At 49.6% G+C, this 72089-nt stretch overlaps 2 protein-coding genes across 2 annotated transcripts; one reads left to right on the top strand and one right to left on the bottom strand.

Annotated features, from left to right (window-relative positions):
- Nucleotides 1-38353: 38353 nt before the first annotated feature.
- LOC124020439 (ciliary-associated calcium-binding coiled-coil protein 1-like) lies at nt 38354-42716 on the bottom strand (the record flags this gene model as incomplete). Its single annotated transcript, XM_046335678.1, has 6 exons — nt 42347-42716; nt 42090-42184; nt 41841-42010; nt 39968-40106; nt 39724-39796; nt 38354-38443 (listed from the first exon to the last, which is right to left on the bottom strand). Coding segments are annotated over exons 1-6 (642 nt in total), but the record flags the coding sequence as incomplete, so codon positions are not given.
- Nucleotides 42717-45892: 3176 nt separating this feature from the next.
- Nucleotides 45893-66943, top strand: LOC124020437 (transmembrane protein 26-like). Its single transcript, XM_046335676.1, has 6 exons — nt 45893-46119; nt 46225-46321; nt 46866-46955; nt 48150-48358; nt 51097-51176; nt 66339-66943. The coding sequence occupies exons 1-6, from the start codon at nt 45932-45934 to the stop codon at nt 66599-66601; spliced, it is 927 nt and encodes a 308-aa protein (XP_046191632.1). The 5' UTR covers nt 45893-45931; the 3' UTR covers nt 66602-66943.
- Nucleotides 66944-72089: the final 5146 nt, after the last annotated feature.

The raw sequence follows: 72089 nt of genomic DNA, 5'->3' as shown, positions 1-72089 counted from the left end.
TGGTGTATTGTGTTCATAGTGGATATATTATAGTCTGTGTGGTGTATTGTGTTCATAGTGGATATATTATAGACTGTGTGGTGTATTGTGTTCATAGTGGATATATTATAGACTGTGTGGTGTATTGTGTTCATAGTGGATATATTATAGACTGTGTGGTGTATTGTGTTCATAGTGGATACATTATAGACTGTGTGGTGTATTGTGGATATATTATAGACTGTGTGGTGTATTGTGTTCATAGTGGATATATTATAGACTGTGTGGTGTATTGTGGATATATTATAGACTGTGTGGTGTATTGTGGATATATTATAGACTGTGTGGTGTATTGTGTTCATAGTGGATATAGACTGTGTGGTGTATTGTGGATATATTATAGACTGTGTGGTGTATTGTGTTCATAGTGGATATGTTATACTACGAGGTGTATTGTAGCTATTTGCAGGCAGAATGTTTCAGTGGTTCTAGTCTGGTACTGAAACTCTCCTCCTGGACTCTCAGCTTCTCTGTGAATTCAGCCTGTAACAACACAAGAGGAAAGCCACTGATAATAGTTTGGATAATGACTCATTATTTACCACATGAAGAGTGTTTCAACGTTGTCATCCAAAAGACCATATTGTATATCCCTGGCTCAGTGTATTCCCCCTGGCTCCGTGTATTCCCCCTGGCTCAGTGTATTCCCCCCTGGCTCAGTGTATTCCCCCCTGGCTCAGTGTATTCCCCCTGGCTCAGTGTATTCCCCCCTGGCTCAGTGTATTCCCCCTGGCTCAGTGTATTCCCCCTGGCTCCGTGTATTCCCCCCTGGCTCCGTGTATTCCCCCTGGCTCCGTGTATTCCCCCTGGCTCCGTGTATTCCCCCTGGCTCCGTGTATTCCCCCTGGCTCCGTGTATTCCCCCTGGCTCCGTGTATTCCCCTGGCTCCGTGTATTCCCCCTGGCTCCCCTGGCTCCGTCCCCCTCCCCCTGGCTCCGTGTATTCCCCCTGGCTCCGTGTATTCCCCCTGGCTCCGTGTATCCCCCTGGCTCCGTGTATCCCCCCTGGCTCCGTGTATCCCCTGGCTCCGTGTATTCCCCCTGGCTCCGTGTATCCCCCTGGCTCCGTGTATCCCCCTGGCTCCGTGTATTCCCCCTGGCTCCGTGTATTCCCCTGGCTCCGTGTATTCCCCCTGGCTCCGTGTATTCCCCCTGGCTCCGTGTATTCCCCTGGCTCCGTGTATTCCCCCTGGCTCCGTGTATTCCCCTGGCTCCGTGTATTCCCCTGGCTCCGTGTATCCCCCTGGCTCCGTGTATTCCCCTGGCTCCGTGTATTCCCCCTGGCTCCGTGTATTCCCCCTGGCTCCGTGTATTATCATGAAATCCTACCTGTAGGGTTCCCAGCATCTCTTTGGTCAGGTCTCCCAGCACGTCTTTGACATCCTGAACGTTGTATCCTTCCAACCATGTAGCCTTGTTCTCCTTCTCCTGCTCCAGAGCTGTTTCACCTGGTACCTCTCCATCCTCCTCCTGGCTGGTCCTCTGTCCCTGGGTCAACAGAACACCACCTATCAGACAGGCCGGTCCTCTGGGTCAACAGAACACCACCTATCAGACAGGCCGGTCCTCTGGGTCAACAGAACACCACCTATCAGACAGGCTGGTCCTCTGGGTCAACAGAACACCACCTATCAGACAGGCTAGTCCTCTGGGTCAACAGAACACCACCTATCAGACAGGCCGGTCCTCTGTCCCTGGGTCAACAAAACACCACCTATCAGACAGGCTGGTCCTCTGTCCCTGGGTCAACAGAACACCACCTATCAGACAGGCTGGTCCTCTGTCCCTGGGTCAACAGAACACCACCTATCAGACAGGCTGGTCCTCTGTCCCTGGGTCAACAGAACACCACCTATCAGACAGGCTGGTCCTCTGGGTCAACAGAACACCACCTATCAGACAGGCTGGTCCTCTGGGTCAACAGAACACCACCTATCAGACAGGCTGGTCCTCTGTCCCTGGGTCAACAGAACACCACCTATCAGACAGGCCGGTCCTCTGGGTCAACAGAACACCTATCAGACAGGCTAGTCCTCTGGGTCAACAGAACACCTATTAGAACAGGCTGGTCCCCTGGGTCAACAGAACACCTATCAGACAGGCTGGTCTTCTGTGTCAACAGAACACCACCTATCTTACAGGCTGGTCCTCTGGGTCAACAGAACACCACCTATCAGACAGGCCGGTCCTCTGTCCCTGGGTCAACAGAACACCACCTAACTTACAGGCTGGTCCTCTGTCCCTGGGTCAACAGAACACCACCTATCAGACAGGCTGGTCCTCTGGGTCAACAGAACACCTATCAGACAGGCTAGTCCTCTGGGTCAACAGAACACCTATCAGAACAGGCTGGTCCCCTGGGTCAACAGAACACCTATTAGACAGGCTGGTCTTCTGGGTCAACAGAACACCACCTATCTTGGTCCTCTGGTCACAGGCTGGTCCTCTGGGTCAACAGAACACCTATCAGACAGGCTGGTCTTCTGGGTCAACAGAACACCACCTATCTTACAGGCTGGTCCTCTGGGTCAACAGAACACCACCCACCAGACAGGCTGGTCCTCTGGGTCAACAGAACACCACCTATCAGCCAGGCTGGTCCTCTGGGTCAACAGAACACCACCTATCAGACAGGCTAGTCCTATGGGTCAACAGAACACCACCTATCAGACAGGCTGGTCCTCTGGGTCAACAGAACACCACCTATCAGACAGGCTAGTCCTCTGGGTCAACAGAACACACCTATCAGACAGGCTGGTCCTCTGTCCCTGGGTCAACAGAACACCACCTATCAGACAGGCTGGTCCTCTGGGTCAACAGAACACCACCTATCAGACAGGCTGGTCCTCTGTCCCTGGGTCAACAGAACACCACCTATCAGACAGGCTGGTCCTCTGTCCCTGGGTCAACAGAACACCACCTATCAGACAGGCCGGTCCTCTGGGTCAACAGAACACCACCTTTTCAGACAGGCTGGTCCTCTGGGTCAACAGAACACCACCTATCAGACAGGCCGGTCCTCTGTCCCTGGGTCAACAGAACACCACCTATCAGACAGGCCGGTCCTCTGGGTCAACAGAACACCTATCAGACAGGCTAGTCCTCTGGGTCAACAGAACACCTATCAGAACAGGCTGGTCCCCTGGGTCAACAGAACACCTATCAGACAGGCTGGTCTTCTGGGTCAACAGAACACCACCTATCTTACAGGCTGGTCCTCTGTCCCTGGGTCAACAGAACACCACCTATCAGACAGGCTGGTCCTCTGGGTCAACAGAACACCTATCAGACAGGCTAGTCCTCTGGGTCAACAGAACACCTATCAGAACAGGCTGGTCCCTGGGTCAACAGAACACCGATCAGACAGGCTGGTCTTCTGGGTCAACAGAACACCACCTATCTTACAGGCTGGTCCTCTGGGTCAACAGAACAGCTATCAGACAGGCTAGTCCTCTGGGTCAACAGAACACCTATCAGAACAGGCTGGTCCCCTGGGTCAACAGAACACCTATCAGACAGGCTGGTCTTCTGGGTCAACAGAACACCACCTATCTTACAGGCTGGTCCTCTGGGTCAACAGAACACCACCCACCAGACAGGCTGGTCCTCTGGGTCAACAGAACACCACCTATCAGCCAGGCTGGTCCTCTGGGTCAACAGAACACCACCTATCAGACAGGCTAGTCCTATGGGTCAACAGAACACCACCTATCAGACAGGCTGGTCCTCTCTGGGTCAACAGAACACCACCTATCAGACAGGCTAGTCCTCTGGGTCAACAGAACACCACCTATCAGACAGGCTGGTCCTCTGTCCCTGGGTCAACAGAACACCACCTATCAGACAGGCTGGTCCTCTGGGTCAACAGAACACCACCTATCAGACAGGCTGGTCCTCTGTCCCTGGGTCAACAGAACACCACCTATCAGACAGGCTGGTCCTCTGTCCCTGGGTCAACAGAACACCACCTATCAGACAGGCCGGTCCTCTGGGTCAACAGAACACCACCTTTTCAGACAGGCTGGTCCTCTGGGTCAACAGAACACCACCTATCAGACAGGCCGGTCCTCTGTCCCTGGGTCAACAGAACACCACCTATCAGACAGGCCGGTCCTCTGGGTCAACAGAACACCTATCAGACAGGCTAGTCCTCTGGGTCAACAGAACACCTATCAGAACAGGCTGGTCCCTGGGTCAACAGAACACCACCTATCTTACAGGCTGGTCTTCTGGGTCAACAGAACACCACCTATCTTACAGGCTGGTCCTCTGTCCCTGGGTCAACAGAACACCACCTATCAGACAGGCTGGTCCTCTGGGTCAACAGAACACCTATCAGACAGGCTAGTCCTCTGGGTCAACGGAACACCAATCAGAACAGGCTGGTCCCCTGGGTCAACAGAACACCGATCAGACAGGCTGGTCTTCTGGGTCAACAGAACACCACCTATCTTACAGGCCGGTCCTCTGGGTCAACAGAACAGCTATCAGACAGGCTAGTCCTCTGGGTCAACAGAACACCCACCTATCAGAACAGGCTGGTCTTCTGGGTCAACAGAACACCACCTATCTTACAGGCTGGTCCTCTGGGTCAACAGAACACCACCCACCAGACAGGCTGGTCCTCTGGGTCAACAGAACACCACCTATCAGCCAGGCTGGTCCTCTGGGTCAACAGAACACCACCTATCAGACAGGCTAGTCCTATGGGTCAACAGAACACCACCTATCAGACAGGCTGGTCCTCTGGGTCAACAGAACACCACCTATCAGACAGGCTAGTCCTCTGGGTCAACAGAACACCACCTATCAGACAGGCTGGTCCTCTGTCCCTGGGTCAACAGAACACCACCTATCAGACAGGCTGGTCCTCTGTCAACAGAACACCACCTATCAGACAGGCTGGTCCTCTGGGTCAACAGAACACCACCTATCAGACAGGCTGGTCCTCTGGGTCAACAGAACACCACCTATCAGACAGGCTGATCCTCTGGGTCAACAGAACTCCACCTATCAGACAGGCTGGTCCTCTGTCCCTGGGTCAACAGAACACCACCTATCAGACAGGCTGGTCCTCTGTCCCTGGGTCAACAGAACACCACCTATCAGACAGGCTGGTCCTCTGTCCCTGGGTCAACAGAACACCACCTATCAGACAGGCTGGTCCTCTGGGTCAACAGACACCACCTATCAGACAGGCTGGTCCTCTGGGTCAACAGAACACCACCTATCAGACAGGCCGGTCCTCTGGGTCAACAGAACACCACCTATCAAACAGGCTGGTCCTCTGGGTCAACAGACCACACACCACCTATCAGACGGGCTGGCCCTCTGGGTCAACAGAACACCACCTATCAGACAGGCTGGTCCTCTGGGTCAACAGAACACCTATCAGACAGGCTAGTCCTTCTGGGTCAACAGAACACCTATCAGAACAGGCTGGTCCCTGGGTCAACAGAACATCTATCAGACAGGCTGGTCTTCTGGGTCAACAGAACACAACCTATCTTACAGGCTGGTCCTCTGGGTCAACAGAACACCACCTATCAGACAGGCTAGTCCTCTGGGTCAACAGAACACCACCTATCAGACAGGCTGGTCCTCTGTCCCTGGGTCAACAGAACACCACCTATCAGACAGGCTGGTCCTCTGGGTCAACAGAACACCACCTATCAGACAGGCTAGTCCTCTGTCCCTGGGTCAACAGAACACCACCTATCAGACAGGCTGGTCCTCTGTCCCTGGGTCAACAGAACACCACCTATCAGACAGGCTGGTCCTCTGTCCTGGGTCAACAGAACACCACCTATCAGACAGGCTGGTCCTCTGTCCCTGGGTCAACAGAACACCTATCAGACAGGCTGGTCCTCTGTCCCTGGGTCAACAGAACACCACCTATCAGACAGGCTGGTCTTCTGGGTCAAAAGAACACCACCTATCAGACAGGCTGGTCCTCTGGGTCAACAGAACACCACCTATCAGACAGGCTGGTCCTCTGTCCCTGGGTCAACAGAACACCACCTATCAGACAGGCTGGTCCTCTGGGTCAACAGAACACCACCTATCAGACAGGCTGGTCCTCTGTCCCTGGGTCAACAGAACACCGCCTATCAGACAGGCTGGTCCTCTGTCCCTGGGTCAACAGAACACCACCTATCAGACAGGCTGGTCCTCTGTCCCTGGGCCAACAGAACACCACCTATCAGACAGGCTGGTCCTCTGGGTCAACAGACACCACCTATCAGACAGGCTGGTCCTCTGGGTCAACAGAACACCACCTATCAGACAGGATGGTCCTCTGGGTCAACAGAACACCTATCAGACAGGCTAGTCCTCTGGGTCAACAGAACACCTATCAGAACAGGCTGGTCCCTGGGTCAACAGAACACCTATCAGACAGGCTGGTCTTCTGGGTCAACAGAACACCACCTATCTTACAGGCTGGTCCTCTGGGTCAACAGAACACCACCCACCAGACAGGCTGGTCCTCTGGGTCAACAGAACACCACCTATCAGCCAGGCTGGTCCTCTGGGTCAACAGAACACCACCTATCAGACAGGCTAGTCCTCTGGGTCAACAGAACACCACCTATCAGACAGGCTGTCCTATGGGTCAACAGAACACCACCTATCAGACAGGCTGGTCCTCTGGGTCAACAGAACACCACCTATCAGACAGGCTAGTCCTCTGGGTCAACAGAACACCACCTATCAGACAGGCTGGTCCTCTGTCCCTGGGTCAACAGAACACCACCTATCAGACAGGCTGGTCCTCTGGGTCAACAGAACACCACCTATCAGACAGGCTGGTCCTCTGTCCCTGGGTCAACAGAACACCACCTATCAGACAGGCTGGTCCTCTGTCCCTGGGTCAACAGAACACCACCTATCAGACAGGCCGGTCCTCTGGGTCAACAGAACACTACCTTTTCAGACAGGCTGGTCCTCTGGGTCAACAGAACACCACCTATCAGACAGGCCGGTCCTCTGTCCCTGGGTCAACAGAACACCACCTATCAGACAGGCCGGTCCTCTGGGTCAACAGAACACCTATCAGACAGGCTGGTCCTCTGGGTCAACAGAACACCTATCAGAACAGGCTGGTCCCCTGGGTCAACAGAACACCTATCAGACAGGCTGGTCTTCTGGGTCAACAGAACACCACCTATCTTACAGGCTGGTCCTCTGTCCCTGGGTCAACAGAACACCACCTATCAGACAGGCTGGTCCTCTGGGTCAACAGAACACCTATCAGACAGGCTAGTCCTCTGGGTCAACAGAACACCTATCAGAACAGGCTGGTCCCCTGGGTCAACAGAACACCGATCAGACAGGCTGGTCTTCTGGGTCAACAGAACACCACCTATCTTACAGGCCGGTCCTCTGGGTCAACAGAACAGCTATCAGACAGGCTAGTCCTCTGGGTCAACAGAACACCTATCAGAACAGGCTGGTCCCTGGGTCAACAGAACACCTATCAGACAGGCTGGTCTTCTGGGTCAACAGAACACCACCTATCTTACAGGCTGGTCCTCTGGGTCAACAGAACACCACCCACCAGACAGGCTGGTCCTCTGGGTCAACAGAACACCACCTATCAGCCAGGCTGGTCCTCTGGGTCAACAGAACACCACCTATCAGACAGGCTAGTCCTATGGGTCAACAGAACACCACCTATCAGACAGGCTGGTCCTCTGGGTCAACAGAACACCACCTATCAGACAGGCTAGTCCTCTGGGTCAACAGAACACCACCTATCAGACAGGCTGGTCCTCTGTCCCTGGGTCAACAGAACACCACCTATCAGACAGGCTGGTCCTCTGGGTCAACAGAACACCACCTATCAGACAGGCTGGTCCTCTGTCCCTGGGTCAACAGAACACCACCTATCAGACAGGCTGGTCCTCTGTCCCTGGGTCAACAGAACACCACCTATCAGACAGGCCGGTCCTCTGGGTCAACAGAACACCACCTTTTCAGACAGGCTGGTCCTCTGGGTCAACAGAACACCACCTATCAGACAGGCCGGTCCTCTGTCCCTGGGTCAACAGAACACCACCTATCAGACAGGCCGTCCTCTGGGTCAACAGAACACCTATCAGACAGGCTAGTCCTCTGGGTCAACAGAACACCTATCAGAACAGGCTGGTCCCTGGGTCAACAGAACACCACCTATCTTACAGGCTGGTCTTCTGGGTCAACAGAACACCACCTATCTTACAGGCTGGTCCTCTGTCCCTGGGTCAACAGAACACCACCTATCAGACAGGCTGGTCCTCTGGGTCAACAGAACACCTATCAGACAGGCTAGTCCTCTGGGTCAACGGAACACCAATCAGAACAGGCTGGTCCCCTGGGTCAACAGAACACCGATCAGACAGGCTGGTCTTCTGGGTCAACAGAACACCACCTATCTTACAGGCCGGTCCTCTGGGTCAACAGAACAGCTATCAGACAGGCTAGTCTCTGGTCAACAGAACACCTATCAGAACAGGCTGGTCTTCTGGGTCAACAGAACACCACCTATCTTACAGGCTGGTCCTCTGGGTCAACAGAACACCACCCACCAGACAGGCTGGTCCTCTGGGTCAACAGAACACCACCTATCAGCCAGGCTGGTCCTCTGGGTCAACAGAACACCACCTATCAGACAGGCTAGTCCTATGGGTCAACAGAACACCACCTATCAGACAGGCTGGTCCTCTGGGTCAACAGAACACCACCTATCAGACAGGCTAGTCCTCTGGGTCAACAGAACACCACCTATCAGACAGGCTGGTCCTCTGTCCCTGGGTCAACAGAACACCACCTATCAGACAGGCTGGTCCTCTGGGTCAACAGAACACCACCTATCAGACAGGCTGGTCCTCTGGGTCAACAGAACACCACCTATCAGACAGGCTGGTCCTCTGGGTCAACAGAACACCACCTATCAGACAGGCTGATCCTCTGGGTCAACAGAACTCCACCTATCAGACAGGCTGGTCCTCTGTCCCTGGGTCAACAGAACACCACCTATCAGACAGGCTGGTCCTCTGTCCCTGGGTCAACAGAACACCACCTATCAGACAGGCTGGTCCTCTGTCCCTGGGTCAACAGAACACCACCTATCAGACAGGCTGGTCCTCTGGGTCAACAGACACCACCTATCAGACAGGCTGGTCCTCTGGGTCAACAGAACACCACCTATCAGACAGGCCGGTCCTCTGGGTCAACAGAACACCACCTATCAAACAGGCTGATCCTCTGGGTCAACAGACCACACACCACCTATCAGACGGGCTGGCCCTCTGGGTCAACAGAACACCACCTATCAGACAGGCTGGTCCTCTGGGTCAACAGAACACCTATCAGACAGGCTAGTCCTCTGGGTCAACAGAACACCTATCAGAACAGGCTGGTCCCTGGGTCAACAGAACATCTATCAGACAGGCTGGTCTTCTGGGTCAACAGAACACAACCTATCTTACAGGCTGGTCCTCTGGGTCAACAGAACACCACCTATCAGACAGGCTAGTCCTCTGGGTCAACAGAACACCACCTATCAGACAGGCTGGTCCTCTGTCCCTGGGTCAACAGAACACCACCTATCAGACAGGCTGGTCCTCTGGGTCAACAGAACACCACCTATCAGACAGGCTAGTCCTCTGGGTCAACAGAACACCACCTATCAGACAGGCTGGTCCTCTGGGTCAACAGAACACCACCTGGGTCAACAGAACACCACCTATCAGACAGGCTGGTCCTCTGTCCCTGGGTCAACAGAACACCACCTATCAGACAGGCTGGTCCTCTGTCCATGGGTCAACAGAACACCACCTATCAGACAGGCTGGTCTCTGTCCATGGGTCAACAGAACACCACCTATCAGACAGGCTGGTCCTCTGTCCCTGGGTCAACAGAACACCACCTATCAGACAGGCTGGTCCTCTGTCCCTGGGTCAACAGAACACCTATCAGACAGGCTGGTCCTCTGTCCCTGGGTCAACAGAACACCACCTATCAGACAGGCTGGTCTTCTGTCAAAAGAACACCACCTATCAGACAGGCTGGTCCTGGGTCAACAGAACACCACCTATCAGACAGGCTGGTCCTCTGTCCCTGGGTCAACAGAACACCACCTATCAGACAGGCTGGTCCTCTGGGTCAACAGAACACCACCTATCAGACAGGCTGGTCCTCTGTCCCTGGGTCAACAGAACACCGCCTATCAGACAGGCTGGTCCTCTGTCCCTGGGTCAACAGAACACCACCTATCAGACAGGCTGGTCCTCTGTCCCTGGGCCAACAGAACACCACCTATCAGACAGGCTGGTCCTCTGGGGTCAACAGACACCACCTATCAGACAGGCTGGTCCTCTGGGTCAACAGAACACCACCTATCAGACAGGATGGTCCTCTGGGTCAACAGAACACCTATCAGACAGGCTAGTCCTCTGGGTCAACAGAACACCTATCAGAACAGGCTGGTCCCCTGGGTCAACAGAACACCTATCAGACAGGCTGGTCTTCTGGGTCAACAGAACACCACCTATCTTACAGGCTGGTCCTCTGGGTCAACAGAACACCACCCACCAGACAGGCTGGTCCTCTGGGTCAACAGAACACCACCTATCAGCCAGGCTGGTCCTCTGGGTCAACAGAACACCACCTATCAGACAGGCTAGTCCTCTGGGTCAACAGAACACCACCTATCAGACAGGCTGGTCCTCTGGGTCAACAGAACACCACCTATCAGACAGGCTGGTCCTCTGGGGTCAACAGACACCACCTATCAGACAGGCTGGTCCTCTGTCCCTGGGTCAACAGAACACCACCTATCAGACAGGCTGGTCTCTGGGTCAACAGAACACCACCTATCAGACAGGCTGGTCCTCTGGGTCAACAGAACACCACCTATCAGACAGGCTGGTCTCTGGGTCAACAGAACACCACCTATCAGACAGGCTGGTCCTCTGGGTCAACAGAACACCACCTATCAGACAGGCTGGTCTCTGGGTCAACAGAACACCACCCTATCAGACAGGCTGGTCCTCTGTCCCTGGGTCAACAGAACACCACCTATCGAGACAGGTTGGTCCTCTGGGTCAACAGAACACCACCTATCAGACAGGCTGGTCCTCTGTCCCTGGGTCAACAGAACACCACCTATCAGAACAGGCTGGTCCCTGGGTCAACAGAACACCACCTATCTTACAGGCTGGTCTTCTGGGTCAACAGAACACCACCTATCTTACAGGCTGGTCCTCTGTCCCTGGGTCAACAGAACACCACCTATCAGACAGGCTGGTCCTCTGGTCAACAGAACACCTATCAGACAGGCTAGTCCTCTGGGTCAACGGAACACCAATCAGAACAGGCTGGTCCCCTGGGTCAACAGAACACCGATCAGACAGGCTGGTCTTCTGGGTCAACAGAACACCACCTATCTTACAGGCCGGTCCTCTGGGTCAACAGAACAGCTATCAGACAGGCTAGTCCTCTGGGTCAACAGAACACCTATCAGAACAGGCTGGTCTTCTGGGTCAACAGAACACCACCTATCTTACAGGCTGGTCCTCTGGGTCAACAGAACACCACCCACCAGACAGGCTGGTCCTCTGGGTCAACAGAACACCACCTATCAGCTAGGCTGGTCCTCTGGGTCAACAGAACACCACCTATCAGACAGGCTAGTCCTATGGGTCAACAGAACACCACCTATCAGACAGGCTGGTCCTCTGGGTCAACAGAACACCACCTATCAGACAGGCTAGTCCTCTGGGTCAACAGAACACCACCTATCAGACAGGCTGGTCCTCTGTCCCTGGGTCAACAGAACACCACCTATCAGACAGGCTGGTCCTCTGGGTCAACAGAACACCACCTATCAGACAGGCTGGTCCTCTGGGTCAACAGAACACCACCTATCAGACAGGCTGGTCCTCTGGGTCAACAGAACACCACCTATCAGACAGGCTGATCCTCTGGGTCAACAGAACTCCACCTATCAGACAGGCTGGTCCTCTGTCCCTGGGTCAACAGAACACCACCTATCAGACAGGCTGGTCCTCTGTCCCTGGGTCAACAGAACACCACCTATCAGACAGGCTGGTCCTCTGTCCCTGGGTCAACAGAACACCACCTATCAGACAGGCTGGTCCTCTGGGTCAACAGACACCACCTATCAGACAGGCTGGTCCTCTGGGTCAACAGAACACCACCTATCAGACAGGCCGGTCCTCTGGGTCAACAGAACACCACCTATCAAACAGGCTGATCCTCTGGGTCAACAGACCACACACCACCTATCAGACGGGCTGGCCCTCTGGGTCAACAGAACACCACCTATCAGACAGGCTGGTCCTCTGGGTCAACAGAACACCTATCAGAACAGGCTGGTCCCTGGGTCAACAGAACATCTATCAGACAGGCTGGTCTTCTGGGTCAACAGAACACAACCTATCTTACAGGCTGGTCCTCTGGGTCAACAGAACACCACCTATCAGACAGGCTAGTCCTCTGGGTCAACAGAACACCACCTATCAGACAGGCTGGTCCTCTGTCCCTGGGTCAACAGAACACCCACCTATCAGACAGGCTGGTCCTCTGGGTCAACAGAACACCACCTATCAGACAGGCTAGTCCTCTGGGTCAACAGAACACCACCTATCAGACAGGCTGGTCCTCTGTCCTGGGTCAACAGAACACCACCTATCAGACAGGCTGGTCCTCTGTCCCTGGGTCAACAGAACACCACCTATCAGACAGGCTGGTCCTCTGTCCATGGGTCAACAGAACACCACCTATCAGACAGGCTGGTCCTCTGTCTCTGGGTCAACAGAACACCACCTATCAGACAGGCTGGTCTCTGTCCCTGGGTCAACAGAACACCTATCAGACAGGCTGGTCCTCTGTCCCTGGGTCAACAGAACACCACCTATCAGACAGGCTGGTCTTCTGGGTCAAAAGAACACCACCTATCAGACAGGCTGGTCCTCTGGGTCAACAGAACACCACCTATCAAACAGGCTGATCCTCTGGGTCAACAGACCACACACCACCTATCAGACGGGCTGGCCCTCTGGGTCAACAGAACACCACCTATCAGACAGGCTGGTCCTCTGGGTCAACAGAACACCTATCAGACAGGCTAGTCCTCTGGGTCAACAGAACACCTATCAGAACAGGCTGGTCCCCTGGGTCAACAGAACATCTATCAGACAGGCTGGTCTTCTGGGTCAACAGAACACAACCTATCTTACAGGCTGGTCCTCTGGGTCAACAGAACACCACCTATCAGACAGGCTAGTCCTCTGGGTCAACAGAACACCACCTATCAGACAGGCTGGTCCTCTGTCCCTGGGTCAACAGAACACCACCTCCTATCAGACAGGCTGGTCCTCTGGGTCAAACAGAACACCACCTATCAGACAGGCTAGTCCTCTGGGTCAACAGAACACCACCTATCAGACAGGCTGGTCCTCTGTCCCTGGGTCAACAGAACACCACCTATCAGACAGGCTGGTCCTCTGTCCCTGGGTCAATGGAACACCACCTATCAGACAGGCTGGTCCTCTGTCCATGGGTCAACAGAACACCACCTATCAGACAGGCTGGTCCTCTGTCTCTGGGTCAACAGAACACCACCTATCAGACAGGCTGGTCCTCTGTCCCTGGGTCAACAGAACACCTATCAGACAGGCTGGTCCTCTGTCCCTGGGTCAACAGAACACCACCTATCAGACAGGCTGGTCTTCTCTGGGTCAAAAGAACACCACCTATCAGACAGGCTGGTCCTCTGTCCCTGGGTCAACAGAACACCACCTATCAGACAGGCTGGTCCTCTGTCCCTGGGTCAACAGAACACCACCTATCAGACAGGCTGGTCCTCTGGGTCAACAGACACCACCTATCAGACAGGCTGGTCCTTCTGGGTCAACAGAACACCACCTATCAGACAGGCCGGTCCTCTGGGTCAACAGAACACCACCTATCAAACAGGGCTGATCCTCTGGGTCAACAGACCACACACCACCTATCAGACGGGCTGGCCCTCTGGGTCAACAGAACAACACCTATCAGACAGGCTGGTCCTCTGGGTCAACAGAACACCTATCAGACAGGCTAGTCCTCTGGGTCAACAGAACACCTATCAGAACAGGCTGGTCCCCTGGGTCAACAGAACATCTATCAGACAGGCTGGTCTTCTGGGTCAACAGAACACAACCTATCTTACAGGCTGGTCCTCTGGGTCAACAGAACACCACCTATCAGACAGGCTAGTCCTCTGGGTCAACAGAACACCACCTATCAGACAGGCTGGTCCTCTGTCCCTGGGTCAACAGAACACCACCTATCAGACAGGCTGGTCCTCTGGGTCAACAGAACACCACCTATCAGACAGGCTAGTCCTCTGGGTCAACAGAACACCACCTATCAGACAGGCTGGTCCTCTGTCCCTGGGTCAACAGAACACCACCTATCAGACAGGCTGGTCCTCTGTCCCTGGGTCAACAGAACACCACCTATCAGACAGGCTGGTCCTCTGTCCATGGGTCAACAGAACACCACCTATCAGACAGGCTGGTCCTCTGTCTCTGGGTCAACAGAACACCACCTATCAGACAGGCTGGTCCTCTGTCCCTGGGTCAACAGAACACCTATCAGACAGGCTGGTCCTCTGTCCCTGGGTCAACAGAACACCACCTATCAGACAGGCTGGTCTTCTGGGTCAAAAGAACACCACCTATCAGACAGGCTGGTCCTCTGGGTCAACAGAACACCACCTATCAAACAGGCTGATCCTCTGGGTCAACAGACCACACCACCTATCAGACGGGCTGGCCCTCTGGGTCAACAGAACACCACCTATCAGACAGGCTGGTCCTCTGGGTCAACAGAACACCTATCAGACAGGCTAGTCCTCTGGGTCAACAGAACACCTATCAGAACAGGCTGGTCCCCTGGGTCAACAGAACATCTATCAGACAGGCTGGTCTTCTGGGTCAACAGAACACAACCTATCTTACAGGCTGGTCCTCTGGGTCAACAGAACACCACCTATCAGACAGGGCTAGTCCTCTGGGTCAACAGAACACCACCTATCAGACAGGCTGGTCCTCTGTCCCTGGGTCAACAGAACACCACCTATCAGACAGGCTGGTCCTCTGGGTCAACAGAACACCACCTATCAGACAGGCTAGTCTCTGGGTCAACAGAACACCACCTATCAGACAGGCTGGTCCTCTGTCCCTGGGTCAACAGAACACCACCTATCAGACAGGCTGGTCCTCTGTCCCTGGGTCAACAGAACACCACCTATCAGACAGGCTGGTCCTCTGTCCATGGGTCAACAGAACACCACCTATCAGACAGGCTGGTCCTCTGTCTCTGGGTCAACAGAACACCACCTATCAGACAGGCTGGTCCTCTGTCCCTGGGTCAACAGAACACCTATCAGACAGGCTGGTCCTCTGTCCCTGGGTCAACAGAACACCACCTATCAGACAGGCTGGTCTTCTGGGTCAAAAGAACACCACCTATCAGACAGGCTGGTCTCTCTGGGTCAACAGAACACCACCTATCAGACAGGCTGGTCCTCTGTCCCTGGGTCAACAGAACACCACCTATCAGACAGGCTGGTCCTCTGGGTCAACAGAACACCACCTATCAGACAGGCTGGTCCTCTGTCCCTGGGTCAACAGAACACCGCCTATCAGACAGGCTGGTCCTCTGTCCCTGGGTCAACAGAACACCACCTATCAGACAGGCTGGTCCTCTGTCCCTGGGCCAACAGAACACCACCTATCAGACAGGCTGGTCCTCTGGGTCAACAGACACCACCTATCAGACAGGCTGGTCCTCTGGGTCAACAGAACACCACCTATCAGACAGGATGGTCCTCTGGGTCAACAGAACACCTATCAGACAGGCTAGTCCTCTGGGTCAACAGAACACCTATCAGAACAGGCTGGTCCCCTGGGTCAACAGAACACCTATCAGACAGGCTGGTCTTCTGGGTCAACAGAACACCACCTATCTTACAGGCTGGTCCTCTGGGTCAACAGAACACCACCCACCAGACAGGCTGGTCCTCTGGGTCAACAGAACACCACCTATCAGCCAGGCTGGTCCTCTGGGTCAACAGAACACCACCTATCAGACAGGCTAGTCCTCTGGGTCAACAGAACACCACCTATCAGACAGGCTAGTCCTATGGGTCAACAGAACACCACCTATCAGACAGGCTGGTCCTCTGGGTCAACAGAACACCACCTATCAGACAGGCTAGTCCTCTGGGTCAACAGAACACCACCTATCAGACAGGCTGGTCCTCTGTCCCTGGGTCAACAGAACACCACCTATCAGACAGGCTGGTCCTCTGGGTCAACAGAACACCACCTATCAGACAGGCTGGTCCTCTGTCCCTGGGTCAACAGAACACCACCTATCAGACAGGCTGGTCCTCTGTCCCCGGGTCAACAGAACACCACCTATCAGACAGGCCGGTCCTCTGGGTCAACAGAACACTACCTTTTCAGACAGGCTGGTCCTCTGGGTCAACAGAACACCACCTATCAGACAGGCCGGGTCCTCTGTCCCTGGGTCAACAGAACACCACCTATCAGACAGGCCGGTCCTCTGGGTCAACAGAACACCTATCAGACAGGCTAGTCCTCTGGGTCAACAGAACACCCTATCAGAACAGGCTGGTCCCCTGGGTCAACAGAACACCTATCAGACAGGCTGGTCTTCTGGGTCAACAGAACACCACCTATCTTACAGGCTGGTCCTCTGTCCCTGGGTCAACAGAACACCACCTATCAGACAGGCTGGTCCTCTGGGTCAACAGAACACCTATCAGACAGGCTAGTCCTCTGGGTCAACAGAACACCTATCAGAACAGGCTGGTCCCCTGGGTCAACAGAACACCGATCAGACAGGCTGGTCTTCTGGGTCAACAGAACACCACCTATCTTACAGGCCGGTCCTCTGGGTCAACAGAACAGCTATCAGACAGGCTAGTCCTCTGGGTCAACAGAACACCTATCAGAACAGGCTGGTCCCCTGGGTCAACAGAACACCTATCAGACAGGCTGGTCTTCTGGTCAACAGAACACCACCTATCTTACAGGCTGGTCCTCTGGGTCAACAGAACACCACCCACCAGACAGGCTGGTCCTCTGGGTCAACAGAACACCACCTATCAGCCAGGCTGGTCCTCTGGGTCAACAGAACACCACCTATCAGACAGGCTAGTCCTATGGGTCAACAGAACACCACCTATCAGACAGGCTGGTCCTCTGGGTCAACAGAACACCACCTATCAGACAGGCTAGTCTCTGGGTCAACAGAACACCACCTATCAGACAGGCTGGTCCTCTGTCCCTGGGTCAACAGAACACCACCTATCAGACAGGCTGGTCCTCTGGGTCAACAGAACACCACCTATCAGACAGGCTGGTCCTCTGTCCCTGGGTCAACAGAACACCACCTATCAGACAGGCTGGTCCTCTGTCCCTGGGTCAACAGAACACCACCTATCAGACAGGCCGGTCCTCTGGGTCAACAGAACACCACCTTTTCAGACAGGCTGGTCCTCTGGGTCAACAGAACACCACCTATCAGACAGGCCGGTCCTCTGTCCCTGGGTCAACAGAACACCACCTATCAGACAGGCCGGTCCTCTGGGTCAACAGAACACCTATCAGACAGGCTAGTCCTCTGGGTCAACAGAACACCTATCAGAACAGGCTGGTCCCTGGGTCAACAGAACACCACCTATCTTACAGGCTGGTCTTCTGGGTCAACAGAACACCACCTATCTTACAGGCTGGTCCTCTGTCCCTGGGTCAACAGAACACCACCTATCAGACAGGCTGGTCCTCTGGGTCAACAGAACACCTATCAGACAGGCTAGTCCTCTGGGTCAACGGAACACCAATCAGAACAGGCTGGTCCCCTGGGTCAACAGAACACCGATCAGACAGGCTGGTCTTCTGGGTCAACAGAACACCACCTATCTTACAGGCCGGTCCTCTGGGTCAACAGAACAGCTATCAGACAGGCTAGTCCTCTGGGTCAACAGAACACCTATCAGAACAGGCTGGTCTTCTGGGTCAACAGAACACCACCTATCTTACAGGCTGGTCCTCTGGGTCAACAGAACACCACCCACCAGACAGGCTGGTCCTCTGGGTCAACAGAACACCACCTATCAGCCAGGCTGGTCCTCTGGGTCAACAGAACACCACCTATCAGACAGGCTAGTCCTATGGGTCAACAGAACACCACCTATCAGACAGGCTGGTCCTCTGGGTCAACAGGAACACCACCTATCAGACAGGCTAGTCCTCTGGGTCAACAGAACACCACCTATCAGACAGGCTGGTCCTCTGTCCCTGGGTCAACAGAACACCACCTATCAGACAGGCTGGTCCTCTGGGTCAACAGAACACCACCTATCAGACAGGCTGGTCCTCTGGGTCAACAGAACACCACCTATCAGACAGGCTGGTCCTCTGGGTCAACAGAACACCACCTATCAGACAGGCTGATCCTCTGGGTCAACAGAACTCCACCTATCAGACAGGCTGGTCCTCTGTCCCTGGGTCAACAGAACACCACCTATCAGACAGGCTGGTCCTCTGTCCCTGGGTCAACAGAACACCACCTATCAGACAGGCTGGTCCTCTGTCCCTGGGTCAACAGAACACCACCTATCAGACAGGCTGGTCCTCTGGGTCAACAGACACCACCTATCAGACAGGCTGGTCCTCTGGGTCAACAGAACACCACCTATCAGACAGGCCGGTCCTCTGGGTCAACAGAACACCACCTATCAAACAGGCTGATCCTCTGGGTCAACAGACCACACACCACCTATCAGACGGGCTGGCCCTCTGGGTCAACAGAACACCACCTATCAGACAGGCTGGTCCTCTGGGTCAACAGAACACCTATCAGACAGGCTAGTCCTCTGGGTCAACAGAACACCTATCAGAACAGGCTGGTCCCCTGGGTCAACAGAACATCTATCAGACAGGCTGGTCTTCTGGGTCAACAGAACACAACCTATCTTACAGGCTGGTCCTCTGGGTCAACAGAACACCACCTATCAGACAGGCTAGTCCTCTGGGTCAACAGAACACCACCTATCAGACAGGCTGGTCCTCTGTCCCTGGGTCAACAGAACACCACCTATCAGACAGGCTGGTCCTCTGGGTCAACAGAACACCACCTATCAGACAGGCTAGTCCTCTGGGTCAACAGAACACCACCTATCAGACAGGCTGGTCCTCTGTCCCTGGGTCAACAGAACACCACCTATCAGACAGGCTGGTCCTCTGTCCCTGGGTCAACAGAACACCACCTATCAGACAGGCTGGTCCTCTGTCCATGGGTCAACAGAACACCACCTATCAGACAGGCTGGTCCTCTGTCTCTGGGTCAACAGAACACCACCTATCAGACAGGCTGGTCCTCTGTCCCTGGGTCAACAGAACACCTATCAGACAGGCTGGTCCTCTGTCCTGGGTCAACAGAACACCACCTATCAGACAGGCTGGTCTTCTGGGTCAAAAGAACACCACCTATCAGACAGGCTGGTCCTCTGGGTCAACAGAACACCACCTATCAGACAGGCTGGTCCTCTGTCCCTGGGTCAACAGAACACCACCTATCAGACAGGCTGGTCCTCTGGGTCAACAGAACACCACCTATCAGACAGGCTGGTCCTCTGTCCCTGGGTCAACAGAACACCGCCTATCAGACAGGCTGGTCCTCTGTCCCTGGGTCAACAGAACACCACCTATCAGACAGGCTGGTCCTCTGTCCCTGGGCCAACAGAACACCACCTATCAGACAGGCTGGTCCTCTGGGTCAACAGACACCACCTATCAGACAGGCTGGTCCTCTGGGTCAACAGAACACCACCTATCAGACAGGATGGTCCTCTGGGTCAACAGAACACCTATCAGACAGGCTAGTCCTCTGGGTCAACAGAACACCTATCAGAACAGGCTGGTCCCCTGGGTCAACAGAACACCTATCAGACAGGCTGGTCTTCTGGGTCAACAGAACACCACCTATCTTACAGGCTGGTCCTCTGGGTCAACAGAACACCACCCACCAGACAGGCTGGTCCTCTGGGTCAACAGAACACCACCTATCAGCCAGGCTGGTCCTCTGGGTCAACAGAACACCACCTATCAGACAGGCTAGTCCTCTGGGTCAACAGAACACCACCTATCAGACAGGCTGGTCCTCTGGGTCAACAGAACACCACCTATCAGACAGGCTGGTCCTCTGGGTCAACAGACACCACCTATCAGACAGGCTGGTCCTCTGTCCCTGGGTCAACAGAACACCACCTATCAGACAGGCTGGTCCTCTGGGTCAACAGAACACCACCTATCAGACAGGCTGGTCCTCTGGGTCAACAGAACACCACCTATCAGACAGGCTGGTCCTCTGTCCCTGGGTCAACAGAACACCACCTATCAGACAGGCTGGTCCTCTGGGTCAACAGAACACCACCTATCAGACAGGCTGGTCCTCTGGGTCAACAGAACACCACCTATCAGACAGGCTGGTCCTCTGGGTCAACAGAACACCTATCAGACAGGCTAGTCCTCTGGGTCAACAGAACACCTATCAGAACAGGCTGGTCCCCTGGGTCAACAGAACATCTATCAGACAGGCTGGTCTTCTGGGTCAACAGAACACAACCTATCTTACAGGCTGGTCCTCTGGGTCAACAGAACACCACCTATCAGACAGGCTGGTCCTCTGTCCCTGGGTCAACAGAACACCACCTATCAGACAGGCTGGTCCTCTGTCCCTGGGTCAACAGAACACCACCTATCAGACAGGCTGGTCCTCTGGGTCAACAGACACCACCTATCAGACAGGCTGGTCCTCTGGGTCAACAGAACACCACCTATCAGACAGGCCGGTCCTCTGGGTCAACAGAACACCACCTATCAAACAGGCTGATCCTCTGGGTCAACAGACCACACACCACCTATCAGACGGGCTGGCCCTCTGGGTCAACAGAACACCACCTATCAGACAGGCTGGTCCTCTGGGTCAACAGAACACCTATCAGACAGGCTAGTCCTCTGGGTCAACAGAACACCTATCAGAACAGGCTGGTCCCCTGGGTCAACAGAACATCTATCAGACAGGCTGGTCTTCTGGGTCAACAGAACACAACCTATCTTACAGGCTGGTCCTCTGGGTCAACAGAACACCACCCACCAGACAGGCTGGTCCTCTGGGTCAACAGACACCACCTATCAGCCAGGCTGGTCCTGTGGGTCAACAGAACACCAACTATCAGACAGGCTAGTCCTCTGGGTCAGCCAGAACACCACGTATCAGACAGGCTGGTCCTCTGGGTCAACAGAACACCACCTATCAGACAGGCTAGTCCTCTGGGTCAACAGAACACCACCTATCAGACAGGCTGGTCCTCTGTCCCTGGGTCAACAGAACACCACCTATCAGACAGGCTGGTCCTCTGGGTCAACAGAACACCACCTATCAGACAGGCTAGTCCTCTGGGTCAGCAGAACACCACCTATCAGACAGGCTGGTCCTCTGTCCCTGGGTCAACAGAACACCACCTATCAGACAGGCTGGTCCTCTGGGTCAACAGAACACCACCTATCAGACAGGCTGGTCCTCTGTCCCTGGGTCAACAGAACACCACCTATCAGACAGGCTGGTCCTCTGTCCCTGGGTCAACAGAACACCACCTATCAGACAGGCCGGTCCTCTGGGTCAACAGAACACCACCTTTTCAGACAGGCTGGTCCTCTGGGTCAACAGAACACCACCTATCAGACAGGCCGGTCCTCTGTCCCTGGGTCAACAGAACACCACCTATCAGACAGCCGGTCCTCTGGGTCAACAGAACACCTATCAGACAGGCTAGTCCTCTGGGTCAACAGAACACCTATCAGAACAGGCTGGTCCCCTGGGTCAACAGAACACCTATCAGACAGGCTGGTCTTCTGGGTCAACAGAACACCACCTATCTTACAGGCTGGTCCTCTGTCCCTGGGTCAGCAGAACACCACCTATCAGACAGGCTGGTCCTCTGGGTCAACAGAACACCTATCAGACAGGCTAGTCCTCTGGGTCAACAGAACACCTATCAGAACAGGCTGGTCCCCTGGGTCAACAGAACACCGATCAGACAGGCTGGTCTTCTGGGTCAACAGAACACCACCTATCTTACAGGCCGGTCCTCTGGGTCAACAGAACAGCTATCAGAACAGGCTGGTCCCCTGGGTCAGCAGAACACCTATCAGACAGGCTGGTCTTCTGGGTCAACAGAACACCACCTATCTTACAGGCTGGTCCTCTGGGTCAACAGAACACCACCCACCAGACAGGCTGGTCCTCTGGGTCAACAGAACACCACCTATCAGCCAGGCTGGTCCTCTGGGTCAACAGAACACCACCTATCAGACAGGCTAGTCCTATGGGTCAACAGAACACCACCTATCAGACAGGCTGGTCCTCTGGGTCAACAGAACACCACCTATCAGACAGGCTGGTCCTCTGTCCCTGGGTCAACAGAACACCACCTATCAGACAGGCTGGTCCTCTGGGTCAACAGAACACCACCTATCAGACAGGCTGGTCCTCTGGGTCAACAGAACACCACCTATCAGACAGGCTGGTCCTCTGGGTCAACAGAACACCACCTATCAGACAGGCTGGTCCTCTGGGTCAACAGAACTCCACCTATCAGACAGGCTGGTCCTCTGTCCCTGGGTCAACAGAACACCACCTATCAGACAGGCTGGTCCTCTGTCCTGGGTCAACAGAACACCACCTATCAGACAGGCTGGTCTTCTGGGTCAACAGAACACCACCTATCTTACAGGCTGGTCCTCTGGGTCAACAGAACACAACCTATCTTACAGGCTGGTCCTCTGGGTCAACAGAACACCACCCACCAGACAGGCTGGTCCTCTGGGTCAACAGAACACCACCTATCAGCCAGGCTGGTCCTGTGGGTCAACAGAACACCAACTATCAGACAGGCTAGTCCTCTGGGTCAACAGAACACCACGATCAGACAGGCTGGTCCTCTGGGTCAACAGAACACCACCTATCAGACAGGCTAGTCCTCTGGGTCAACAGAACACCACCTATCAGACAGGCTGGTCCTCTGTCCCTGGGTCAACAGAACACCACCTATCAGACAGGTTGGTCCTCTGGGTCAACAGAACACCACCTATCAGACAGGCTAGTCCTCTGGGTCAACAGAACACCACCTATCAGACAGGCTGGTCCTCTGTCCCTGGGTCAAACAGAACACCACCTATCAGACAGGCTGGTCCTCTGGGTCAACAGAACACCACCTATCAGACAGGCTGGTCCTCTGTCCCTGGGTCAACAGAACACCACCTATCAGACAGGCTGGTCCTCTGTCCCTGGGTCAACAGAACACCACCTATCAGACAGGCCGGTCCTCTGGGTCAACAGAACACCACCTTTTCAGACAGGCTGGTCCTCTGGGTCAACAGAACACCACCTATCAGACAGGCCGGTCCTCTGTCCCTGGGTCAACAGAACACCACCTATCAGACAGGCCGGTCCTCTGGGTCAACAGAACACCTATCAGACAGGCTAGTCCTCTGGGTCAACAGAACACCTATCAGAACAGGCTGGTCCCCTGGGTCAACAGAACACCTATCAGACAGGCTGGTCTTCTGGTCAACAGAACACCACCTATCTTACAGGCTGGTCCTCTGTCCCTGGGTCAACAGAACACCACCTATCAGACAGGCTGGTCCTCTGGGTCAACAGAACACCTATCAGACAGGCTAGTCCTCTGGGTCAACAGAACACCTATCAGAACAGGCTGGTCCCCTGGGTCAACAGAACACCGATCAGACAGGCTGGTCTTCTGGGTCAACAGAACACCACCTATCTTACAGGCCGGTCCTCTGGGTCAACAGAACAGCTATCAGAACAGGCTGGTCCCCTGGGTCAACAGAACACCTATCAGACAGGCTGGTCTTCTGGGTCAACAGAACACCACCTATCTTACAGGCTGGTCCTCTGGGTCAACAGAACACCACCCACCAGACAGGCTGGTCCTCTGGGTCAACAGAACACCACCTATCAGCCAGGCTGGTCCTCTGGGTCAACAGAACACCACCTATCAGACAGGCTAGTCCTATGGGTCAACAGAACACCACCTATCAGACAGGCTGGTCCTCTGGGTCAACAGAACACCACCTATCAGACAGGCTAGTCCTCTGGGTCAACAGAACACCACCTATCAGACAGGCTGGTCCTCTGTCCCTGGGTCAACAGAACACCACCTATCAGACAGGCTGGTCCTCTGGGTCAACAGAACACCACCTATCAGACAGGCTGGTCCTCTGGGTCAACAGAACACCACCTATCAGACAGGCTGGTCCTCTGGGTCAACAGAACACCACCTATCAGACAGGCTGGTCCTCTGGGTCAACAGAACTCCACCTATCAGACAGGCTGGTCCTCTGTCCCTGGGTCAACAGAACACCACCTATCAGACAGGCTGGTCCTCTGTCCCTGGGTCAACAGAACACCACCTATCAGACAGGCTGGTCTTCTGGGTCAACAGAACACCACCTATCTTACAGGCTGGTCCTCTGGGTCAACAGAACACCACCCACCAGACAGGCTGGTCCTCTGGGTCAACAGAACACCACCTATCAGCCAGGCTGGTCCTCTGGGTCAACAGAACACCACCTATCAGACAGGCTAGTCCTATGGGTCAACAGAACACCACCTATCAGACAGGCTGGTCCTCTGGGTCAACAGAACACCACCTATCAGACAGGCTAGTCCTCTGGGTCAACAGAACACCACCTATCAGACAGGCTGGTCCTCTGTCCCTGGGTCAACAGAACACCACCTATCAGACAGGCTGGTCCTCTGGGTCAACAGAACACCACCTATCAGACAGGCTAGTCCTCTGGGTCAACAGAACACCACCTATCAGACAGGCTGGTCCTCTGTCCCTGGGTCAACAGAACACCACCTATCAGACAGGCTGGTCCTCTGGGTCAACAGAACACCACCTATCAGACAGGCTGGTCCTCTGTCCCTGGGTCAACAGAACACCACCTATCAGACAGGCTGGTCCTCTGTCCCTGGGTCAACAGAACACCACCTATCAGACAGGCCGGTCCTCTGGGTCAACAGAACACCACCTTTTCAGACAGGCTGGTCCTCTGGGTCAACAGAACACCACCTATCAGACAGGCCGGTCCTCTGTCCCTGGGTCAACAGAACACCACCTATCAGACAGGCCGGTCCTCTGGGTCAACAGAACACCTATCAGACAGGCTAGTCCTCTGGGTCAACAGAACACCTATCAGAACAGGCTGGTCCCCTGGGTCAACAGAACACCTATCAGACAGGCTGGTCTTCTGGGTCAACAGAACACCACCTATCTTACAGGCTGGTCCTCTGTCCCTGGGTCAACAGAACACCACCTATCAGACAGGCTGGTCCTCTGGGTCAACAGAACACCTATCAGACAGGCTAGTCCTCTGGGTCAACAGAACACCTATCAGAACAGGCTGGTCCCCTGGGTCAACAGAACACCGATCAGACAGGCTGGTCTTCTGGGTCAACAGAACACCACCTATCTTACAGGCCGGTCCTCTGGGTCAACAGAACAGCTATCAGAACAGGCTGGTCCCCTGGGTCAACAGAACACCTATCAGACAGGCTGGTCTTCTGGGTCAACAGAACACCACCTATCTTACAGGCTGGTCCTCTGGGTCAACAGAACACCACCCACCAGACAGGCTGGTCCTCTGGGTCAACAGAACACCACCTATCAGCCAGGCTGGTCCTCTGGGTCAACAGAACACCACCTATCAGACAGGCTAGTCCTATGGGTCAACAGAACACCACCTATCAGACAGGATGGTCCTCTGGGTCAACAGAACACCTATCAGACAGGCTAGTCCTCTGGGTCAACAGAACACCTATCAGAACAGGCTGGTCCCCTGGGTCAACAGAACACCTATCAGACAGGCTGGTCTTCTGGGTCAACAGAACACCACCTATCTTACAGGCTGGTCCTCTGTCCCTGGGTCAACAGAACACCACCTATCAGACAGGCTGGTCCTCTGGGTCAACAGAACACCTATCAGACAGGCTAGTCCTCTGGGTCAACAGAACACCTATCAGAACAGGCTGGTCCCTGGGTCAACAGAACACCGATCAGACAGGCTGGTCTTCTGGGTCAACAGAACACCACCTATCTTACAGGCCGGTCCTCTGGGTCAACAGAACAGCTATCAGAACAGGCTGGTCCCTGGGTCAACAGAACACCTATCAGACAGGCTGGTCTTCTGGGTCAACAGAACACCACCTATCTTACAGGCTGGTCCTCTGGGTCAACAGAACACCACCCACCAGACAGCCTGGTCCTCTGGGTCAACAGAACACCACCTATCAGCCAGGCTGGTCCTCTGGGTCAACAGAACACCACCTATCAGACAGGCTAGTCCTGGGTCAACAGAACACCACCTATCAGACAGGCTGGTCCTCTGGGTCAACAGAACACCACCTATCAGACAGGCTAGTCCTCTGGGTCAACAGAACACCACCTATCAGACAGGCTGGTCCTCTGTCCCTGGGTCAACAGAACACCACCTATCAGACAGGCTGGTCCTCTGGGTCAACAGAACACCACCTATCAGACAGGCTGGTCCTCTGGGTCAACAGAACACCACCTATCAGACAGGCTGGTCCTCTGGGTCAACAGAACACCACCTATCAGACAGGCTGGTCCTCTGGGTCAACAGAACTCCACCTATCAGACAGGCTGGTCCTCTGTCCCTGGGTCAACAGAACACCACCTATCAGACAGGCTGGTCCTCTGTCCCTGGGTCAACAGAACACCACCTATCAGACAGGCTGGTCTTCTGGGTCAACAGAACACCACCTATCTTACAGGCTGGTCCTCTGGGTCAACAGAACACCACCCACCAGACAGGCTGGTCCTCTGGGTCAACAGAACACCACCTATCAGCCAGGCTGGTCCTCTGGGTCAACAGAACACCACCTATCAGACAGGCTAGTCCTATGGGTCAACAGAACACCACCTATCAGACAGGCTGGTCCTCTGGGTCAACAGAACACCACCTATCAGACAGGCTAGTCCTCTGGGTCAACAGAACACCACCTATCAGACAGGCTGGTCCTCTGTCCCTGGGTCAACAGAACACCACCTATCAGACAGGCTGGTCCTCTGGGTCAACAGAACACCACCTATCAGACAGGCTGGTCCTCTGGGTCAACAGAACACCACCTATCAGACAGGCTGGTCCTCTGGGTCAACAGAACACCACCTATCAGACAGGCTGGTCCTCTGGGTCAACAGAACTCCACCTATCAGACAGGCTGGTCCTCTGTCCCTGGGTCAACAGAACACCACCTATCAGACAGGCTGGTCCTCTGTCCCTGGGTCAACAGAACACCACCTATCAGACAGGCTGGTCCTCTGTCCCTGGGTCAACAGAACACCACCTATCAGACAGGCTGGTCCTCTGGGTCAACAGACACCACCTATCAGACAGGCTGGTCCTCTGGGTCAACAGAACACCTATCAGACAGGCTAGTCCTCTGGGTCAACAGAACACCTATCAGAACAGGCTGGTCCCCTGGGTCAACAGAACATCTATCAGACAGGCTGGTCTTCTGGGTCAACAGAACACAACCTATCTTACAGGCTAGTCCTCTGGGTCAACAGAACACCACCTATCAGACAGGCTGGTCCTCTGTCCCTGGGTCAACAGAACACCACCTATCAGACAGGCTGGTCCTCTGGTCAACAGAACACCACCTATCAGACAGGCTAGTCCTCTGGGTCAACAGAACACCACCTATCAGACAGGCTGGTCCTCTGTCCCTGGGTCAACAGAACACCACCTATCAGACAGGCTGGTCCTCTGTCCCTGGGTCAACAGAACACCACCTATCAGACAGGCTGGTCCTCTGTCCCTGGGTCAACAGAACACCACCTATCAGACAGGCTGGTCCTCTGTCCCTGGGTCAACAGAACACCACCTATCAGACAGGCTGGTCCTCTGTCTCTGGGTCAACAGAACACCACCTATCAGACAGGCTGGTCCTCTGTCCCTGGGTCAACAGAACACCTATCAGACAGGCTGGTCCTCTGTCCCTGGGTCAACAGAACACCACCTATCAGACAGGCTGGTCTTCTGGGTCAAAAGAACACCACCTATCAGACAGGCTGGTCCTCTGGGTCAACAGAACACCACCTATCAGACAGGCTGGTCCTCTGTCCCTGGGTCAACAGAACACCACCTATCAGACAGGCTGGTCCTCTGGGTCAACAGAACACCACCTATCAGACAGGCTGGTCCTCTGTCCCTGGGTCAACAGAACACCGCCTATCAGACAGGCTGGTCCTCTGTCCCTGGGTCAACAGAACACCACCTATCAGACAGGCTGGTCCTCTGTCCCTGGGCCAACAGAACACCACCTATCAGACAGGCTGGTCCTCTGGGTCAACAGACACCACCTATCAGACAGGCTGGTCCTCTGGGTCAACAGAACACCACCTATAGAACAGGATGGTCCTCTGGGTCAACAGAACACCTATCAGACAGGCTAGTCCTCTGGGTCAACAGAACACCTATCAGAACAGGCTGGTCCCTGGGTCAACAGAACACCTATCAGACAGGCTGGTCTTCTGGGTCAACAGAACACCACCTATCTTACAGGCTGGTCCTCTGGGTCAACAGAACACCACCCACCAGACAGGCTGGTCCTCTGGGTCAACAGAACACCACCTATCAGCCAGGCTGGTCCTCTGGGTCAACAGAACACCACCTATCAGACAGGCTAGTCCTCTGGGTCAACAGAACACCACCTATCAGACAGGCTGGTCCTCTGGGTCAACAGAACACCACCTATCAGACAGGCTGGTCCTCTGGGTCAACAGACACCACCTATCAGACAGGCTGGTCCTCTGTCCCTGGGTCAACAGAACACCACCTATCAGACAGGCTGGTCCTCTGGGTCAACAGAACACCACCTATCAGACAGGCTGGTCCTCTGGGTCAACAGAACACCACCTATCAGACAGGCTGGTCCTCTGTCCCTGGGCCAACAGAACACCACCTATCAGACAGGCTGGTCCTCTGGGTCAACAGACACCACCTATCAGACAGGCTGGTCCTCTGGGTCAACAGAACACCACCTATCAGACAGGCTGGTCCTCTGGGTCAACAGAACACCACCTATCAGACAGGCTGGTCCTCTGGGTCAACAGAACTCCACCTATCAGACAGGCTGGTCCTCTGTCCCTGGGTCAACAGAACACCACCTATCAGACAGGCTGGTCCTCTGTCCCTGGGTCAACAGAACACCACCTATCAGACAGGCTGGTCCTCTGTCCCTGGGTCAACAGAACACCACCTATCAGACAGGCTGGTCCTCTGGGTCAACAGACACCACCTATCAGACAGGCTGGTCCTCTGGGTCAACAGAACACCACCTATCAGACAGGCCCTGTCCTCTGGGTCAACAGAACACCACCTATCAAACAGGCTGATCCTCTGGGTCAACAGACCACACACCACCTATCAGACGGGCTGGCCCTCTGGGTCAACAGAACACCACCTATCAGACAGGCTGGTCCTCTGGGTCAACAGAACACCTATCAGACAGGCTAGTCCTCTGGGTCAACAGAACACCTATCAGAACAGGCTGGTCCCCTGGGTCAACAGAACATCTATCAGACAGGCTGGTCTTCTGGGTCAACAGAACACAACCTATCTTACAGGCTGGTCCTCTGGGTCAACAGAACACCACCCACCAGACAGGCTGGTCCTCTGGGTCAACAGAACACCACCTATCAGCCAGGCTGGTCCTGTGGGTCAACAGAACACCAACTATCAGACAGGCTAGTCCTCTGGGTCAACAGAACACCACCTATCAGACAGGCTGGTCCTCTGGGTCAACAGAACACCACCTATCAGACAGGCTAGTCCTCCCTGGGTCAACAGAACACCACCTATCAGACAGGCTGGTCCTCTGTCCCTGGGTCAACAGAACACCACCTATCAGACAGGCTGGTCCTCTGTCCCTGGGTCAACAGAACACCACCTATCAGACAGGCTGGTCCTCTGTCCCTGGGTCAACAGAACACCACCTATCAGACAGGCTGGTCCTCTGTCCTGGGTCAACAGAACACCACCTATCAGACAGGCTGGTCCTCTGTCTCTGGGTCAACAGAACACCACCTATCAGACAGGCTGGTCCTCTGTCCCTGGGTCAACAGAACACCTATCAGACAGGCTGGTCCTCTGTCCCTGGGTCAACAGAACACCACCTATCAGACAGGCTGGTCTTCTGGGTCAAAAGAACACCACCTATCAGACAGGCTGGTCCTCTGGGTCAACAGAACACCACCTATCAGACAGGCTGGTCCTCTGTCCCTGGGTCAAAGAACACCACCTATCAGACAGGCTGGTCCTCTGGGTCAACAGAACACCACCTATCAGACAGGCTGGTCCTCTGTCCCTGGGTCAACAGAACACCGCCTATCAGACAGGCTGGTCCTCTGTCCCTGGGTCAACAGAACACCACCTATCAGACAGGCTGGTCCTCTGTCCCTGGGCCAACAGAACACCACCTATCAGACAGGCTGGTCCTCTGGGTCAACAGACACCACCTATCAGACAGGCTGGTCCTCTGTCCCTGGGTCAACAGAACACCACCTATCAGACAGGCTGGTCCCTGGGTCAACAGAACACCACCTATCAGACAGGCTGGTCCTCTGTCTCTGGGTCAACAGAACACCACCTATCAGACAGGCTGGTCCTGTCCCTGGGTCAACAGAACACCTATCAGACAGGCTGGTCCTCTGTCCCTGGGTCAACAGAACACCACCTATCAGAACAGGCTGGTCTTCTGGGTCAAAGAACACCACCTATCAGACAGGCTGGTCCTCTGGGTCAACAGAACACCACCTATCTTACAGGCTGGTCCTGTCCCTGGGTCAACAGAACACCACCCACCAGACAGGCTGGTCCTCTGGGTCAACAGAACACCACCTATCAGCCAGGCTGGTCCTCTGGGTCAACAGAACACCACCTATCAGACAGGCTGGTCCTCTGTCCCTGGGTCAACAGAACACCACCTATCAGACAGGCTGGTCCCTGGGTCAACAGAACACCACCTATCAGACAGGCTGGTCCTCTGGGTCAACAGACACCACCTATCAGACAGGCTGGTCCTCTGTCCCTGGGTCAACAGAACACCACCTATCAGACAGGCTGGTCCTCTGGGTCAACAGAACACCACCTATCAGACAGGCTGGTCCTCTGGGTCAACAGAACACCACCTATCAGACAGGCTGGTCCTCTGGGTCAACAGAACACCACCTATCAGACAGGCTGGTCCTCTGTCCCTGGGTCAACAGAACACCACCTATCAGACAGGCTGGTCCTCTGTCCCTGGGTCAACAGAACACCACCTATCAGACAGGCTGGTCCTCTGTCCCTGGGTCAACAGAACACCACCTATCAGACAGGCCGGTCCTCTGGGTCAACAGAACACCACCTATCAGACAGGCTGGTCCTCTGGGTCAACAGAACACCACCTATCAGACAGGCTGGTCCTCTGGGTCAACAGAACACCACCTATCAGACAGGCTGGTCCTCTGGGTCAACAGAACACATATCAGACAGGCTAGTCCTCTGGGTCAACAGAACACCTATCAGAACAGGCTGGTCCCCTGGGTCAACAGAACACCTATCAGACAGGCTAGTCCTCTGGGTCAACAGAACACCATCTATCTTACAGGCTGGTCCTCTGGGTCAACAGAACACCACCCACCAGACAGGCTGGTCCTCTGGGTCAACAGAACACCACCTATCAGACAGGCTGGTCCTCTGGGTCAACAGAACACCACCTATCAGCCAGGCTGGTCCTCTGGGTCAACAGAACACCACCTATCAGACAGGCTAGTCCTCTGGGTCAACAGAACACCACCTATCAGACAGGCTGGTCCTCTGTCCCTGGGTCAACAGAACACCACCTATCAGACAGGCTAGTCCTCTGGGTCAACAGAACACCACCTATCAGACAGGCTAGTCCTCTGGGTCAACAGAACACCACCTATCAGACAGGCTGGTCCTCTGTCCTCTGGGTCAACAGAACACCACCTATCAGACAGGCTGGTCCTCTGTCCCTGGGTCAACAGAACACCACCTATCAGACAGGCTGGTCCTCTGTCCCTGGGTCAACAGAACACCACCTATCAGACAGGCTGGTCCTCTGGGTCAACAGAACACCACCTATCAGACAGGCTAGTCCTCTGGGTCAACAGAACACCACCTATCAGACAGGCTGGTCCTCTGTCCTCTGGGTCAACAGAACACCACCTATCAGACAGGCTGGTCCTCTGTCCCTGGGTCAGTATCAGACATTCTGTTGCTACATGTTCAAATCAACCGTTATGGTATGTACTAGTAGTCGTGGTAACACATTGATCAGTCATAGCTTCAGTTCTCAGTGAAGAGGTCTTCAACAGTGTGACAGCACCCACCTGTGGTCTTATGGGAAATAGCAGAATCACTGACTTGGTAAAAGAGTTTTGGAATAGGAGTGACACTAACTAATACACAACAATACAATATGTACTAGTTATTAATCTACTTGTCTTTTAAATCCAGATAGTACATGAAAATATAAAAACATCAGCTGTGAGCAGTGACCTAAGCAGAGCCCATGGTAAAGTCAATTATAGTACCTCTTCCTGCTGTTCTACAGGAGTAATGAGGTAATAATCAGTAGTCCTACAGTACAGTACCTCTTCCTGCTGTTCAACAGGAGTCATGTAATGGAGGTAGTCATCAGTAGTCCTACAGTACAGTACCTCTTCCTGCTGTTCTACAGGAGTCATGTAATGGAGGTAGTCATCAGTAGTCCTACAGTACAGTACAGTACCTCTTCCTGCTGTTCAACAGGAGTCATGTAATGAGGTAGTCATCAGTAGTCCTACAGTACAGTACCTCTTCCTGCTGTTCTACAGGAGTCATGTAATGGAGGTAGTCATCAGTAGTCCTACAGTACAGTACCTCTTCCTGCTGTTCTACAGGAGTCATGTAATGAGGCAGTCATCAGTAGTCCTACAGTACAGTACAGTACCTCTTCCTGCTGTTCTACAGGAGTCATGTAATGGAGGTAGTCATCAGTAGTCCTAGTACAGTACCTCTTCCTGCTGTTCAACAGTACATCAGTAGTCCTACAGTACAGTACATCTTCCTGCTGTTCAACAGGAGTCATGTAATGGAGGTAGTCATCAGTAGTCCTACAGTACAGTACCTCTTCCTGCTGTTCTACAGGAGTCATGTAATGAGGCAGTCATCAGTAGTCCTACAGGAGTACAGTACAGTAGTCCTACAGTACAGTACAGTACTTCCTGCTGTTCTACAGGAGTCATGTAATGGAGGTAGTCAGTCAGTAGTCCTACAGTACAGTACAGTACCTCTTCCTGCTGTTCAACAGGAGTCATGTAATGGAGGTAGTCATCAGTAGTCCTACAGTACAGTACCTCTTCCTGATGTTCTACAGGAGTCATGTAATGAGGCAGTCATCAGTAGTCCTACAGTACAGTACAGTACCTCTTCCTGCTGTTCTACAGGAGTCATGTAATGGAGGTAGTCATCAGTAGTCCTACAGTACAGTACAGTACTCTTCCTGCTGTTCAACAGGAGTCATGTAATGGAGGTAGTCATCAGTAGTCCTACAGTACAGTACAGTACCTCTTCCTGCTGTTCAACAGGAGTCATGTAATGGAGGTAGTCATCAGTAGTCCTACAGTACAGTACCTCTTCCTGCTGTTCTACAGAGTCATGTAATGGAGGTAGTCATCAGTAGTCCTACAGTACAGTACCTCTTCCTGCTGTTCTACAGGAGTCATGTAATGGAGGTAGTCATCAGTAGTCCTACAGTACAGTACCTCTTCCTGCTGTTCTACAAGAGTCATGTAATGGAGGTAGTCATCAGTAGTCCTACAGTACAGTACAGTACCTCTTCCTGCTGTTCTACAGGAGTCATGTAATGGAGGTAGTCAGCAGTCCTAGTACCTACAGAGTCATGTAATGGAGGTAGTCAGTAGTCCTACAGTACAGTACAGTACCTCTTCCTGCTGTTCAAAGGAGTCATGTAATGGAGGTAGTCATCAGTAGTCCTACAGTACAGTACCTCTTCCTGCTGTTCTACAAGAGTCATGTAATGGAGGTAGTCATCAGTAGTCCTACAGTACAGTACCTCTTCCTGCTGTTCAACAGGAGTCATGTAATGGAGGTAGTCATCAGTAGTCCTACAGTACAGTACCTCTTCCTGCTGTTCAACAGGAGTCATGTAATGGAGGTAGTCATCAGTAGTCCTACAGTACAGTACCTCTTCCTGCTGTTCTACAGGAGTCATGTAATGGAGGTAGTCATCAGTAGTCCTACAGTACAGTACAGTACCTCTTCCTGCTGTTCAACAGGAGTCATGTAATGGAGGTAGTCATCAGTAGTCCTACAGTACAGTACCTCTTCCTGCTGTTCTACAGGAGTCATGTAATGGAGGTAGTCATCAGTAGTCCTACAGTACAGTACCTCTTCCTGCTGTTCTACAGGAGTCATGTAATGGAGGTAGTCATCAGTAGTCCTACAGTACAGTACAGTACCTCTTCCTGCTGTTCTACAAGAGTCATGTAATGGAGGTAGTCATCAGTAGTCCTACAGTACAGTACAGTACCTCTTCCTGCTGTTCAACAGGAGTCATGTAATGGAGGTAGTCATCAGTAGTCCTACAGTACAGTACAGTACCTCTTCCTGCTGTTCAACAGGAGTCATGTAATGAGGTAGTCATCAGTAGTCCTACAGTACAGTACCTCTTCCTGCTGTTCTACAGGAGTCATGTAATGAGGTAGTCATCAGTAGTCCTACAGTACAGTACACCTCTTCCTGCTGTTCAACAGGAGTCATGTAATGAGGTAGTCATCAGTAGTCCTACAGTACAGTACAGTACCTCTTCCTGCTGTTCAACAGGAGTCATGTAATGAGGTAGTCATCAGTAGTCCTACAGTACAGTACAGTACCTTTCCTGCTGTTCAACAGGAGTCATGTAATGGAGGTAGTCATCAGTAGTCCTACAGTACAGTACCTCTTCCTGCTGTTCAACAGAGTCATGTAATGAGGTAGTCATCAGTAGTCCTACAGTACAGTAATGTAGGTAGTCAGTCCTGTACCCTCTTCCTGCTGTTCAACAGGAGTCATGTAATGAGGTAGTCATCAGTAGTCCTACAGTACAGTACCTCTTTCCTGCTGTTCAACAGGAGTCATGTAATGGAGGTAGTCATCAGTAGTCCTACAGTACAGTACAGTACCTCTTCCTGCTGTTCAACAGGAGTCATGTAATGAGGTAGTCATCAGTAGTCCTACAGTACAGTACCTCTTCCTGCTGTTCAACAGGAGTCATGTAATGGAGGTAGTCATCAGTAGTCCTACAGTACAGTACCTCTTCCTGCTGTTCTACAAGAGTCATGTAATGGAGGTAGTCATCAGTAGTCCTACAGTACAGTACCTCTTCCTGCTGTTCAACAGGAGTCATGTAATGGAGGTAGTCATCAGTAGTCCTACAGTACAGTACCTCTTCCTGCTGTTCAACAGGAGTCATGTAATGGGGTAGTCATCAGTAGTCCTACAGTACAGTACCTCTTCCTGCTGTTCAACAGGAGTCATGTAATGAGGTAGTCATCAGTAGTCCTACAGTACAGTACAGTACCTCTTCCTGCTGTTCAACAGGAGTCATGTAATGGAGGTAGTCATCAGTAGTCCTACAGTACAGTACAGTACCTCTTCCTGCTGTTCAACAGGAGTCATGTAATGGAGGTAGTCATCAGTAGTCCTACAGTACAGTACAGTACCTCTTCCTGCTGTTCAACAGGAGTCATGTAATGGAGGTAGTCATCAGTAGTCCTACAGTACAGTACCTCTTCCTGCTGTTCAACAGAGTCATGTAATGGAGGTAGTCATCAGTAGTCCTACAGTACAGTACAGTACCTCTTCCTGCTGTTCAACAGGAGTCATGTAATGGAGGTAGTCATCAGTAGTCCTACAGTACAGTACCTCTTCCTGCTGTTCAACAGGAGTCATGTAATGGAGGTAGTCATCAGTAGTCCTACAGTACAGTACCTCTTCCTGCTGTTCAACAGGAGTCATGTAATGAGGTAGTCATCAGTAGTCCTACAGTACAGTACCTCTTCCTGCTGTTCAACAGGAGTCATGTAATGGAGGTAGTCATCAGTAGTCCTACAGTACAGTACCTCTTCCTGCTGTTCAACAGGAGTCATGTAATGAGGTAGTCATCAGTAGTCCTACAGTACAGTACCTCTTCCTGCTGTTCAACAGGAGTCATGTAATGGAGGTAGTCATCAGTAGTCCTACAGTACAGTACAGTACTCTTCCTGCTGTTCAACAGGAGTCATGTAATGAAGGTAGTCATCAGTAGTCCTACAGTACAGTACCTCTTCCTGCTGTTCAACAGGAGTCATGTAATGGAGGTAGTCATCAGTAGTCCTAGTACAGTACCTCTTCCTGCTGTTCAACAGGAGTCATGTAATGAGGTAGTCATCAGTAGTCCTACAGTACAGTACAGTACCTCTTCCTGCTGTTCAACAGGAGTCATGTAATGGAGGTAGTCATCAGTAGTCCTACAGTACAGTACAGTACTCTTCCTGCTGTTCTAACAGGAGTCATGTAATGAGGTAGTCATCAGTAGTCCTACAGTACAGTACAGTACCTCTTCCTGCTGTTCAACAGGAGTCATGTAATGGAGGTAGTCATCAGTAGTCCTACAGTACAGTACCTCTTCCTGCTGTTCAACAGGAGTCATGTAATGGAGGTAGTCATCAGTAGTCCTACAGTACAGTACAGTACCTCTTCCTGCTGTTCAACAGGAGTCATGTAATGGAGGTAGTCATCAGTAGTCCTACAGTACAGTACAGTACCTCTTCCTGCTGTTCAACAGGAGTCATGTAATGGAGGTAGTCATCAGTAGTCCTACAGTACAGTACCTCTTCCTGCTGTTCAACAGGAGTCATGTAATGGAGGTAGTCATCAGTAGTCCTACAGTACAGTACCTCTTCCTGCTGTTCAACAGGAGTCATGTAATGGAGGTAGTCATCAGTAGTCCTACAGTACAGTACAGTACCTCTTCCTGCTGTTCAACAGGAGTCATGTAATGGAGGTAGTCATCAGTAGTCCTACAGTACAGTACTCTTCCTGCTGTTCAACAGGAGTCATGTAATGGAGGTAGTCATCAGTAGTCCTACAGTACAGTACAGTCATGTAATGGAGGTAGTCTCTTCCTGCTGTTCTTCCTGCAGGAGTCATGTAATGGAGGTAGTCATCAGTAGTCCTACAGTACAGTACAGTACCTCTTCCTGCTGTTCAACAGGAGTCATGTAATGGAGGTAGTCATCAGTAGTCCTACAGTACAGTACAGTACCTCTTCCTGCTGTTCAACAGGAGTCATGTAATGGAGGTAGTCATCAGTAGTCCTACAGTACAGTACAGTACCTCTTCCTGCTGTTCAACAGGAGTCATGTAATGGAGGTAGTCATCAGTAGTCCTACAGTACAGTACCTCTTCCTGCTGTTCAACAGGAGTCATGTAATGGAGGTAGTCATCAGTAGTCCTACAGTACAGTACCTCTTCCTGCTGTTCAACAGGAGTCATGTAATGAGGTAGTCATCAGTAGTCCTACAGTACAGTACCTCTTCCTGCTGTTCAACAGGAGTCATGTAATGAGGTAGTCATCAGTAGTCCTACAGTACAGTACCTCTTCCTGCTGTTCAACAGGAGTCATGTAATGAGGTAGTCATCAGTAGTCCTACAGTACAGTACCTCTTCCTGCTGTTCAACAGGAGTCATGTAATGGAGGTAGTCATCAGTAGTCCTACAGTACAGTACAGTACCTCTTCCTGCTGTTCAACAGGAGTCATGTAATGGAGGTAGTCATCAGTAGTCCTACAGTACAGTACCTCTTCCTGCTGTTCAACAGGAGTCATGTAATGGAGGTAGTCATCAGTAGTCCTACAGTACAGTACCTCTTCCTGCTGTTCAACAGGAGTCATGTAATGGAGGTAGTCATCAGTAGTCCTACAGTACAGTACAGTACCTCTTCCTGCTGTTCAACAGGAGTCATGTAATGGAGGTAGTCATCAGTAGTCCTACAGTACAGTACAGTACCTCTTCCTGCTGTTCAACAGGAGTCATGTAATGGGGGTAGTCATCAGTATTCATGCCTTCTTCCAACGGGGCTACAAAGTCTGCTGAGCTGATCACCTCTATGGTCCTCTGGAATACAGTAAGTCAGGAAATAGAGGTTGTAGTCTCACCCATGATCTTACAGTAGAATATGTTGGATGTTTGCCTTCACATTTGTGAATATATTAAGAAAAGGATCATATTAACTGGTAACAGACCTTGTTAAGGTATCAATGGGAAATCAAACAGACTCATTCATTATAGCTCCAAACTGTCAGGGATAAATCACTAAACTACAGCTCGATCTGGAAATGATGAGGAGTTTATATGTCACATCCTGGAAGTTGCAGCTCCTAGAAAAGAGCTCTGATTGAACAAATCAATTGAATGGGCTCTGATGTTATTATAGGCTCCATACATGCTGTGATAATGAGATCTAATGTTATTATAGACTCCATACATGCTGTGATAATGAGATCTGATACTATAGGCTCCATACATGCTGTGATAATGAGATCTGATGTTATTATAGACTCCATACATGCTGTGATAATGAGATATAATGTTATTATAGGCTCCATACATGCTGTGATAATGAGATTTAATGTTATTATAGGCTCCATACATGCTGTGATAATGAGATCTGATGTTATTATAGGCTCCATACATGCTGTGATAATGAGATATAATGTTATTATAGGCTCCATACATGCTGTGATAATGAGATATAATGTTATTATAGGCTCCATACATGCTGTGATAATGAGATTTAATGTTATTATAGGCTCCATACATGCTGTGATAATGAGATCTGATGTTATTATAGGCTCCATACATGCTGTGATAATGAGATCTGATGTTATTATAGGCTCCATACATGCTGTGATACCTTGAGATCTGATGAGATCTGATGTTATTATAGACTCCATACATCACTGATGGTGAGTTCGACAGAGAGGACAGATAAATTCTCTCCTGATGGTGAGTTAGACAGAGATGACAGATAAATGGTCTCCTGATGGTGAGTTAGACAGAGATGACAGATAAATGGCCTCCTGGTGGTGAGTTAGACAGAGATGACAGATAAATGGCCTCCTGATGGTAAGTTAGACAGAGATGACAGATAAATGGTCTCCTGATGGTGAGTTAGACAGAGATGACAGATAAATGGCCTCCTGGTGGTGAGTTAGACAGAGATGACAGATAAATGGCCTCCTGGTGGTGAGTTAGTTAGACAGAGATGACAGATAAATGGTTAGGGACAATGACAGGAAAGGACTCTTTATGGTCACTGCCCTTCCAAGTTACTCACTAGCTTCCTTCAGGAAACCTCAACATACATACGGACACAATGACCCAGGCAGTCTCACCTTCTTCCCAAGGAGCAGCTCCTCTCTAGGTTGGCTGAAGAGAAACTCATAGAGTTGGTAGTTCTGAAAGAGACTATCGTAAAACAGGTGAACCAAGATAAGTAACCAACAGAGCAGAACTTCAACATCCCATATGAGGGTCACTGCTCTGAATGGATTATCACCAGGTAAGTAAGGACAGTGTTCATGTGATATTAATCATGTAGGCCTTACTAAAAAGGCTAATAGAGAAGAGTCTTGCTACCTGCACTTCAGGTAGTCAGTGATGGACATGGCCTGCTCAGCATCAAACAGTGAGTCGACCTCTGGAGAAGGAGACTGGCGCGTTCCTGATATCATCTTGGCCAACTCATTCAGGTTATCAACAAACGGCATCTGCTTCTCTGGGACATTGAGGACAGATATGAATACAGATATTAGCCACAGCCAGTCCATATTGACGTTAGCCATAGGAATCTGACTGGACGTTCATTACTTCTCTCTCTGAGGCAGGAACGGTGCCGTGCCAAGATCAGGACAGCAAGGAGCGTGAGATGTGTCTCGGAAAACATACCTTAATCCAAGGATGGGAGATGGCGCTGTATTCCTAATTATCCCAACTGACAAATCCAGAAGATTGAAATACTTTATCTCAAATGGTGAAGTTTTGGAGGAAATTAACTCTATTTTCTTCGCTCTGCTGTCATGAGGGGGGCAACTTAAATTCTCGCAGGGTGGGGTGGGACCCCAACTAAATGTTACTTAGGGCCCACTAAAAGGCTGTCTGTATGTGTGGGTATAGATGTGGATATGCAGGCCTGCGAGCCACTGTGGCCGGTCATGAGGAGTTCAGATTTTGTGGCCCACACCTCAATTTTGTGGCCCACACCCCAAGTTTCGTGGTAACAAATCAAAATTATAGGTTGCGGCTTCCCGGGTGGCGCAGTGGTTAAGGGCGCTGTACTGCAGCGCCAGCTGTGCCACCAGAGACTCTGGGTTCGCGCCCAGGCTCTGTCGTAACTGGCCACGACCGGGAGGTCCGTGGGGCAACGCACAATTGGCCCAGCGTCGTCCGGGTTAGGGAGGGCTTGGCCGGTAGGGATATCCTTGTCTCACCAGCGACTCCTGTGGAGGGCCAGGCGCAGTGGTTGCCAGGCACATTGGAGTGTCTCCTCCGACACATTGGTGCTGCTGGCTTCCCGGGTTGGATGCACGATGTGTTAAGAAGCAGTGCGGCTTGGTTTGGATTGTGTATCAGAGGACACATGACTTTCAACCTTCGTCTCTCCCGAGCCCGTACGGGAGTTGTAGCGATGAGACAAGATACTGCTAATTGGATACCATGAAATTGGGGTTGAAATAGGGGTACATTTCAAAAAATAAAAAAAATAATAGGTTATACAGTAAATTACTCATCTCATACTTTATTCTATACTATGGTATCTCATTCACTTAATAATGTTTACATATCTTGCATTTTTCATCTCTAATAATGTTTACACATCTTGCATTTCTCATCTCATGTGTAGTGTATTCTATGTCATATATACTGTATTCTATTCTACTGTATCTTAGTCTATGTATTTCTCATATGTATATACTGTATTCTATTCTACTGTATCTTAGTCTATGTATTACTCATCTCATATGTATATACTGTATTCTATTCTACTGTATCTTAGTCTGTGTATTTCTCATCTCATATGTACATACTGTATTCTATTCTACTGTATTTTAGTCTATGTATTACTCATCTCATATGTACATACTGTATTCTATCTTAGTGCGTTCCGCTCTGACATCACTTGTCCTTTACTTAGATTTGTGTGTATTGGGTTTATGTTGTGTCATTTGTTAGATATTACATGTTAGATATTACTGCACTGTCAGAGCTAGAAGCACAAGCGTTTCACTACACCCGCAATAACATCTGCTAATTTTATTTATTTTACCTTTATTTAACTAGGCAAGTCAGTTAAGAACAAATTCTTATTTTCAATGACGGCCTCGGAACAGTGGGTTAACTGCCTGTTCAGGGGCAGAACGACAGATTTGTACCTCGTCAGCTCGGAGATTCGATCTGTGACCGATAAAATTTGATTTGATACTGTCTGTTACCTATAAATCCTATGACTTACCACTGATGTTGTCCAGTAACAATTGCAGTAGAGCCATGATGAATGAGATCTGTTGACAGGTGTAGTTCATCTCCCTGGTCCACCAGAAGCCAGAGACAAAGTAGTCCAACCGGGAAGCCTCCTTCAGACACGTCTGGTAGTTCTTCAAACCAAGTATTTCTTCAAACTGGCTGTTGTAAAACAAAAGGTTGATACATGAAACACTTCCAGATAAACTGGCCAGTAGGTCCATATATCCTCGTTACTTACAATTGCACTTGTTCCACTGTCAAATCCAACAGCGTGTTGATTTGTTCATGGGAAATAGGTTTCCATTGAGGGTTGGCTTTTTCAGCATCACTTTCCTGTATTAATTGGATTCAGAACACAAGTTGAGTTTGGTTAGCTGGCCAAACTAGGTTAGTTCTAGCTATGATAACAGTTTGTCAAATAATAACCAGACAAATGATGTAGTAAATATTTCATATAATATTAAATATTAATAGGGTTTTAACATATCTTCCTACTTTGGACGCAACGTCATTTCTATCGTTTGCATTTTTATCCGCTGACTTGTTGCTTTGTTTCGCTTTTGCAGACATGTTTTAGTCACCAGCGTTACCATGGCAACATGTCCACAGTGGACGGGCGGTGAGCTTCCGGTCCGGGTGATAAGCTTCCGGTCCGGGTGATGAGCTTCCGGGCGGTGAGCTTCCGGTCCGGGTGATGAGCTTCCGGGCAGTCTGGTCTATCGAGATGGATAAAGCTGATTCTACAATCGCTGTGTTGTCAACTTAGAGACTCAGTCGCTGTATTTAGCGAGTATTCAGACCCCTCTAGCGACAAATAAAAATCAATTAAAAAACGAACCGCCAATAGCTACTTTCCATTACTGAGGAGTTGGCAACACTGTGTTAGATCTGTCTAGTCAACCTGTAACCAGTGCTGTCCGGAGCGCCGTACTGGTACTTCTCATTTTGGCCGAATAGCATACCGTCTCCTCTATAGTCAATGAAAGTACAGTATCAAGACAGGCAGAAGCTGCTTCTCCAATAGAAAAACAGGCGCTAACATGGTGTCTGGCTGAGATCTAATGTTATTATAGACTCCATACATGCTGTGATAATGAGATAATGACATGGGTAGAGAGAGACATGTCTTCTGGTTAACGGTTGTCTCGCACCGAACTGCGCAAGCCGTCAACTCAAAGGCTTTTGTTTTTGATGAAAATTAAAACGTGTAATTTCTCTCTTTCACTTGGTTGGAGTAATAACATGTTCTGCTACTTAAGACACTAGCTTAAATCTATGTTGTGCTTTTAGATTTCGAGAAAAAGGATCACACAAGAATGAAGGCGGGATCTGCAATGAAGAGAGGACATTCATTTCCTGATTCAGCTTCATACAAATGTATTTGCTTTAGGGTTGTTTTCCAAACACTTAAACGACACACCCTGTCCCCTCAGCCCTCAAATTAGGTGGACGCTTCTGATAACGTTTCAAGTATACACTTGCAGGGCGAAGGAGGCAGGAATGATTTTTAAATGGACCGGACTTTCCCGGAAAGGTGTCAGTCGTTCGTTCCGCGGCGACCGGTAGTTTATGGGTGCTTTACATACGCTACAGTCAATTATGATTGTCTAATTATATTAACTATATCATTATTAATATCAAATCAAATTTATTTATATAGCCCTTCGTACATCAGCTGATATCTCAAAGTGCTGTACAGAAACCCAGCCTAAAACCCCAAACAGCAAACAATGCAGGTGTAAAAGCACGGTGGCTAGGAAAAACTCCCTAGAAAGGCCAAAACCTAGGAAGAAACCTAGAGAGGAACCAGGCTATGTGGGGTGGCCAGTCCTCTTCTGGCTGTGCCGGGTAGAGATTATAACAGAACATGACCAAGATGTTCAAATGTTCATAAATGACCAGCATGGTCAAATAATAATAAGGCAGAACAGTTGAAACTGGAGCAGCAGCACAGTCAGGTGGACTGGGGACAGCAAGGAGCCATCATGTCAGGTAGTCCTGGGGCACGGTCCTAGGGCTCAGGTCCTCCGAGAGAGAGAGAAAGAAAGAGAGAATTAGAGAGAGCATATGTGGGGTTGTCATGTTTGTCATTTATTGTCATGTCTTGTCCCTGTGCTCCCCATGCTATTCGTTTCCCTCTGCTGGTCTTGTTTGGTTCTATCCCTCTCTCTCCCCCTCCCCCCCTTTCACTCTCTCGCTCTCTCTTCTCTCTGTCGTTCCGTTCCTGCTCCCAGCTGTTCCTATTCCCCTAATCATCATTTAGCCTTCCCACACCTGTTCCCGATCCTTTCCCCTGATTAGACTCCCTATTTATTCCTTTGTGTTCCGTTCCTGTGCGGTCGGTTCCTTGTTTTGTATTCCATGCTGTTATTGCGTTTCGCCCTGTCCTGTCGTGTTTTTTGCCGTGATTGTGTATCACCCTGTCCTGTCGTGTTTTGTGCCTTCTTCAGACGCTGCGTGTGAGCAGGTGTCTCAGTGGACTACGGCCTGCGCCTACCCGAAGCGACCTGCAGTCTGTGGCCGCTTCTCCAGTTGTTTTCCCCTCTACTATCTAGAGGATTTCAGTTATTTGGTTTTGAGCATTAATAAACTCTGTTTCTGTTAAGTCGCGTTTGGGTCCTCCTTCACCTGCATGACAGGGGTGGCCAGTCCTCTTCTGGCTGTGCCGGGTGGAGATTATAACAGAACGTGGCCAAGATGTTCAAATGTTCATAAATGACCAGCATGGTTGAATATACGCCTACTGTATAATACCTAGCAAATTAACTAACTAACGTTAGCCTGCCTAGTTGGAACTTCTGAAGAGGGAAATGTTTTTATTTCTACAATTTCCAAAAGCTAACCAAACAAAAACATCATGACTTTTATGAGACGTGTTCGTGCATTACAGACAATGCAATCGCCATCACACTGCCCCATCAAATCCAATTGTATAAGTCACATGCGCCGAATATAACCTTACAGTAAAATGCTTACTTACGAGCCTCTAGCCAACAATGTAGTTTAAAATTATTATTGGGGGGGGGGTTTGCTCTGACTTGCACTGTCAACTGTGGAACATTATATAGACAGGTGTGTGCCTTTCCAGATCATGACCAATCAATTGAATTTACCAGTTGGACAATCAAGTTGTAGAAACATCTCAAGGATGATCAATGGAAACAGGATGCAGCTGAGCTCAATTTTGAGTCTGTAGTCAAAGGTCTGAATACTAATGTAAATAAGGTATTTATGTGTTCATTTTTTATACATTTGTTTTCGATTTGTGATCATGGGGTATAGTGTGGATTGATGAGAAAAAAAAAGAATTGTATCAATTTTAGAATAAGGCTGTAACGTAACAAAATGTAGAAACTGGTCTGAATAGTTTCCGAATGCACCGTATAATAATACTTCCTACATGCAACTCCCTTAAACATGTAACATTTAATTTTACTCAACTAATTGCTTTGCAATTGTAACGGATGTGAAACGGCTAGCTTAGTTAGCGGTGTGCGCTAAATAGCGTTTCAATCGGTTACGTCACTTGCTCTGAGACCTTGAAGTAGTAGTTCCCCTTGCTCTGAGACCTTGAAGTAGTAGTTCCCCTTGCTCTGCAAGGGCCGCGGCTTTTGTGGAGCGATGGGTAACGACGCTTCGTGGGTGACTGTTGTTGATGTGTGCAGAAGGTTCGCGCCCGGGTATGGGCGAGGGGACTGTTTAAAATTATACTGTTACACAATGTCGCGCGTCAAGCGCAGCATTTTGCCACCGGCAGCACCCATTGGGTATTCGTTGTGCGGAGGCTGTTTGAACATTAAATGACGAGACAGAGGCATTGATGCGAGTAACCACTCTTATTCAGTACATGACAACACATCCGGGTATCTCAAGCACCCCGGTAAAACACAAGAGTTGAGGGTAATGAACATTTACCAACAGATGGCATCACTGTGCCATCTTACACCCATAACAGAGGCGTGCCTAAACGGTCACTTTTTCAACAGTGTGTTGAAGTGGCTGACAGCGAGCAGACTAGAAGCATGCCCCGTTAATGAGGCAGCTGGAGTTGTATAGTATTTCTCCGACCCAGACAAAAAGATGATATTGAAGTTTATCTGTGCGGTTGTTACCCGGTCGCTATTCCTCCTCATCTCTCTGATAGGAGTATGGAGGGTGGTCTGGGTTAAGAATAATGCTCTTTATTGGTTCTTGACGATCCTTTATCTTCCTCTGGTGGTCGAGATGATTTTAACCCTGAAGAGAAAACAATTACAGGATTATAAATGGTAAATCTAAATAACATAGAACTGTGAAATGACTTTTTCTTCAAGTTTAGTAGCCTTGACTGTTTGTTTTTAATACCTTTTCATGTTATCTTTCCGTGTCTCCAGGTTTTCTCCTGCCATCTTCCTGTTCCTCATCAGTATCATTCCATCTCTATGGATTCTAGAGTTACATCATCAGCAGAACAAAGCTACTGATTCCAGGGTAAGGACTTTGGTCTTCTGTTTTATTTAGGATTTTTAATCATTTATTAATTCACTTTAGTTGTACATTTATTTGTAACTTGCATAATGAGCGGAAATCATATACTCTGTGTAAATGATGGTGTATGAAATCATGTACTGTGTGTAAATGATGGTGAATGTAATCTTATACTGTACTGTGTGTAAATGATGGTGAATGTAATCATGTACTGTGTGTAAATGATGGTGAATATAATCATGTACTGTGTGTAAATGATGGTGAATGTAATCATGTACTGTGTGTAAATGATGGTGAATGAAATCATGTACTGTGTGTAAATGATGGTGAATGTAATCATGTACTCTGTGTAAATGATGGTGAATGTAATCATGTACTGTGTGTAAATGATGGTGAATGTAATCATGTACTGTGTGTAAATGATGGTGAATGTAATCATGTACTGTGTGTAAATGATGCTGTTTCTTTTCTATTGTCCATACTGTAGGCTAGAACACATAGTATCGTATGAATTTAACTCATGTACTGTATGTCTGTTCATCCTCAGTGTGACAAACTGGATTCATCTGAAAACATAAAGAGCCTGTTAAACATGTGGAGAGGGAATTCCACCAATGGCAGCGAGACGTTACTCCAGGTGGGCAGAAGCCACAGTGTTTCCTGTGTCCTGCAGGTTTTTCCTACAGGCCTGTCGAGACAGAGGCTGCCTTTAACACCAGTTTGTTTGGTAATGCTGCTGGTGCACCTCAAAGACTTTATTGTGAGCTCAGACTTTTTATAACTAAAATAGATCTACAGAAGTTGTTTTTTAACTAAACAACCCTTAATAAAAACTATTACAAGCTTCGTCATACAGGACTTTTATTCATGTGGCAGACTGCTGCTGGCTGTAGTACCCTCCCCTGGCCTGAACTGGGCTCTCCCTTAACCTCTTAGAAAACATTCATTCATGTTTTTAAGGAGATTTTGAGATACTGATCTTTAATAATAACAACACTGGTTGGAGTTACCTAGTCATTAATAACCTCTAATCAGTTATACTAACCACTATGTGTCTCTCTGGTTGGAGTTACCTAGTCATTAATAACCTCTAATCAGTTATACTAACCACTATGTGTCTCTCTGGTTGGAGTTACCTAGTCATTAATAACCTCTAATCAGTTATACTAACCACTATGTGTCTCTCTGGTTGGAGTTACCTAGTCATTAATAACCTCTAATCAGTTATACTAACCACTATGTGTCTCTCTGGTTGGAGTTACCTAGTCATTAATAACCTCTAATCAGTTATACTAACCACTATGTGTCTCTCTGGTTGGAGTTACCTAGTCATTAATAACCTCTAATCAGTTATACTAACCACTATGTGTCTCTCTGGTTGGAGTTACCTAGTCATTAATAACCTCTAATCAGTTATACTAACCACTATGTGTCTCTCTGGTTGGAGTTACCTAGTCATTAATAACCTCTAATCAGTTATACTAACCACTATGTGTCTCTCTGGTTGGAGTTACCTAGTCATTAATAACCTCTAATCAGTAATACTAACCACTATGTGTCTCTCTGGTTGGAGTTACCTAGTCATTAATAACCTCTAATCAGTTATACTAACCACTATGTGTCTCTCTGGTTGGAGTTACCTAGTCATTAATAACCTCTAATCAGTTATACTAACCACTATGTGTCTCTCTGGTTGGAGTTACCTAGTCATTAATAACCTCTAATCAGTAATACTAACCACTATGTGTCTCTCTGGTTGGAGTTACCTAGTCATTAATAACCTCTAATCAGTTATACTAACCACTATGTGTCTCTCTGCTTGGCCCAACAGGGTTCAGTATCTCTGTTGTCGTCAGTGTGCGCTAACGACTGGATCCTGGCCCTGCACCAGACCCTGTTGATCCTGCTGGTCATAGGGAAGTGGCTGCTCCCTGTTGCAGGAGGGGTGACCAGGGATGAACTGTCTCAGCTCCTCCTCATCTTCGTAGGCACTGCCGCTGACATCCTGGAGTTCACCTCAGAGACACTGTTGGATGTCAAGTAGGTCCCTGACCTCTAACCCCTAACCCCTAACCCCTAAACCCTAACCATAACCTGACATCCTGGAGTTCACCTCGGAGACACTGTTGGATGTCAAGTAGGTCCCTGACCTCTAACCCCTAACCCCTAACCATAACCTGACATCCTGGAGTTCACCTCAGAGACACTGTTGGATGTCAAGTAGGTCCCTGACCTCTAACCCCTAACCCTAACCCCTAACCATAACCTGACATCCTGGAGTTCACCTCAGAGACACTGTTGGATGTCAAGTAGGTCCCTGACCTCTAACCTCTAACCCCTAACCCCTAACCATAACCTGACATCCTGGAGTTCACCTCAGAGACACTGTTGGATGTCAAGTAGGTCCCTGACCTCTAACCCCTAACCCCTAACCATAACCTGACATCCTGGAGTTCACCTCAGAGACACTGTTGGATGTCAAGTAGGTCCCTGACCTCTAACCCCTAACCCCTAAACATAACCTGACATCCTGGAGTTCACCTCAGAGACACTGTTGGATGTCAAGTAGGTCCCTGACCTCTAACCCCTAAACCCTAACCATAACCTGACATCCTGGAGTTCACCTCAGAGACACTGTTGGATGTCAAGTAGGTCCCTGACCTCTAACCCCTAACCATAACCTGACATCCTGGAGTTCACCTCAGAGACACTGTTGGATGTCAAGTAGGTCCCTGACCTCTAACCCCTAACCCCTAACCCCTAAACCCTAACCATAACCTGACATCCTGGAGTTCACCTCAGAGACACTGTTGGATGTCAAGTAGGTCCCTGACCTCTAACCCCTAACCCCTAAACATAACCTGACATCCTGGAGTTCACCTCAGAGACACTGTTGGATGTCAAGTAGGTCCCTGACCTCTAACCCCTAACCCTAACCCCTAACCATAACCTGACATCCTGGAGTTCACCTCAGAGACACTGTTGGATGTCAAGTAGGTCCCTGACCTCTAACCCCTAACCCCTAAACCCTAACCATAACCTGACATCCTGGAGTTCACCTCAGAGACACTGTTGGATGTCAAGTAGGTCCCTGACCTCTAACCCCTAAACCCTAACCATAACCTGACATCCTGGAGTTCACCTCAGAGACACTGTTGGATGTCAAGTGAGTCCCTGACCTCTAACCCCTAACCCTAACCTCTGAGATACTGTCTAATGTCAAGTGAGTCCCTTAACCCCGACCCCTAACCCTTAACCTCAGAAATACTTTCTGATGTAGATATTTTAAGTCAGTAGACATTATATGTAGCCTGAGTGCCAGTCTGTTTCTGCACTCTTGGCATGACAATTCCATAATGAACAGAAACAGACTGGACCCAGGCTATAATACCATGACAATTCCATAATGAACAGAAACAGACTGGACCCAGGCTACAGTACCATGACAATTCCATAATGAACAGAAACAGACTGGACCCAGGCTACAGTACCATGACAATTCCATAATGAACAGAAACAGACTGGACCCAGGCTATAGTACCATGAACAGAAACAGACTGGACCCAGGCTATAGTACCATGACAATTCCATAATGAACAGAAACAGACTGGACCCAGGCTACAGTACCATGACAATTCCAATAGGAACAGAAACAGACTGGACCCAGGCTACAGTACCATGACAATTTCATAATGAACAGAAACAGACTGGACCCAGGCTACAGTACCATGACAATTCCATAAAGAACAGAAACAGACTGGACCCAGGCTACAGTACCATGACAATTCCATAATGAACAGAAACAGACTGGACCCAGGCTACAGTACCATGACAATTTCATAATGAACAGAAACAGACTGGACCCAGGCTACAGTACCATGACAATTCCATAATGAACAGAAACAGACTGGACCCAGGCTACAGTACCATGACAATTCCATAATGAACAGAAACAGACTGGACCCAGGCTATAGTACCATGACAATTCCATAATGAACAGAAACAGACTGGACCCAGGCTATAGTACCATGACAATTCCATAATGAACAGAAACAGACTGGACCCAGGCTACAGTACCATGACAATTCCATAATGATCAGAAACAGACTGGACCCAGGCTATAGTACCATGACAATTCCAATAGGAACAGAAACAGACTGGACCCAGGCTATAGTACCATGACAATTCCAATAGGAACAGAAACAGACTGGACCCAGGCTACAGTACCATGACAATTCCATAACGAACAGAAACAGACGGGACCCAGGCTACAGTACCATGACAATTCCATAATGAACAGAAACAGACTGGACCCAGGCTACAGTACCATGACCAGAAACAGACTGGACCCAGGCTATAGTACCATGACAATTCCATTAGGAACAGAAACAGACTGGACCCAGGAAACAGTACCATGACAATTCCATAATGAACAGAAACAGACTGGACCCAGGCTACAGTACCATGACAATTCCATTAGGAACAGAAACAGACTGGACCCAGGCTACAGTACCATGACCAGAAACAGACTGGACCCAGGCTACAGTACCATGACCAGAAACAGACTGGACCCAGGCTATAGTACCATGACCAGAAACAGACGGGACCCAGGCTATAGTACCATGAACAGAAACAGACTGGACCCAGGCTATAGTACCATGACAATTCCATAATGAACAGAAACAGACTGGACCCAGGCTATAGTACCAGTGCAGATAAACATACATGTGAATGTTTCTGCAGCTTCCCTTACCAATGTTAAACCATGTCTCCCACAGGGACAGCAGTCCCAGCATGGTGTACGTCATCCTCGGAGTCTGGACGTGGAGTATGTTCCAGTTTCCTCTCCACCTATCAGGTACTGTGTGTTTCTATCCTGGCTCTTCTTATGGTTACGGTAACCATCATGTTATTGTACTGTTATACAGGGAATTATGGTAACCATAATGGTATTGCTGTGTTATACAGAGAATTACGGTAACCATAATGTTATTGCTCTGTTATACAGGTGATTACGGTAACCATAATGTTATTGCTGTGTTATACAGAGAATTACGGTAACCATAATGTTATTGCTCTGTTATACAGGGAATTACGGTAACCATAATGTTATTTCTGTGAAATACAGGGAATTACGGTAACCATAATGTTATTGCTCTGTTATACAGGGAATTACGGTAACCATAATGTTATTTCTGTGTTATACAGGGAATTACGGTAACCATAATGTTATTGCTCTGTTATACAGGGAATTACGGTAACCATAATGTTATTGCTCTGTTATACAGGGAATTACGGTAACCATAATGTTATTGCTGTGTTATACAGGGAATTACGGTAACCATAATGTTATTGCTGTGTTATACAGGGAATTACAGTAACCATAATGTTATTGCTGTGTTATACAGGGAATTACGGTAACCATAATGTTATTGCTGTGTTATACAGGGAATTACGGTAACCATAATGTTATTGCTCTGTTATACAGGGAATTATGGTAACCATAATGTTATTGCTGTGTTATACAGGGAATTACGGTAACCATAATGTTATTGCTCTGTTATACAGGGAATTACAGTAACCATAATGTTATTGCTGTGTTATACAGGGAATTACGGTAACCATAATGTTATTGCTGTGTTATACAGGGAATTACGGTAACCATAATGTTATTGCTGTGTTATACAGGGAATTACGGTAACCATAATGTTATTGCTCTGTTATACAGGGAATTACGGTAACCATAATGTTATTGCTCTGTTATACAGGGAATTACGGTAACCATAATGTTATTGCTCTGTTATACAGGGAATTACGGTAACCATAATGTTATTGCTCTCTTATACAGGGAATTACAGTAACCATCATGTTATTGCTCTGATATACAGGGAATTACAGTAACCTTAATGGTATTGCTCTGTTATACAGGGAATTACGGTAACCATAATGTTATTGCTCTGTTCTACAGGGAATGATCAAAATCAAATCAAATCAAATTTATTTATATAGCCCCTCGTACATCAGCTGATATCTTAAAGTGCTGTACAGAAACCCAGCCTAAAACCCCAAATAGCAAGCAATGCAGGTGTAGAAGCACGGTGGCTAGGAAAAACTCCCTAGAAAGGCCAAAACCTAGGAAGAAACATAGAGAGGAACCAGGCTATGTGGGGTGGCCAGTCCTCTACTGGCTGTGCCGGGTGGAGATTATAACAGAACATGGCCAAGATGTTCAAATGTTCATAAATGACCAGCATGGTCAAATAATAATAATCACAGGCAGAACAGTTGAAACTGGAGCAGCAGCACGGCCAGGTGGACTGGGGACAGCAAGGAGTCATCATGTCAGGTAGTCCTGAGGCATGGTCCTCGGGCTCAGGTCCTCCAAGAGAGAGAAAGAAAGAGAGAAAGAGAGAATTAGAGAGAGCATACTTAAATTCACACAGGACACCGGATAAGACAGGAGAAGTACTCCAGATATAACAAACTGACCCCCCGACACATAAACTACTGCAGCATAAATACTGGAGGTTGAGACAGGAGTGGTCAGGAGACACTGTGGCCCCATCCGATGACACCCCAGGACAGGGCAAAACAGGAAGGATATAACCCCACCCACTTTGCCATAGCACAGCCCCCACACCACTAGAGGGATATCTTCAACCACCAACTTACCATCCTGAGACAAGGCCGAGTATAGCCCACAAAGATCTCCGCCACGGCACAACCCAAGGGGGCGCCAACCCAGACAGGATGACCACATCAGTGAATCAACCCACTCAGGTGACGCACCCCTTCCAGGGACGGTATGAAAGAGCCCCAGTAAGCCAGTGACTCAGCCCCTGTAATAGGGTTAGAGGCAGAGAATCCTGGTGGAAAGAGGGGATTCGGCCAGGCAGACGACAGCAAGGGCGGTTCGTTGTTCCAGAGCCTTTCCGTTCACCTTCCCACTCCTGGGCCAGACTACACTCAATCATATGACCCACTGAAGAGATGAGTCTTCAGTAAAGACTTAAAGGTTGAGACCGAGTTTGCGTCTCTTACATGGGTAGGCAGACCATTCCATAAAAATGGAGCTCTATAGGAGAAAGCCCTGCCTCCAGCTGTTTGCTTAGAAATTCTAGGGACAATTAGGAGGCCTGCGTCTTGTGACCGTAGCGTACGTGTAGGTATGTACGGCAGGACCAAATCAGAGAGATAGGTAGGAGCAAGCCCATGTAATGCTTTGTAGGTTAGCAGTAAAACCTAGAAATCAGCCCTTGCCTTAACAGGAAGCCAGTGTAGAGACGCTAGCACTGGAGTAATATGATCAAATTTTTTGGTTCTAGTCAGGATTCTAGCAGCCGTATTTAGCACTAACTGAAGTTTATTTAGTGCTTTATCCGGGTAGCTGGAAAGTAGAGCATTGCAGTAGTCTAACCTGGAAGTGACAAAAGCATGGATGAATTTTTCTGCATAATTTTTGGACAGAAAGTTTCTGATTTTTGCAATGTTACGTAGATGGAAAAAGCTGTCCTTAAAATGGTCTTGATATGTTCTTCAAAAGAGAGATCAGGGTCCAGAGTAACGCCGAGGTCCTTCACAGTTTTATTTGAGACGACTGTACAACCAGCAAGATTAATTGTCAGATTCAACAGAAGATCTCTTTGTTTCTTGGGACCTAGAACAAGCATCTCTGTTTTGTCCGAGTTTAATAGTAGAAAGTTTGCAGCCATCCACTTCCTTATTTATGTCTGAAACACATGCTTCTAGCGAGGGCAATTTTGGGGCTTCACCATGTTCATGGTGAATTATGGTAACCATAATGTTATTGCTCTGTTATACAGGGAATTACGGTAACCATAATGTTATTGCTCTGTTATACAGGGAATTACGGTAACCATAATGTTATTGCTCTCTTATACAGGGAATTACAGTAACCATCATGTTATTGCTCTGATATACAGGGAATTACAGTAACCTTAATGGTATTGCTCTGTTATACAGGGAATTACGGTAACCATAATGTTATTGCTCTGTTCTACAGGGAATGATCAAAATCAAATCAAATCAAATTTATTTATATAGCCCCTCGTACATCAGCTGATATCTTAAAGTGCTGTACAGAAACCCAGCCTAAAACCCCAAATAGCAAGCAATGCAGGTGTAGAAGCACGGTGGCTAGGAAAAACTCCCTAGAAAGGCCAAAACCTAGGAAGAAACATAGAGAGGAACCAGGCTATGTGGGGTGGCCAGTCCTCTACTGGCTGTGCCGGGTGGAGATTATAACAGAACATGGCCAAGATGTTCAAATGTTCATAAATGACCAGCATGGTCAAATAATAATAATCACAGGCAGAACAGTTGAAACTGGAGCAGCAGCACGGCCAGGTGGACTGGGGACAGCAAGGAGTCATCATGTCAGGTAGTCCTGAGGCATGGTCCTCGGGCTCAGGTCCTCCAAGAGAGAGAAAGAAAGAGAGAAAGAGAGAATTAGAGAGAGCATACTTAAATTCACACAGGACACCGGATAAGACAGGAGAAGTACTCCAGATATAACAAACTGACCCCGACACATAAACTACTGCAGCATAAATACTGGAGGTTGAGACAGGAGTGGTCAGGAGACACTGTGGCCCCATCCGATGACACCCCAGGACAGGGCAAAACAGGAAGGATATAACCCCACCCACTTTGCCATAGCACAGCCCCCACACCACTAGAGGGATATCTTCAACCACCAACTTACCATCCTGAGACAAGGCCGAGTATAGCCCACAAAGATCTCCGCCACGGCACAACCCAAGGGGGGGGCGCCAACCCAGACAGGATGACCACATCAGTGAATCAACCCACTCAGGTGACGCACCCCTTCCAGGGACGGTATGAAAGAGCCCCAGTAAGCCAGTGACTCAGCCCCTGTAATAGGGTTAGAGGCAGAGAATCCTGGTGGAAAGAGGGGATTCGGCCAGGCAGACGACAGCAAGGGCGGTTCGTTGTTCCAGAGCCTTTCCGTTCACCTTCCCACTCCTGGGCCAGACTACACTCAATCATATGACCCACTGAAGAGATGAGTCTTCAGTAAAGACTTAAAGGTTGAGACCGAGTTTGCGTCTCTTACATGGGTAGGCAGACCATTCCATAAAAATGGAGCTCTATAGGAGAAAGCCCTGCCTCCAGCTGTTTGCTTAGAAATTCTAGGGACAATTAGGAGGCCTGCGTCTTGTGACCGTAGCGTACGTGTAGGTATGTACGGCAGGACCAAATCAGAGAGATAGGTAGGAGCAAGCCCATGTAATGCTTTGTAGGTTAGCAGTAAAACCTAGAAATCAGCCCTTGCCTTAACAGGAAGCCAGTGTAGAGACGCTAGCACTGGAGTAATATGATCAAATTTTTTGGTTCTAGTCAGGATTCTAGCAGCCGTATTTAGCACTAACTGAAGTTTATTTAGTGCTTTATCCGGGTAGCTGGAAAGTAGAGCATTGCAGTAGTCTAACCTGGAAGTGACAAAAGCATGGATGAATTTTTCTGCATAATTTTTGGACAGAAAGTTTCTGATTTTTGCAATGTTACGTAGATGGAAAAAAGCTGTCCTTAAAATGGTCTTGATATGTTCTTCAAAAGAGAGATCAGGGTCCAGAGTAACGCCGAGGTCCTTCACAGTTTTATTTGAGACGACTGTACAACCAGCAAGATTAATTGTCAGATTCAACAGAAGATCTCTTTGTTTCTTGGGACCTAGAACAAGCATCTCTGTTTTGTCCGAGTTTAATAGTAGAAAGTTTGCAGCCATCCACTTCCTTATTTATGTCTGAAACACATGCTTCTAGCGAGGGCAATTTTGGGGCTTCACCATGTTCATGGTGAATTATGGTAACCATAATGTTATTGCTCTGTTATACAGGTGATTACGGTAACCATGATGTTATTGCTCTGTTATACAGGTGATTACAGTAACCATGATGTTATTGCTCTGTTATACAGGTGATTACAGTAACCATGATGTTATTGCTCTGTTATACAGGTGATTACGGTAACCATGATGTTATTTTTTTAAACATTTTTATTTCACCTTTATTTAACCAGGTAGGCTAGTTGAGAACAAGTTCTCATTTGCAACTGCAACCTGGCCAAGATAAAGCAAAGCAGTTTGACACAAACAACAACACAGAGTTACACATGGAATAAACAAACATACAGTCAATAATACAGTACAAAAATCTATATACAGCATGTGCAAATGAGGTAAGATTAGGGAGGTAAGGCAATAAATAGGCCATGGTGGCGAAGTAATTACAATATAGAAATTAAACACTGGAATGGTAGGATGTGCAGAAGATGAATGTGCAAGTAGAGATAATGGGGTGTAAATGTTATGCAGGTGAATGAGGACCCAAAAGCGACTTGGCGAAAACAGAGTCTTTATTCCAGTAAAGGAAATATGCAATACTCCTAGACAAATCGGAGCGGTAAACAAAGCATAAAAAACAATTCCACTCGTAATGACGAGGACAGACTGGAGACTCGACCATAAACTGTAGGTTGCCTCGGGAAGGCACTGACCGTAGCAGACTCAGACACCTGCTCACCACGCAGCATCTGAGGGAAACACGACACGACAGGGCGAGACAAAGACACAGCACGGTGAACAATATACAAGGATCCGACAGGACAGAAACGGAAGACAAGGGGAGAAATAGGGACTCTAATCAGAGGAAAAGATAGGGAACAGGTGTGGAACGACTAAATGATTGATTAGGGGAATAGGAACAGCTGGGAGCAGGAACGGAACGATAGAGAGAAGAGAGAGAGGGAGGGAGAGAGAAAAAAGGGAACGAACCTAAAAAGACCAGCAGGGGGAAAACGAACAGAAGGGAAAGCAAAATGACAAGACAATATAAGACAAAACATGACAGTACCCCCCCACTCACCGAGCGCCTCCTGGCGCACTCGAGGAGGAATCCTGGCGGCAACGGAGGAAATCATCAATCAGCGAACGGTCCAGCACGTCCCGAGACGGAACCCAACTCCTCTCCTCAGGACCGTAACCCTCCCAATCCACTAAGTATTGGTGACCCCGTCCCCGAGAACGCATGTCCATGATCCTACGTACCTTGTAAATAGGTGCGCTCTCGACAAGGACGGGAGGGGGGGAGGGAAGACGAACGGGGTGCGAAGAAAGGGCTTGACACAGGAGACATGGAAGACAGGATGGACGCGACGAAGATGTCGCGGAAGAAGCAGTCGCACAGCGACAGGATTGACGACCTGGGAGACACGGAACGGACCAATGAACCGCGGAGTCAACTTACGAGAAGCTGTCGTAAGAGGAAGGTTGCGAGTGGAAAGCCACACTCTCTGGCCGCAACAATACCTAGGACTCTTAATCCTACGTTTATTGGCGGCTCTCACAGTCTGTGCCCTGTAACGGCAAAGTGCAGACCTCACCCTCCTCCAGGTGCGCTCACAACGTTGGACAAACGCTGAGCGGAGGGAACGCTGGACTCGGCAAGCTGGGATGAGAACAGAGGAGGCTGGTAACCCAGACTAGTCTGAAACGGAGATAACCCGGTAGCAGACGAAGGAAGCAAGTTGTGAGCGTATTCTGCCCAGGGGAGCTGTTCTGCCCAAGACGCAGGGTTTCTGAAAGAAAGGCTGCGTAGTATGCGACCAATCGTCTGATTGGCCCTCTCTGCTTGACCGTTAGACTGGGGATGAAACCCGGAAGAGAGACTGACAGACGCACCAATCAAACGACAGAACTCCCTCCAAAACTGTGACGTGAATTGCGGGCCTCTGTCTGAAACGGCGTCTAACGGGAGGCCATGAATTCTGAACACATTCTCGATGATGATTTGTGCCGTCTCCTTAGCGGAAGGAAGTTTAGCGAGGGGAATGAAATGTGCCGCCTTAGAGAACCTATCGACAACCGTAAGAATCACAGTCTTCCCCGCAGACAAAGGCAGACCGGTAATGAAGTCTAGGGCGATGTGAGACCATGGTCGAGAAGGAATGGGAAGCGGTCTGAGACGACCGGCAGGAGGAGAGTTACCTGACTTAGTCTGCGCGCAGTCCGAACAAGCAGCCACGAAACGGCGCGTGTCACGCTCCTGAGTAGGCCACCAAAAGCGCTGGCGAATAGAAGCAAGAGTACCTCGAACGCCGGGATGACCAGCTAACTTGGCAGAGTGAGCCCACTGAAGAACAGCCAGACGAGTAGAAACAGGAACGAAAAGAAGGTTACTAGGACAAGCGCGCGGCGACGCAGTGTGCGTGAGTGCTTGCTTAACCTGTCTTTCAATTCCCCAGACTGTCAACCCGACAACACGCCCATAAGGAAGAATCCCCTCGGGATCAGTAGAAGCCACAGAAGAACTAAAAAGACGGGATAAGGCATCAGGCTTGGTGTTCTTACTACCCGGACGGTAAGAAATCACAAACTCGAAACGAGCGAAAAACAACGCCCAACGAGCTTGATGAGCATTAAGTCGTTTGGCAGAACGGATGTACTCAAGGTTCTTATGGTCTGTCCAAACGACAAAAGGAACGGTCGCCCCTCCAACCACTGTCGCCATTCGCCTAGGGCTAAGCGGATGGCGAGCAGTTCGCGGTTACCCACATCATAGTTGCGTTCAGATGGCGACAGGCGATGAGAAAAATAAGCGCAAGGATGAACCTTATCGTCAGACTGGAAGCGCTGGGATAGAATGGCTCCCACGCCTACCTCTGAAGCGTCAACCTCGACAATGAATTGTCTAGTGACGTCAGGAGTAACGAGGATAGGAGCGGACGTAAAACGTTCTTTTAGAAGATCAAAAGCTCCCTGGGCGGAACCGGACCACTTAAAACACGTCTTGACAGAAGTAAGAGCTGTGAGAGGGGCAGCAACTTGACCGAAATTACGAATGAAACGCCGATAGAAATTAGCGAAACCTAGAAAGCGCTGCAACTCGACACGTGACCTTGGAACGGGCCACTCACTGACAGCTTGGACCTTAGCGGAATCCATCTGAATGCCTTCAGCGGAAATAACAGAACCGAGAAAAGTAACGGAGGAGACATGAAAAGAGCACTTCTCAGCCTTCACGTAGAGACAATTCTCTAAAAGGCGCTGGAGTACACGTCGAACGTGCTGAACATGAATCTCGAGTGACGGTGAAAAAATCAGGATATCGTCAAGGTAGACAAAAACAAAGATGTTCAGCATGTCTCTCAGAACATCATTAACTAATGCCTGAAAAACAGCTGGCGCATTGGCGAGACCAAACGGCAGAACCCGGTACTCAAAATGCCCTAACGGAGTGTTAAACGCCGTTTTCCACTCGTCCCCCTCTCTGATGCGCACGAGATGGTAAGCGTTACGAAGGTCCAACTTAGTAAAGCACCTGGCTCCCTGCAGAATCTCGAAGGCTGATGACATAAGGGGAAGCGGATAACGATTCTTAACCGTTATGTCATTCAGCCCTCGATAATCCACGCAGGGGCGCAGAGTACCGTCCTTCTTCTTAACAAAAAAAACCCCGCCCGGCCGGAGAGGAAGAAGGCACAACGGTACCGGCGTCAAGAGACACAGACAAATAATCCTCGAGAGCCTTACGTTCGGGAGCCGACAGAGAGTATAGTCTACCCCGAGGAGGAGTGGTCCCCGGAAGGAGATCAATACTACAATCATACGACCGGTGAGGAGGAAGGGAGTTGGCTCGGGACCGACTGAAGACCGTGCGCAGATCATGATATGCCTCCGGCACTCCTGTCAAATCGCCAGGTTCCTCCTGAGAAGTGGGGACAGAAGAAACGGGAGGGATACCAGACATTAAACACTTCACATGACAAGAAACGTTCCAGGATTGGATAGAATTACTAGACCAATTAATAGAAGGATTATGACATACTAGCCAGGGATGACCCAAAACAACAGGTGTAAAAGGTGAACGAAAAATCAAAAAAGAAATAGTTTCACTGTGGTTACCAGATACTGTGAGGGTTAAAGGTAGTGTCTCATATCTGATACTGGGAAGATGACTACCATCTAAGGCGAACATGGGCGTAGGCTTGTCTAACTGTCTGAAAGGAATGTCATGTTTCCGAGCCCATGCTTCGTCCATAAAACAACCCTCAGCCCCAGAGTCTATCAAGGCACTGCATGTAGCACCCGAACCGGTCCAGCGTAGATGGACCGACATAGTAGTACAGGATCTAGATGGAGAGACCTGAGTAGTAGCGCTCACCAGTAGCCCTCCGCTTACTGATGAGCTCTGGCTTTACTGGACATGAATTGACAAAATGTCCAGCAAGTCCGCAATAGAGGCACAGGCGGTTGGTGATCCTCCGTTCCCTCTCCTTAGTCGAGATGCGAATACCTCCCAGCTGCATGGGCTCAGTCTCTGAGCCAGAGGAGGGAGATGGTTGCGATGCGGAGCAGGGAAACACCGTTAACGCGAGCTCTCTTCCACGAGCTTGGTGACGAAGATCTACCCGTCGTTCTATGCGGATGGCGAGAGCAATCAAAGAGTCCACACTGGTAGGAACCTCCCGGGAGAGAATCTCATCTTTAACCACTGCGTGGAGTCCCTCCAGAAAACGAGCGAGCAACGCCGGCTCGTTCCAGTCACTAGAGGCAGCAAGAGTGCGAAACTCTATTGAGTAATCCGTTATGGATCGATCACCTTGGCATAGGGAAGCCAGGGCCCTAGAAGCCTCCCTACCAAAAACTGAACGGTCATAAACCCGAATCATCTCCTCTTTAAAGTTCTGGTAATTGTTAGAACAATCAGCCCTTGCCTCCCAGATAGCTGTGCCCCACTCTCGAGCCCGGCCAGTAAGGAGTGATATGACGTAAGCAACCCGAGCTCTCTCTCTAGAGTATGTGTTGGGTTGGAGAGAGAACACAATATCACACTGGGTGAGAAAGGAGCGGCACTCCGTGGGCTGCCCGGAGTAACAAGGTGGGTTATTAACCCTAGGTTCCGGAGGCTCGGCTGACCAGGAAGTAACAGGTGGCACGAGACGAAGACTCTGGAACTGTCCAGAGAGGTCGGAAACCTGAGCGGCCAGGTTCTCCACGGCATGACGAGCAGCAGACAATTCCTGCTCGTGTCTGCCGAGCATGGCTCCTTGGATCTCGACGGCAGTGTTACGAGCGTCTGTAGTCGCTGGGTCCATTCTTTGGTCGGATCCTTCTGTTATGCAGGTGAATGAGGACCCAAAAGCGACTTGGCGAAAACAGAGTCTTTATTCCAGTAAAGGAAATATGCAATACTCCTAGACAAATCGGAGCGGTAAACAAAGCATAAAAAACAATTCCACTCGTAATGACGAGGACAGACTGGAGACTCGACCATAAACTGTAGGTTGCCTCGGGAAGGCACTGACCGTAGCAGACTCAGACACCTGCTCACCACGCAGCATCTGAGGGAAACACGACACGACAGGGCGAGACAAAGACACAGCACGGTGAACAATATACAAGGATCCGACAGGACAGAAACGGAAGACAAGGGGAGAAATAGGGACTCTAATCAGAGGAAAAGATAGGGAACAGGTGTGGAACGACTAAATGATTGATTAGGGGAATAGGAACAGCTGGGAGCAGGAACGGAACGATAGAGAGAAGAGAGAGAGGGAGGGAGAGAGAAAAAAGGGAACGAACCTAAAAAGACCAGCAGGGGGAAAACGAACAGAAGGGAAAGCAAAATGACAAGACAATATAAGACAAAACATGACAGTAAAGGAGAAAGATAAATAAATAAATACAGTATGGGCATGAGGTAGATTGGAAGGGCTATTTACAGATAAGCTACGTACATGTGCAGGGAACTGTGAGCTGCTCTGACAACTGGCGCTTAAAGTCAGTGAGGGAGGTAAGAGTCTCCAGCTTCAGATTTTGCAGTTCGTTCCAGTCATTGGCAGCAGAGAACTGGAAGGAGAGGCGGCCAAAGGAAGAATTGGCTTTGGGGGTGACCAGGGAGATATACCTGCTGGAGCACGTGCTATGGGTGGGTGCTGCTATGGTGACCAGTGAGCTCAGATAAGGTGGGGCTTTAGCTAGCAGAGACTTGTAGATGACCTGGAGCCAGTGGGTTTGGCGACGAGTATGTAGTGAGGGCCAGCCAACGAGAGCATACAGGTCGCAGTGGTGGGTAGTATATGAGGCTTTGGTGACAAAACGGATGGCACTGTGATAGACTGCATCCAATTTGCTGAGTAGAGTATTGGAGGCTATTTTGTAAATGAGTCGAAAGCCTTGGCCAGGTTGATGAATACGGCTGCACAGTAATGTCTCTTATCGATGGCGGTTCTGATATCTTTTAGTACCTTGAGTGTGGCTGAGGTGCACCCATGACCAGCTCTGAAACCAGATTGCATAGCGGAGAAGGTACAGTGAGATTCGAAATGGTCAGTAATCTGTTTGTTAACTTGGCTTTCAAAGACCTTAGAAAGGCAGGGTAGAATAGATATAGGTCAGTAGCAGTTTGTGTCTAGAGTGTCTCCCCCTTTTGAAGAGGAGGATGACCACGGAAGTTTTCCAATCTTTGGGAATCTCACACGATACGAAAGAGAGGTTGAACAGGCTAGTAATAGGGGTTGCAACAATTTTGGCAGATAATTTTAGAAAGAGGGGGTCCAGATTGTCTAGCCCGGCTGATTTGTAGTGGTCCAGATTTTGCAGCTCTTTCAGAACATCAGCTGACTGGATTTGGGAGAAGGAGAAATGGGGAAGGCATGGGCGAGTTGCTGTTGGGGGTGCAGTGCTGTTGACCGGGGTAGGAGTAGCCAGGTGGAAAGCATGGCCAGCCGTAGAGAAATGCTTATTGAAATTCTCAATTATTGTGGATTTATCGGTGGTAACAGTGTTTCCTAGCCTCAGTGCAGTGGGCAGCTGGGAGGAGGTGCTCTTATTCTCCATGGACTTTACAGTGTTTCCTAGCCTCAGTGCAGTGGGCAGCTGGGAGGAGGTGCTCTTATTCTCCATGGACTTTACAGTGTTTCCTAGCCTCAGTGCAGTGGGCAGCTGGGAGGAGGTGTTCTTATTCTCCATGGACTTTACAGTGTTTCCTAGCCTCAGAGCAGTGGGCAGCTGGGAGGAGGTGTTCTTATTCTCCATGGTCTTTACAGTGTTTCCTAGCCTCAGAGCAGTGGGCAGCTGGGAGGAGGTGTTCTTATTCTCCATGGACTTTACAGTGTTTCCTAGCCTCAGTGCAGTGGGCAGCTGGGAGGAGGTGTTCTTATTCTCCATGGACTTTACAGTGTTTCCTAGCCTCAGTGCAGTGGGCAGCTGGGAGGAGGTGTTCTTATTCTCCATGGACTTTACAGTGTTTCCTAGCCTCAGAGCAGTGGGCAGCTGGGAGGAGATGCTCTTATTCTCCATGGTCTTTACAGTGTTTCCTAGCCTCAGTGCAGTGGGCAGCTGGGAGGAGGTGTTCTTATTCTCCATGGACTTTACAGTGTTTCCTAGCCTCAGAGCAGTGGGCAGCTGGGAGGAGATGCTCTTATTCTCCATGGACTTTACAGTGTTTCCTAGCCTCAGAGCAGTGGGCAGCTGGGAGGAGGTGCTCTTATTCTCCAGAACTTTACAGTGTTTCCTAGCCTCAGTGCAGTGGGCAGCTGGGAGGAGGTGTTCTTATTCTCCATGGTCTTTACAGTGTTTCCTAGCCTCAGTGCAGTGGGCAGCTGGGAGGAGGTGTTCTTATTCTCCATGGTCTTTACAGTGTTTCCTAGCCTCAGTGCAGTGGGCAGCTGGGAGGAGGTGTTCTTATTCTCCATGGTCTTTACAGTGTTTCCTAGCCTCAGAGCAGTGGGCAGCTGGGAGGAGGTGTTCTTATTCTCCATGGTCTTTACAGTGTTTCCTAGCCTCAGTGCAGTGGGCAGCTGGGAGGAGGTGTTCTTATTCTCCATGGACTTTACAGTGTTTCCTAGCCTCAGAGCAGTGGGCAGCTGGGAGGAGGTGTTCTTATTCTCCATGGACTTTACAGTGTTTCCTAGCCTCAGTGCAGTGGGCAGCTGGGAGGAGGTGCTCTTATTCTCCATGGACTTTACAGTGTTTCCTAGCCTCAGAGAAGTGGGCAGCTGGGAGGAGGTGCTCTTATTCTCCATGGACTTTACAGTGTTTCCTAGCCTCAGAGCAGTGGGCAGCTGGGAGGAGGTGTTCTTATTCTCCATGGACTTTACAGTGTTTCCTAGCCTCAGAGCAGTGGGCAGCTGGGAGGAGGTGTTCTTATTCTCCATGGACTTTACAGTGTTTCCTAGCCTCAGAGCAGTGGGCAGCTGGGAGGTGGTGTTCTTATTCTCCATGGACTTTACAGTGTTTCCTAGCCTCAGTGCAGTGGGCAGCTGGGAGGAGGTGCTCTTATTCTCCATGGACTTTACAGTGTTTCCTAGCCTCAGTGCAGTGGGCAGCTGGGAGGAGGTGCTCTTATTCTCCATGGACTTTACAGTGTTTCCTAGCCTCAGTGCAGTGGGCAGCTGGGAGGAGGTGCTCTTATTCTCCATGGACTTTACAGTGTTTCCTAGCCTCAGTGCAGTGGGCAGCTGGGTGGAGGTGCTCTTATTCTCCATGAACTTTACAGTGTTTCCTAGCCTCAGAGCAGTGGGCAGCTGGGAGGAGGTGCTCTTATTCTCCATGGACTTTACAGTGTTTCCTAGCCTCAGAGCAGTGGGCAGCTGGGAGGAGGTGCTCTTATTCTCCATGGACTTTACAGTGTTTCCTAGCCTCAGTGCAGTGGGCAGCTGGGAGGAGATGCTCTTATTCTCCAGAACTTTACAGTGTTTCCTAGCCTCAGTGCAGTGGGCAGCTGGGAGGAGGTGCTCTTATTCTCCAGAACTTTACAGTGTTTCCTAGCCTCAGTGCAGTGGGCAGCTGGGAGGAGGTGCTCTTATTCTCCATGGACTTTACAGTGTTTCCTAGCCTCAGTGCAGTGGGCAGCTGGGAGGAGGTGCTCTTATTCTCCATGGACTTTACAGTGTTTCCTAGCCTCAGTGCAGTGGGCAGCTGGGAGGAGGTGCTCTTATTCTCCATGGACTTTACAGTGTTTCCTAGCCTCAGAGCAGTGGGCAGCTGGGAGGAGGTGCTCTTATTCTCCATGGACTTTACAGTGTTTCCTAGCCTCAGAGCAGTGGGCAGCTGGGAGGAGGTGTTCTTATTCTCCATGGACTTTACAGTGTTTCCTAGCCTCAGAGCAGTGGGCAGCTGGGAGGAGGTGCTCTTATTCTCCATGGACTTTACAGTGTTTCCTAGCCTCAGAGCAGTGGGCAGCTGGGAGGAGGTGTTCTTATTCTCCATGGACTTTACAGTGTTTCCTAGCCTCAGTGCAGTGGGCAGCTGGGAGGAGGTGCTCTTATTCTCCATGGACTTTACAGTGTTTCCTAGCCTCAGTGCAGTGGGCAGCTGGGAGGAGGTGTTCTTATTCTCCATGGACTTTACAGTGTTTCCTAGCCTCAGTGCAGTGGGCAGCTGGGAGGAGGTGCTCTTATTCTCCGTGGACTTTACAGTGTTTCCTAGCCTCAGTGCAGTGGGCAGCTGGGAGGAGGTGTTCTTATTCTCCATGGACTTTACAGTGTTTCCTAGCCTCAGTGCAGTGGGCAGCTGGGAGGAGGTGCTCTTATTCTCCATGGACTTTACAGTGTTTCCTAGCCTCAGTGCAGTGGGCAGCTGGGAGGAGGTGTTCTTATTCTCCATGGACTTTACAGTGTTTCCTAGCCTCAGTGCAGTGGGCAGCTGGGAGGAGGTGCTCTTATTCTCCGTGGACTTTACAGTGTTTCCTAGCCTCAGTGCAGTGGACAGCTGGGAGGAGGTGCTCTTATTCTCCAGAACTTTTTTGAGTTTGTGCTACAGAATACAAATTTCTGCTTGTTCTGTTATACAGGGAATTATGGTAATGGCAATATTTTCCACCAGAATTTCTTGGGACCCAACTGCAAATATATTTATATTTATTTTATTCAGTCAGTATTTATGTATGTGGCGATATTTAGACACAGATTCTGGATTTCAATGTCACTAACTTATCCCACAAGACCAGCTGACCAATGTCTCTTCTATCCCCAGTGTCTACCTCCAGACCTGATGAATATTCAGAGGGGGACCAGGGTGTGTCTCTGCTGGCCAGACTAAGGACAGATATCTGGAGCATGGTGGAGAGCCTCTTCGTTCAGGACGGACCCTTCCTGGTGGTCCGCCTCACCCTCATCCTCTACTTCCAGGTCATACACCAGATGCTCATCTTCTTCGCCATCAAGAACTTCCTGGTGGTCATTCTGAACTTCTACCGTCTGTTTGCCATCTACTGCGACTACAAGGCTTCAGGTTGATCTGGGGTTATTGTCACGACTTCCTCAGAAGTCGGTCCCTCTCCTTGTTCGGGCGACGTTCGGCGATCGACGTCACTGGTCTTCTAGCCATCGCCGATCCATTTTCCATTTGTTTTTTGTCTTGTCTTTCCACACACCTGGTTTCAATTCCACTACATTACATGTTGTTTATTTAACCCTCTGTTCCCCCCATGTCCTTGTCCGGGATTATGTTTGTATGTGCTTGTGCACGTTATGCTGGTGTGCGGCGGGTTTTTGTACCATTTATTGATTGTTCTGTTTTTATGAATAAACTGCGCCGTTGGAAACACTGTTTTTGCTCTCCTGCGAACTGATAAATATCTCTGGGTTAGGGTGGTAGAGGGCTGACAGCAGAGGTGTCTGTCTGAACTGATAAATATCTCTGGGTTAGGGTGGTAGAGGGCTGACAGCAGAGGTGTCTGTCTGAACTGATAAATATCTCTGGGTTAGGGTGGTAGAGGGCTGACAGCAGAGGTGTCTGAACTGATAAATATCTCTGGGTTAGGGTGGTAGAGGGCTGACAGCAGAGGTGTCTGTATGAACTGATAAATATCTCTGGGTTAGGGTGGTAGAGGGCTGACAGCAGAGGTGTCTGTATGAACTGATAAATATCTCTGGGTTAGGGTGGTAGAGGGCTGACAGCAGAGGTGTCTGTCTGAACTGATAAATATCTCTGGGTTAGGGTGGTAGAGGGCTGACAGCAGAGGTGTCTGTCTGAACTGATAAATATCTCTGGGTTAGGGTGGTAGAGGGCTGACAGCAGAGGTGTCTGTCTGAACTGATAAATATCTCTGGGTTAGGGTGGTAGAGGGCTGACAGCAGAGGTGTCTGTCTGAACTGATAAATATCTCTGGGTTAGGGTGGTAGAGGGCTGACAGCAGAGGTGTCTGTCTGAACTGATAAATATCTCTGGGTTAGGGTGGTAGAGGGCTGACAGCAGAGGTGTCTGTCTGGATTTTTAACAGTCACAGCTACTGACAAATTATGAACATAAGATTGTTCATGTTTGTTTGATCTCTCTGGGCGCTTCCCCTTTAATGCCCAATTAAATAGTGCTTCTCCTTCCAATAGGGCGCTTCCCCTTTAATTCCCAATTTAAGAGTGCTTCTCCTTCCAATAGGGCGCTTCACCTTTAATTCCCAATTAAATAGTGCTTCTCCTTCCAATAGGGCGCTTCCCCTTTAATTCCCAATTTAAGAGTGCTTCTCCTTCCAATAGGGCGCTTCCCCTTTAATTCCCAATTAAATAATGCTTCTCCTTCCAATAGGGCGCTTCCCCTTTAATTCCCAATTAAATAGTGCTTCTCCTTCCAATAGGGCGCTTCACCTTTAATTCCCAATTAAATAGTGCTTCTCCTTCCAATAGGGCGCTTCCCCTTTAATTCCCAATTTAAGAGTGCTTCTCCTTCCAATAGGGCGCTTCACCTTTAATTCCCAATTAAATAGTGCTTCTCCTTCCAATAGGGCGCTTCCCCTTTAATTCCCAATTTAAGAGTGCTTCTCCTTCCAATAGGGCGCTTCCCCTTTAATTCCCAATTAAATAATGCTTCTCCTTCCAATAGGGCGCTTCCCCTTTAATTCCCAATTAAATAGCGCTTCTCCTTCCAATAGGGAGCTTCCCCTTTAATGCCCAATTAAATAATGCTTCTCCTTCCAATAGGGCGCTTCCCCTTTAATTCCCAATTAAATAATGCTTCTCCTTCCAATAGGGAGCTTCCCCTTTAATTCCCAATTTAATAATGCTTCTCCTTCCAATAGGGCGCTTCCCCTTTAATTCCCAATTAAATAGTGCTTCTCCTTCCAATAGGGAGCTTCCCCTTTAATGCCCAATTAAATAATGCTTCTCCTTCCAATAGGGCGCTTCCCCTTTAATTCCCAATTAAATAATGCTTCTCCTTCCAATAGGGAGCTTTCCCTTTAATTCCCAATTAAATAATGCTTCTCCTTCCAATAGGGCGCTTCCCCTTTAATTCCCAATTAAATAATGCTTCTCCTTCCAATAGGGCGCTTCCCCTTTAATTCCCAATTTAAGAGTGCTTCTCCTTCCAATAGGGCGCTTCCCCTTTAATTCCCAATTAAATAGTGCTTCTCCTTCCAATAGGGCGCTTCCCCTTTAATTCCCAATTTAAGAGTGCTTCTCCTTCCAATAGGGCGCTTCCCCTTTAATTCCCAATTAAATAATGCTTCTCCTTCCAATAGGGCGCTTCCCCTTTAATTCCCAATTAAATAGCGCTTCTCCTTCCAATAGGGAGCTTCCCCTTTAATGCCCAATTAAATAATGCTTCTCCTTCCAATAGGGCGCTTCCCCTTTAATTCCCAATTAAATAATGCTTCTCCTTCCAATAGGGAGCTTCCCCTTTAATTCCCAATTTAATAATGCTTCTCCTTCCAATAGGGCGCTTCCCCTTTAATTCCCAATTAAATAGTGCTTCTCCTTCCAATAGGGAGCTTCCCCTTTAATGCCCAATTAAATAATGCTTCTCCTTCCAATAGGGCGCTTCCCCTTTAATTCCCAATTAAATAATGCTTCTCCTTCCAATAGGGAGCTTTCCCTTTAATTCCCAATTAAATAATGCTTCTCCTTCCAATAGGGCGCTTCCCCTTTAATTCCCAATTAAATTTCCAGCATCAGCTGCGCAAAAGTGGGGTTGTGATGGAGACGTGAATCAGGATGTGTTCAACCCCCAGTGCTGAAGCTTCTCTCTTCCGTTTATTTTGTTGCATTTAAAAGTGTGTTTGTAGCCTAATAACAAGTTTACCCAGGATAGTATCCACTCTTTGCGTCCGTTGGACTACAACTCTCCGTTGTTCTTCGTGGCCTTGTTTGACTGGCTACAACCTTTTTGTATGTGGTATTTCATTTGTTTTGATGTATACTGTGATGATTTATGTAGTTAGTTGTAGTTGAGGACTTATTAAGAGTTGATACGCTTCATGGTTGTGTGGTAAAATAATTTGTTATATTGATTGTATGATTAATACTGGGTTTACGCTACACTTGAATGAACGGACAAACATTGCGTGACAAAGGTCACTGGAGTTCACTGAACTCCTTTACCCGGCTGGACTCTTTTAGGCCCGAGGTACAGGACATTTCTGGAGTTCCCTGAACTCCTTTACCGGGCTGGACTCTTTTAGGCCCGAGGTACAGGACATTTCTGGAGGAACCAGAACTCATTGTGTCATATTATTATATGTGTGTGTAATCATTTATGTTGGTAATACAACCCACGCAAAAGAATAGTTGTTTTTCAAGTTCTTTCCAATGTTTTAAGGGTTTATGAAAAGTTTATTTCCATCCTGACTTTTACACGAGTCCCTTGTATTGGTGTAGACTTGACGGACCAGATGGGACTCATTCCCTCCCAAATATCTAACAATTTCACAACATATACACACAAATCTAAGTAAAGGATTGGAATATAGAAATATATGGATGAGTAATGTCAGAGCGCCATAGACTAAGATACTGTGTAGATGAGTAATGCAAGATATGTAAACATTATTAAAGTGACTAGTGATCCATTTATTAAAGTGGCCAATGATTTTGAGTCTATGTAGGCAGCAGCCTCTGTGCTAGTGATGGCTGTTCAACAGTCTGATGGCCTTGAGATAGGTGTTTTTCAGTCTCTTGGTCCCTGCTTTGATGCACCTGTACTGACCTCGCCTCCCAGATGGTAGCGGGATAAACAGGCCGTGGCTCGGGTTGTTGTTGTCCTTGATATTTTTGTCCTTCCTGTGACATCGGATGGTGTAGGTGTCCTGGAGGGCAGGTAGTTTGTCCCCGGTGATGCGTTGTGCAGACCTCACTACCCTCTGGAGAGTCCTACGGTTGTGGGAGAGGCAGTGCTCTCAATTGTGCATGTATTAAAGTTTCTGAGGGTTTTAGGTGCCAAGCTGTTGCACCTTCACCACACTGGGTGGGTGGAACATTTAATTTAGTCAGTGATGTGTACACTGAGGAACTTGAAGCTTTCCACCTTCTCCACTGCGGTCCTGTAGATGTGGATAGGGGTTGCTCCTGCTGTTTCCACAATCATCTCCTTTGTTTTGTTGACGTTGAGTGAAAGGTTATTTTCCTGGCACCACTCTCCCAGAGCCCTCACCTCCTCCCTGTAGGATGTCTTGTCCCCTTGTGGGGCCCCAGTGTTGAGGTTATTTTCCTGGCACCACACTCCCAGAGCCCTCACCTCCTCCCTGTAGGATGTCTCGTCCCCTTGTGGGGCCCCAGTGTTGAGGTTATTTTCCTGGCACCACACTCCCAGAGCCCTCACCTCCTCCCTGTAGGATGTCTCGTCCCCTTGTGGGGCCCCAGTGTTGAGGTTATTTTCCTGGCACCACACTCCCAGAGCCCTCACCTCCTCCCTGTAGGATGTCTCGTCCCCCTGTGGGGCCCCAGTGTTGAGGTTATTTTCCTGGCACCACACTCCCAGAGCCCTCACCTCCTCCCTGTAGGATGTCTCGTCCCCCTGTGGGGCCCCAGTGTTGAGGTTATTTTCCTGGCACCACACTCCCAGAGCCCTCACCTCCTCCCTGTAGGATGTCTCGTCCCCCTGTGGGGCCCCAGTGTTGAGGTTATTTTCCTGGCACCACACTCCCAGAGCCCTCACCTCCTCCCTGTAGGATGTCTCGTCCCCTTGTGGGGCCCCAGTGTTGAGGTTATTTTCCTGGCACCACACTCCCAGAGCCCTCACCTCCTCCCTGTAGGATGTCTCGTCCCCCTGTGGGGCCCCAGTGTTGAGGTTATTTTCCTGGCACCACACTCCCAGAGCCCTCACCTCCCTGTAGGATGTCTCGTCCCCTGTGGGGCCCCAGTGTTGACGTTCAGTGAAGTGGAGGTGTTGTTACCTTCACCAGTGGAGTGGAGGGCACTATGGTGTTAAATGCCGAGCTATAGTCAATGAACAGCATTCTTACATAGGTATTCCTCTTGTCCAGATGGGATAAGGCAGAGTGATGGCGATTGTATCGTCTGTGGATCTATTGGGGCGGTAAGCAAATGATTTGTACAGCCTGTGTGGGGAATGTCAGTGAATGGTTTTAATCAGTAGTCAGTATAGCTAGATAGTAGCAACGCTCATAACAGAAGAATGTAATTCCATGTCGTTTTATTATGCTGCATCTTTATTTTATTCAACAGTTGAATGTATGGCCAAGCGTTGCCTTAGCAGTTCAATCAAGTACTGTACAAATATTTTATCTTTCATTTTAAAATCTGTAGAAACTATGAGAATAGAACGTTTCAGAACTTGTGTGAAACATCACAGCACAGTTGAGAAAAAAAATATGACAAATAGAAATGGATGTTGGATGTTGTTCAGAGATAGATGGGAGGGGTTGAGGGGAGCTGAAGGACTGGATGGTGGTCAGAGATAGATGGGAGGGGTTGAGGGGAGCTGAAGGACTGGATGGTGGTCAGAGATAGATGGGAGGGGTTGAGGGGAGCTGAAGGACTGGATGGTGGTCAG

Source organism: Oncorhynchus gorbuscha, unplaced genomic scaffold, assembly GCF_021184085.1.
Source record: "Oncorhynchus gorbuscha isolate QuinsamMale2020 ecotype Even-year unplaced genomic scaffold, OgorEven_v1.0 Un_scaffold_818, whole genome shotgun sequence".
Lineage (NCBI taxonomy): Eukaryota > Metazoa > Chordata > Actinopteri > Salmoniformes > Salmonidae > Oncorhynchus > Oncorhynchus gorbuscha.
This window is presented reverse-complemented; position numbering and strand designations above follow the sequence as displayed.

What these genes read in the sequence shown, in the direction of transcription:
- LOC124020437 (XM_046335676.1), top strand. Translation starts at nt 45,932, where the DNA reads ATGATATTGAAGTTTATCTGTGCGGTTGTTACCCGGTCGCTATTCCTC. An exon ending in ACAAAGCTACTGATTCCAGG is followed by an intron (nt 46,322 to 46,865) that starts GTAAGGACTTTG and finishes GTTCATCCTCAG; the next exon opens with TGTGACAAACTGGATTCATC. An exon ending in GCAGCGAGACGTTACTCCAG is followed by an intron (nt 46,956 to 48,149) that starts GTGGGCAGAAGC and finishes TTGGCCCAACAG; the next exon opens with GGTTCAGTATCTCTGTTGTC.